This window comes from Quercus suber, unplaced genomic scaffold (genome assembly GCF_002906115.3).
Source record: "Quercus suber isolate HL8 unplaced genomic scaffold, Cork oak 2.0 scaffold_165, whole genome shotgun sequence".
NCBI classification, from domain to species: Eukaryota; Viridiplantae; Streptophyta; class Magnoliopsida; order Fagales; family Fagaceae; genus Quercus; species Quercus suber.
In genome coordinates this window covers 347,584-419,672 of record NW_027069626.1, presented here as the reverse complement: position 1 = coordinate 419,672, position 72,089 = coordinate 347,584, and the positions used below count along the sequence as shown (strand labels likewise).

Below are 72,089 nucleotides of genomic sequence, written 5' to 3'. Positions count from 1 at the left end.
GTTATGCTGCCCCTGAATATGTGATGACCGGTAAGGTTTCCGCATATCTCAAAAAAGCTTGATTTGTCAGAAAATAATTGATCTAGGAATAAGAAGTTAGAAAAACTTTTTCTATGATTGAAAGATTAATCAACTGCAAATTGAAGCCAACAAGCTCCAGCTCAAACAGCATCTCCTCCTCCCATAAAAAGGGTGGTGGGTAAGGTAGTGGGTTCAAAACCTATTGGGTGCATATATGAACTTCCCAATAAAAAAAATTAAAAACTGGGAAATGGATTTGGATTTGGATCGGTCTTTTATATTCAATGGTGGAATGACATTTTGTTGCAACAGTTCTAAGAAATGACTGACAGCAAGGTTATTTGGAGTGGGGTGGCTGGTGGGTGCCATATTGTTATTAGTACCATTTAAGGCTTGTATTGGATCAATACAATTCTTTTTTCTTTTCGTTGCTCTTATTGAATTACAACAGCAATGATTTTGTATGTTGTGTGTCTAGTTTTCATGAATTCTATGCTTTAGGAGTATTAATTTGTGTTTGCGGGCTTTTCTGAATGAAGTCTATATGAAATGGGCAGGGCATCTGACTGCCAGGAGTGATGTGTACAGCTTTGGAGTCGTTCTTCTCGAGCTTTTGACAGGAAGAAAGTCTGTTGATAAGACAAGACCAAGCAAGGAGCAGAATCTGGTAGATTGGGCCCGGCCAAAACTGAATGACAAGAGAAAGTTGCTTCAAATAATTGACCCAAGATTGGAGAATCAGTACTCAGTAAGGGCAGCACAGAAAGCCTGCAGCTTGGCATACTATTGTTTGAGCCAGAATCCCAAAGCAAGGCCCTTGATGAGTGATGTAGTTGAAACTTTGGAACCCCTACAAAGCTGTGGTGATGGTGTGAATGAATACTCATCATCATCAACTGTTGGTGGCGGTGCATTTGCCATGGGTGGAATCCCAGATTACCGGATGCATCACAGGTTTGTCAATAATGTTGGTCCAGGTGCTAGTTGTCGATCTCCCAACCCAAATTGTTCCCCTGGGGGACCTGCAGCATGCAGGGTTAGATGAGAAATCTGACCTATCTGTATACTTGTTTGGTGTGCTTTTCCTCCCAACCCCCGTATTGAGATGACAATATGGCTTTGTTTGCGTCTTTGTAATTCATGTACATCGTATCCTGGTGACCCCAAGCCTTTGTTGATTTTTTTTCTTCGGCTTGGTGCTGTATCAGTTTGTTGTCGCATTTGCTTATCAAACGGGAATTGCCATGTGAAAAGCTATTTTACCGTGTAAACATTAGTTGCAGAATTGCGAGGTGAATGCCAAAAAATGTATTGTGCCACATCCTTATCAACAGTGTCATGATTATTGTTTTTATTTTTTGGGTAAATGTCATGATTATTGTTATTATTATATTTGTGAGCTCCATGCTAGTATGGGCTCAGGTGAAACGATGGTTTTTGACGCTTTATGAGTGGGCCTAACCTGGCAATTTAGTAGAATTGAGCTTGGTTAACTTTTTAAATTATTGGGCATTGGCCGTCAGCATTTGAAAAAGAAGTGCCCGTATAAAGCCTGAAAACTTGAGTTGTCTGGTCTGGTGGTTGATTCCCCTTGACAAAAATATCCATTTCATTGCCCCACTTCCCGAACAAACATATTCTCCACTACTCTCCACCACACAATTCTATTAAAACACTATTATCTCTCTCTCTTGTGCCCTTGTGCATGCCTGTGTGTTCATCCGTAAGCCATGGACAGTTTCACAATTAATTACAAGTTATTATTGTCACTATTCATCTTGGTTCAGTTCATCATCATTCCAGGTTAGTCTTAGTTGTGATTTCTGAGCAAGGCTCCAATTCAATCTCTCTCTCTCTCTCTCTCTCTCTCTCTCTCTGATTTCTGAGCAAGTCTCGAATTCAATCTCTCTTGACCCAAACATAGAGTCAAGGTTAGTTAAAATAAATTATATGCCTGCAGGTTCCTACGCGGAGCTGACGCCAAATGAGCAATCAACCGCAATATTACAGCCCATGGGTCTAACCAAGTACCAGCTGTTCGAGGCTAGTTCTCATGATGCACGACGAAGGCTAGCACCCTTTCAGCTTTGTTTGCCATGCAAGTGTTGCGCTGCTGCCAACAATACCAGCTGCACCACCTTGCCTTGCTGCTTTGGTATCGACTGCCAGCTTCCCAACAAGCCTTACGGAGTTTGTGCTTTTGTGCCCAAGAAATGCAACTGTATCTCTTGTGCTGTCTAACCTTTCCATCTTCACCTTCCATTCCATCCTCTTATCACCTCAACTCTCCCACGTAAGCCCAACTAGTCTTGGAACCCCTAAAAAAAAAAAACAGTTCTAATATCAAATCTGCTATGTGCCGGCAGACAAACCGTTTCACAAACTGTACAAGTTTTTTCAGTTTTTATATACTCAACATATCTGTTACCAAAATTTTACTTGAACATCTGTTCTCAGTGCTATTGCTAAATATAATCACCCTCGTATACTTGTTATTGTTGTTACTTATTAATACTATGTTGTTTTGCGTACGATCATCCATTACATTGTCATCTCTCATTTCTATGTACATGTTTACTAAAATCACTACGAAGCCTTTGGAGTTTGAATAAGTTGTTCCATTACTTTATAGATGCAATTGACATATAATATAGCTTTATGCTCTATAGCAATTCTTATGGTATTGTATTTTTCGTTTTAATATGTAGCTGTAGTTCACAGGCAAAATATATGTTCGCATCTCCTATAATATATATATATATATATATATATATATTTATATATATGTATGTATGTATGTGTGTATATATATTAGGCAAACTTTTATTTTCTAATTTGGTTGTTTTATAAATGTTGGTTGGATTAGATCAATTTAATTAATTAATTATTTTATAGGCATAAGGTATGGACCCGACCCATTAGCCTCTGTATGCCCGAGAACTATGGGCTTAGTAGCAGATTGTGGGTCATATCAATCTAGAAATCAATGGTAGGTCGGAAACTGAATTGATTAGTAACGATAGTACCTTGGGAGAAATTGTCTGTCAAGCACCATTTGGCAGCGGTTGCAAGTTTCAAGATAAGTTACATTTGTCGTGAGAAGTGGGCCTCATCTTGTTAGGAATATATCCTAGAAGGGCCCCACCAATATAAAAAGCCGCTCCCATCATCATGACAACTCCACTAAGGGAAGTTTATAAATAGGAGCCAAAGGGGTGAAATGGGGGTTGGAAAATCTGGAGAGAGAGAGAGATTGATACACTAAAAGAAAGAAGAGAGATATAGCTAAAGGGGAGGGAGCTCACTATGCCGTCCAAGACTTCACGAGAAACACACAGAGGGGGATAATATTTTAGTTAGGCCACAAATTCCATCACTTGGGCTATTAGGTTGGCCTCAAAAGGTTTTACCATTGTAGGAAACTCTTCACCCACCTTAAACAAATAAACTGAGAGCCTAACTTCAAAGTCAGGCATTTTGGGCCGGGCAACCATAATTATTTTTTTAATTGATGGGAGGATCAGTGTTTGTTGAACCCAATAAATAATACATGTTGATTTCATGTTCATGAATATGACCAAAGGAAAAGTTCAAAATTTTTACTTCGTTATCTATGCCGGAAAGAGTTAGTGGTCGTGTCACTCTTTTTTGTCTTTTGCCAGGTGGTGCACTTGTGTGGCGGTGTGCCACTATTTTGAAAGTTGAAGCTAGCCACAAATAAAATATGCTACATTTGAGGATGATTATGTTTACTTTTCATGAAGATGAGGATGATTATGTTTGCTTTTCATGAAGATGGATTTCATCGGTAGATAATTATACTTAAAAGGAAATATTTATCATCTAAGGAGTCTATGACAAATTGGTTGACTGGAAACAATTGTCATCAGAGGAGTATTGTCCCCATATAGTGAGTTAGAGGACATGGGTTATAGAAAATTATGCTTGGATTTGAGATTGAAAGGAGTTGTTTGAAAATAACTATAGCATAACCGAGATATTATGAGGAAAAGTAGTTGGATGTCTTAATGTTTGTCTTTTGTTTAGAGGGTGCACACTATTCTTTTCTCTATGAGGAAGTGATGCACTTTTAGCTGTGCATTTAGAGAGTAGCGTTGAAGAATAAATGAATAATACCTTAAAAGGTGATGGATGGAATGTCGTATGGTCGAAAGAATGGGCTTGTTGATCAAAACCAAAATCATAATAGGAGTTTTTCTAAAAAAAAAAAAAAAAAATCATAATAGGAGTTTTTTTTTTGGGTGGGAATTAATTAGTGCATTTTGGTATTTCCTTATTAATGGAGTCTCTTCAACCATTAAAGCAAGCTAGAGCATTCACAATGGGAATGCTAAATGCCATATGTTGCCTCTATTTAACATTTGTCTCTCAAAAACCTTCACCATCCGGAATTGTAAAAATTTAGAATTGTAAAAAATCTTACAATACTGCTACAATGCCATCCCATTTTTATGAAGGCACTTAGACTATTGTATTTGTTTTTTAATTTGTTTTATTCTTTCTCTCTCCTCTATGTCAAACACATTTTCTTTCTCAACTCTCTCTCTTTCCTCATCTCAGTATTTTGTCTCCCTCTCTCTCTATGAATTGCTCTCAACTCTCACTCTCTCTCTTTGTGCCGGTGGTTGGGCCTCCACACTGGTGTGTGGGTCATAGGTTAGTGGATCGGTGGGTTTGGGGTTCTGGGTTTTGTGGTTTTTGTTTTTTTTTTTTGCTGTGACAGGTGCTTAAAGGAAGAGGTGGGTATGGCTGAATTGGGTATGGCATTTTGGTATTGGTTTGATTTGATTTTGGGATGGATTTCTTTTTTTGTGGGTTCATGGTGGTGGAGTTGGGGGTTGCCGTGGTGGTGGTGGAAGGGGGTGGGGTTTTTATTATGGGTCATATGTGGGTTCATGGTGGTAAAGGTGGGGTGTTGCCATGGTGATGGTGGTGGCATGGCCATGGGTTTCGGTGGCTAAGGTTTCTGGGTTTTGTTTTCTCTATGGGTTTTTGGGTTTTGTTAATCTATGGGTTTCTAGGTTTTGATGGCCATGAGTTTGTGGCTGGGGTTTTTGGGGTTTCAAGAAAACAATATTATGGATAGGTATACTTAGAGGAAGCTTCTTTATGTGCTTGAAGATGACTTTGGTTTTCAATTGATAAAAATCAGTTTGGGTACTGAGTTTTGGAGATAAAAATTAGTTTAAGTATGTTCTTCGTCGTGGTGGTGGTAGCAAGTGGTTGTAGAGGTGATTTGGGTTTTGGGTTTTTGTTTTTATTTGGGTTTTGGGACATATTATTTTATTGTGTAGAAATATTATTTTAATGTGTTGTATTGTAAAATAAAAGTTGGGATGTTGGAGTATTGTAAATGGTATGGTATAATTGATAGAGTAGCTTTTTGAGATGGTAAAATATGATAGGATACAATTTCGAATGGGGATGCTTAGAGGAGTAGTTTCAAATTTTACTTGAATTTTTAACGAGCCGTGAACAATGTAAGTTTTTTCATAGTTTGTAGTTTGCTTTGATTCCTCCTTAATTCTTGCTTCAATTGCATTTGCTGATTCCTGATCAACAATATATTGAGTTATCAATCTAGTCTCTAACAACACTTAATGCTCCCAAAGTTTTATGCAGTTGTACTTGAAAATTGCACAACCTATTTGCTAGGTATGAACAATGTCAGCAGTTGATGTGAGAAATGCGTAGTTGTTTTGTGTTTACAATGCACAAGTGGGAGATGTTAGAACTGAGAAATATTGTGCAAGACCAAACCCAAATAAAAGTGGGCCCAATTCAACCAATTGCCAAAATGTTGTGCCCTTTGCCAAAAAAGTACATGTCTTGGCTTTGTACCCTTTGGTTGTCTATATAAAGGAGTGAGGGCTCATTTGTGCAACTATTGAATAGATTACTAATGTGTGATGTTGTAGAGCAATACATAAAGTAACATTCTCTTCTATTTCATTAGAGCATTTAGGTTGTGGATACTATGTGTTTTGTTCTTGTAACAAACACCATCATTTAAGTCTCAATTCATGAGAGACATTGATTTCATTTTTCAACTACATTAGTTGCAAGTGGATGCTAAAAATGTTTGGGTCATATCCTCATAGTCATTATCAAGATTATTATTATTACTAGCCTATGCCTTGCTCATAACATGTATTCATTTAAATTGTGATAAGAGTGATCACTTTTGTATTTATTTATAACATTTTTTTTTTGGATTTTTAATATTTTGGATAATGGAGAAATGCTATTTAATTATAGTGGATATGTATTATCCATTAATCATTAATGCAACGTAAGTGACTTGTTGTCTCTAAGAACCTAAATTCAAATCCTCTCTCCCAACTTATTATGGTGCAATAAAGACCATAGAGATTCCCTATTGATATTAATAATTAGTGCACCATCTTTTTTTATTATTCAAAAAACCTTAGAAATGAATGCACACACCTCATTTAACACATGACAATAGATTAATATTTTTCCATAAAAGAAAACACAATTATTTTTTTACAAAGTTTAGCTACAAAATTAGTTGTAACTTTAAGCTACAAACTTACTTAATATCTTTTTATTGGATTTAAATTTTGACAAATCCACCATTGGATTACATCATTTTCTTATATCCTCCATGCTTGCAAAATTTCAAGAAAATTAAAGATCAATAACTTTGTCATCAATAAATTTTTTAAATTGCAAGTTTTTGTAATTTAAAATTATGCACAAAATATAAGTTTATAGATTATATAGTAAATGATATTCGATTAACACAAAATTTAACATGTGTATTAAGGGTGTAAAGAACATGCAATTCAACGGTTAAATTTTCAAAATATGTTGTAATATTTATTTTATTAAGTGAGTTTGTAGCCTTAAGCTACAACCAATTTTGTAGCTAAACTTTGTCCATTATTTTTTGCCGACTAGAAAAAGAATACTAAATAATAATTAAAATTTTTGTTGTGGTAGAAGGCTAAATGAAAAGTATTATATTTTCTTTTCTAGAAATAGGTAACATGGAAAAACCTTAGATTATTGTTGTTTGGAATAAAATGTGTGGAACTAAATTATTAGTTAAGAACTTGCAATAACATCTATTAGAGACACCTTTTATTTTGAAGATTTATTATCCCATTCGTTAGTTTACATACTTTGCATTTACACAAATATAAGAAATTTATTGTGCACAATACCATTATTTATTTTAAAAATTTTCTACGATATATATCATTTCAAAATTAAATGTAGTCTTCGGTGGTGGATCACTTACAAGATCAATTTGGAGTGGCTTTGATTCATTTAGAAAATATGATTAGGGGAATGATAGGTGGAGCAATTAGGCATAAATTGATATCAACTACTCAAAATTTGGTAACTTCAAATTCATTAACGACCACCTATGAATAGTTTTTTGGATTATTCACCCACCATCTCAAGTTTTAAATCAAACCAATCAATTAACACAAATAGTACATGCGAGAAAATTGAGTAATTTGGGCCCTAGAGGATTGATAAGAGGAACTCCAAGTTTTCTAATATATATATATATATATCCTCCCAAGTGATTGCCAAATATTTTTATTAAATGTTAGATACTAAGGAGATGGAAAAAAAATATTTTTGAACGCTAATAAATAATAAAAATTAAATAATTCATTAAAGAGTTTGTTTGAGTGGAAGGTTAATTGCTTAAATAATTAGCTGGAAGGTTATATGAATCAACTAATTCATTAAAACCTTTACTTAAGTGGAAGGTTAATTGAATCAATACATTAAAACCTTTCAAAAAGAGTGGCATGTGGTTCCAATTAAAAGATGAGGTGGAAAATGAAAGAATTTTCAAAGAATATATCACATGATAGAATCTCATGTTCTCATACAAAATAAAAATTAATTAATGTTAAGGAAATAATTTTTTTTTTTTTTTTTTTAGAGTTTCAACTCATAATGTCCGCTTCCGATGATTGTGTTTTATATCATCAAACTAAGACATCAATCGGGACATTACTAATTAAGCTAATTGGAACCCACTATTTATTGTTGAATATAAATAATAATAAGAACTAAATAATTAACTTACTAAAATCTTTGTATATGTGGCAAGTTAAAATAAATGAATTGATCCAATAAAATCTTTTCTTAAATGGAAGGTAATTACTTAGGTTGAAGGTTAAATGAATCAGTTAATTACAAAAATTCGTTAAAATGAAGGAGGCAAAAATATCCATTTATTGCCCCACAGGCCACATCCTTATAAAACCTCTTCTCCACTTATCCTATTCTATATAAACACTCATCTCTCTCTCTCTCTCTCTCTCTCTCTCTCTCTCTATGTCCACGAGTAAACGTGTGTGCATGCCTATGCGTTCATCTATAAGCCATGGACAGCATCACAATTAACAAGAAGTTATTAGTGTCACTATTATTCTTCGTTCAGTTCATCATCGTCATTACTCCAGGTAAGTTTAATTTAGTTGTGATATCTTCACTATAGCAAGGCTCCAATTCAATATCCCTCTCTTGCATGTTAATTAGTTGTGTGATATCTGATCAAGTGAGTCTCCAGTTCAATCTCTCTTGAGTTGAGTACCTCGTCATGTAAATTATAAAATAAAATTAACCACACACAGAGTAAATTGATTAATGTGAATTATTATTAAATATTTACGTGGCTGCTGCTGCAGGATCCCATTCCGAGCTGATGCCAGTTGAGACATCAACCCAAACACTGTGGCCCATAGGTCCAATTAAGTACCTAACGACGTTCGAGGCTGTTGCAGTCTCTCATTCTCATGAAGATGCTCTACGTCGAAGGCTAGCACCAGCACCCTTTCAGACGTGTAACCAATGCACCTGTTGTAGTGGTCCTAACAACCAGACCTGCACCACTAAGCCTTGCTGCTATGGCATCAAATGCAACCTTCCCGGCAAGCCTTTCGGAACTTGTGCTTTTGTACCAAAGAAATGTGACTGTAACCCTTGTAATTAAACCTTTCCATACGTCTTCAGTCGAACCCAATTAAAATAAAAGGTCATGTTAACAAGTGCCTAAGAGCATTCGTTAAGAATCCATTTTAGAAAAGTTTTAGAAAAGTTTTATGAGAAATGAAAAAAAAATTGTCAAAACATTAATTGTTTTTTTTTTTCCCCATAAAAGCTTTTTTTAACTGGATTCTTAACCAGTGCCATAAGGGCACTTGTTAGCATTTCTCTAAAATAAATTCTCCCTTCTTTTGCATTTACATCTATTTATGTAAGTGTTGGCGTAGACAAACCATTTTAAAGAGTACTCACTGTACAACTACAATATAATAAGGTGCTATTGCTAAATATTAATTGCTATAATAAATCAGTAATGAAGATGAATACTAGTCTGCTATCTGCTTGTCTTGTTCACAATCATCTCTTACATTGTCATCTCTTATTTTTATTTATGTATGTGTTTAAACTATATACTAAAATCACTATGAGACCTCTGGAGTTTGAATAAGTTGTTTCCATTACTTTATAGATGCAATTGACATATAGTTTTATGCTCTATAGCAATTCCCCATGGTATTGTATTTTTTGTTAGAGAAATGTTAATGAATGCCCTAAAGGCATTGGTTTATAAATTATTTTTAAAAATATTTTATAGAAAAATGATAAAATAATTAATTGCATTGGCAATTTTTTACATTTTTCATAAAAGTGGTGTTAAAACTTTTCTAATATAGTTTATTAACAATTATCGTAAGAGCATCTATTAACATAACCCTTGTACTCCCGGCTAATAAATATAATACACCTCATTAAGAAAATGTTCACGTCAACCTACCTGCCAGCTCAGCACACGCTCTATTAACACCTACTAACACCTTCTAATATAGTTTATTAACAATTATCCTAAGGGCATCTATTAACATAACTCTTGTACTCCTAGCCAATAAATATAATACACCTCATTAAGAAAATGCTCATGTCAACCTACCTGCCAGCTCAGCACACGCTCTGCTAACATCTACTAACATCGTTAGGGTCTGTAAAAATTCAAAATTCAAATTTAAACAAATTTTTGCTCAAAGTCACAGATAAGCTCTATCTCCTCACCTACGACTACAAGTTACTCTCTTCCTCTCTCATGAACGGTGGCTCAAGCACCATGGACTTTTTGTCTCTCCCTCTCTCATCTCCTTTAACATTATGTTTGTTCAGCACCTTGCAATTGTCGTTGTTGATTCTGTTCCTATTTTGGTTATCATTAAAAACAAAAACCGATCTAGCCCATGGCCGTGTGGTAACAACTCGCTCTCTGGTCTGACTCGAGAACTCTCCAGACTTCTCTCTATGCATCTTTTCCTCTTCTAATCCATTGATCTAGGGTCCAATCCTGTTGGAGTGATTAGCCATTCGTAAATGGTGAGTGCACCTAAAAAAATAATCTTTTGTGGAAATTTGTTCTTTTCCTGCACCTTATGTTGTTTTTATGAAAAATAATGTCATGATATTTAAGTAATGAAATCCAACTATCGTAGCTGATTATGATAGTTTTATTCTTTTATATTGGTGTGTTTTTATTTTTTATTTTGGCTTTCTTCCAAAAAGAAAATCGGATTTATCTTTAATTTTTATGATATTCACTTCATTTTTTAATCTTTAATTTTTAATAGGTACTTTGCAACAATACAAGAACCTAATAATATAGTTTTTATTTGGTTTTGAAGCACGTTATATAATTTCCAAAAGCTATGGGATTTATGACTTGTTTTGATACCCCACCCAAGTTTCATCAACATAGTATAGTCTTCATGTTTTTGGCTTTCTGCTATTGCAACAATGATTAGAAAAAAGAAGTAAGTATTTGTTCATTAGTTAGGTGTATCTCGTTTTAACCTTTTGAGACTTTCTTTGATGAGAAAATTTGAAGTATAATTGATTTTGGTAGAGGTTAAAAAATGAAATCTTGAAGTTGGTAACTTTCCATAAAGAAGTTATGTAGCATTGACCTCTAAATTAATAGACAATTAATTCTAAAAAAGTTAGCGTTTTAGATATACTAAGTTATGTCTGCTTCATTTCTATAATTTTACTATTATTACTATTTTTTCTTATTATATGGTATTTTGTATTCATGAGGTTGTTAGAAATTTTTGTCTCATTACTTGGTTTGTTAGACTTTGGCTCTGAGTTTGTGTGGTGGGGATTGATATTCTAAAATTGGTGTTCAATTACTATTTTCAGTTCAATGAAATTAATGCTCAATTGCAAAACCCTGATATCAAATTTTAAGGATTGATTCTTTCATTCTTTTGTGTTTTGCTTATTTTCACTCCTCTGCTATGCAGCAATGGAGTGAGCCAACTAATGAAGCTATTCAAGGGCTTGGAAGGTTCTCTTGTTCTAGTCAAGAACTTGGCTTACAAGATTTTAATATTGAATGTGTTTGGATTGGTGTGCATTCAATTCTACTTAACCAAATTCAATACTTCCAGCTTTGCTCATCTATTACAAAATGTCAAAGATGAGATAACCTTTTTGCAGTGTTGAGTTTAAACTTGTACATAAGACAAGCAATACAAGTGCTTAATATTCTCAGCATGCTTATAGATAGAGCCTTTGGACAATAATCACACCCCTTGAGATCGACAAAGCAATTAATCTTGAAGCCTACATTTTCCTTTTTTTATGAGGGAATTATGTATTATAATGGTGGGAAAAATTGGCCTTGTAATCAAATTCAACATTTCAATTGAATTTGTACATAGACCATTGCTGGACATACCTTATTATGTTGAACATGACATTTGATTAATCATTCCCTAACATTGGACATTAGTTAATATACATCATTAAGATCTTTAACTAATGACTTAATCAAAGCTATTGTGCTAAATATATTATTTATTTATTTCAACTATTATCATGATTCTTAGATTTTGGGTTTTATCTAATTTGTATGCTTAAAAATGCACAGTAAGCCATTGGTCTGTGCAGCCTAATGTTGAGTTCCTGATTGAACTCCCCAAAACAAATTCGAACCTAGCCAAGTCACCCCTCCAATGGAAGACACGTGGCTACAAGCGAAAACGGCCCACATCAGATATAATATAGGTGGGTGGGTCAGCTTATGACAGATTAGAAATAACTCAATGCACTATTTATCTTGACCCACTAATTCACCTGTTTAACCCTTTATCCTTATCATTTAAGCAATTGAGATAAAATATAAAACAAATCATCAACATCTTTTCCTTTGTCTTTATCTCTTCCCGCCAAAACAACATAAACAAAATAGACAACTTTGTTGATATATTCATTAACAAAGTTCTATTTAGGTCTCACGTGTAAAAAAAAAAAAAAAAAAAAGTTTGAAGGGGACCCTCCATTGTTGCCAAGTATTCGCTTTTATTGTTGTGTGTGTTGCTCAACAAATTATTAATGGATCTATTTTCATGGAAATTTGATAATGTATTTATTCGTATCTCAAATCATGGTTTTTTTTAGTTGCTAGAAATATAGATTTGGATTGGTGGCTTCATCTAGTTTTTTGTTTTTAGATTAATGGCTTTGTTTTTACAATTTTAATAATTTGTATCCTATCTTTTGATATTTATTGTACAATGATACTGAATCTGTAGATTTTAATTTTTAACAACCCATCATATTTGTATACGCGTTTTTGGATTTGTCATAATTTATAGTTTATATTTGTTTTTCATTATTTATTTAGAGGAAGATTTAAAAAAAAAAAAAAAAACTTATATTGGATTTACAAATCTAAGGATAGAATGAGAAAAATAAATAATTTAGTTAAAATTTCTAGGAATAAACCAAACATTATAATCTTACATTTCTAGGAATCTTATTAGATTCTCAATTAAACCAAACATATGAATAGTTACATTCCTAGGCATCCAGATTGCAAGACATCACATTCCAGTAATCTGAATGTCAAGAGTAATGTGGATTTCCTTTAACCAAATGCCACCTTAAAGTTTAAACCAACATAAATAATCAACCAAATATTTTTATTTACTCTTCGTGCCATATGAAAATTCTAAGTAATAGCACTATCATACATAAATTATCAAACCAAATAACATTACATTTAGTTAGTAAGATATCAAACAGTTCTATCTAAACTTAGTTGGAAACAAAATCAACATAAATTGGTTTATTATTTTACAGTTAGTAGGATATTACATAGTTCAATCCTAACTCAACTCATAAACAAAGGAGTAAATAATAAAATTATATAATATATATTTTAAAATAATATAATATAAGTGGGCCAGGTCGAGTTAGGCAGATTTGTGAATCTACAACCTGCACCTAGCTTGACCCATTGTACAAATTTTGTTGGCAATCAAACCCAAACTGCCAACCCTTAAAAACCAACCTAGCTCGATGGGTTGGGTTGGATTGGGTCGGTTTTAGTGGATCAATGACTTGGCTACACACCTCCATTTGTATGCTTGGTTCAAGTTGAAGCCAAGTTTGAACATCAATACTCAACGAGGCTTGGTTCATTTACATCCCTATTTATTACATTACATGTATTGTTTCCAAACTAGTGAGAGGTACAATTTCCTTTATTTTTCTTATATTTTTTTATGAAGATCCCATTGTATTTCGGATGCTTGAAAAATTGGTTGTAACAAACCTTCTTCAATTAGATGTTAGTTTAAATGTACCATGGCAAGTATATGAAGACAAAGAAATAAACAACCTTATTATCTTATACTTCATTCTATACTCTCATCCAATTATTTCGCAAAGACAAGCAAGAGAAATAATGTAAGGACTGGAAAAATGAGAAACATGGATGTGATTAGATTATGTAAAATACATGATTACCAATCCTAGCAAGAAAGGAAGGGAAAAAAAGGTGACATTGAGGTGCCAAACCTTCTTGTTGATGTGTGTTCTTTGGAAGATCAATCTAACCCTAGACACTCTAAGATCCATTTTCAAATCAAACTTGGTCCATTTTGAGTCAAGAGATAGATAAATAAACACCTCCATAAAATAAAGTCAAGTGTAATTTATCAATTCCTTTTCATTTGTATCTATTCTATTTGTTGATCTCTAGTGAACTTCCTCGTAGGATTCTAACCCAAATGAATAAAAATGATTTCTTTTTATGGAGATGGGTAATTTTTAATAACAAAAAATTGTCACATCATTTAAAAATATAATGTTATTATTTCATTAAACACAAAGGCAAAAAAACTAATGCAAGTTAATGAAGACATCAATAATATTCATTTTTCAAAACTTTAGTGACGAAGGGACTAGCAACACACACTTTATTTTATTTTGAGAAATGAAGACATCAATAATATTCATTTTTTGAAACTTTAGTGACGAAGGGACTAGCAACACGCACTTTTTTTATTTTATTTTAAGAATCACCAGCACACACACTTAGTATAGAAACTTGAGAGATATTTAAGAAAAAAAAAAAAAGAAATAAAGAAAAAACCATATAATTCTTCAAAATTTTATTCCCTCTTCCCGCATGTGTTATAAATATTAAGTATTTCCCCCCAAAAAAAAAAAAAAAAAAAATCCATTCTGGGCCTTTGGGTATTTCTTCAAATGAATCTTGGACCTTAACTTGATCCGGATTCGGATTCTAGGCCTTCTAGGGCATTGAAAAAGCGCATATAATATATATATATATATATATATATTTTTTTTTTTTAAAAGAGAGAGAGAGAGGGAAAGCGAAGCATTTTCTTTTGTGTTGTGTTTCTGAGAGTAGTCTCCATAGCAGGGTTAGGGTTTAAGGAAGAAGAAAAAGAAGGAGGCGATCGATCTGAGAAGTGAGAATGGGTTACAAATGCAGTCACATGGAATACAATCAATGCTGAAAGAAGGCCACAAGCACATCTCTGGTCTCGACGAAGCCATTCTCAAGAACATAGAGGCATGCAAGGAGCTGTCTTTTATCACGCGCACCTCATTGGTGCCAATGGTATCTCTCTCTTTCTCTCTACATTCTCCAAATGTTATCAACTCATTTAGACAACCTAGTAAATTAAATTTATTATTTAATTTGATTTTTCGGATTTTTTTTTTTTTTTGAATGGAATTGTTAGTGCAACCTAGCATTTAGGTGCTGTCTTTGATCTGTTAATTATAGAACATTTCTAAGTAGTTCTAGATTAGTTTATCTTGTGTTTAGGTATGGACACAAATGTTATCAATCATTTAGACAACCTGTTTGTGACCAATGATGCTGCCACTTAATTATTGTAATTGTCTCTTTACAATAAAGTGATTTGAATAACTCATATTTATTATTTATTTGATTTTTTTGGGAATGGAAAGGTTTGCCACTTAATTAAGTGCTGTCTGTTTTTGTTTGTTACTCTATATAGAGCATTTCTAAGTAGTTTGTTCTTAATTTATCTTGTGTTTAGGTATGAACAAGATGGTTATCAATCATTTAGACAAGCTGTTTGTGACCAACGATGCCGCCACTATTGTGAATGAACTTGAGGTTCAGCATCCTGCTGCTAAGATTCTTGTCTTGGCCGGCAAGGCCCAACAAGAGGAAATTGGGGACGGTGCTAATTTGACAATTTCTTTTGCTGGGGAGCTCCTTCAAAATGCAGAGGACCTTATAAGGATGGGCCTGCACCCAAGTGAGATCATCAGTGGGTACACTAAAGCCATCAATAAGACAGTTGAAATCTTGGAAGAGCTGGTTGAGAACGGTTCTGAGACTATGGATGTGCGTAATAAGGAACAAGTTCTTTCTCGCATCAGAGCTGCTGTTGCTAGCAAGCAGTTTGGTCAAGAAGATATCTTGTGCTCCCTTGTTGCTGATGTAATTATATGTTGCCCACTATTGTTTGTAATTGATAATTCCTAGGCTTTAAAATACACCGTTGGTCCCTAAATTTTAAAAATACTTTGGGTTTTTTGGGGACTAAAAATGATCACCTACTAAAATAACCTAAAATTTTGGGACCAACATGGTATTTTGGCCCAACTCGTATTAGGATAAAGTTCTGATTGTGTCTTTTTCATTTAATAGGCATGCATCCAAGTGTGCCCGAAGAACCCAGCAAACTTTAATGTTGATAATGTCCGTGTTGCTAAGCTCTTGGGAGGAGGTCTGCATAATTCTACAGTAGTTCGGGGCATGGTTTTGAAAAGTGATGCTGTGGGGAGTTTAAAGCAAATCGAGAAGGCAAAGGTTAATACTGATATGCTCTCACACATGTTAAAAGTATAACTCTTATCGGGAATGGCTATTGAATGTCTTGGTGTGTGTATACATATGGTTTTGTTATTTGTATAGGCTAAAGCAAATTAGTGAACTATTCCAGTAAGTTGGCAGTACCATTTTTCAGTTCTTTACAAATGTTCATTTTTAAGATTGAGTTCTAGCTCATTTTCTTCTGATAGTATCAAAAAAGAGAGGTGCTACCTTTGCTGAGTCTATAGTATTGTTCTTTCTTTTGCAAGTATTGACAATTTTCACTGGCATTGATTAAATTTTGGAAGTCCTTTGATTAATGGTGTTGAAATTGTAGCTCATATTGAATGATTTTCCATTAGGTTGCTGTGTTTGCTGGTGGTGTTGATTCTTCTGCAACTGAAACGAAAGGAACTGTCTTAATTCATTCTGCTGAGCAGGTACATCTTGACAAGGAACACCTCTTTTAGTTGCTGTTCTATCTGTCATTATTTCTATAATACACGATGCTATTGTTTAAAATTTTTTGAGTGGCCATTCTTTGGCACCCGTTTATAAGCTCATGAAGCAGGTGAGTATATAAAACCCTTAAAATATTAGCTCACTTTTGCCCAATAAAGATTTCGTTTCAATAATCACCCTTGAGGTAAATGATTGGCAGAAAATCATACCAAGCATTTACCACTAGGGTTTAATCATAATTAGTTGTAAATGATTGGTATGCTTTTCTATCTAATTTCAATAATTTTCTTTTGATTCACATTTCTGTAATTGTTTTCATTTATCTTTTTTGTCTTAGCAAGCATTGAATCTAATGTTGGTTGCCATACATCTAGCACACTGAAATTTGTGCACAATTATCTTCCTTTCTTTAATCAGTTGTTACATAACTTGACTGACAACCTTTTTCTTTGTGTCTTGGCATCTTGTAGCTAGAAAACTATTCAAAAACTGAAGAAGCAAAGATTGAGGAGCTTATCAGATCAGTTGCAGATTCAGGTGCCAAAGTAATTGTCAGTGGAGCAGCGGTAGGAGAGATGGCATTACACTTCTGTGAGCGTTATAAGTATGTCAAGTCTTTATTTTCTCCTAATTTTTAGTTATTTGTTCTCTGTTGTTGTAAAGCAAGTATGCATGCATGTTAATATTGTCCAATTTTCAGACCTGATGAATATTGATAGTCTGCCCATTTATGTTAAGTTTTAATATTTTATTCTACAGATTTCTTAAGAGTTATAGTGTTTCTAATTTAATAGTTCTTGCATGCAGGCTCATGGTTCTGAAGATCTCTTCGAAATTTGAGCTGCGTCGATTTTGCCGAACAACTGGTGCTGTTGCAATGGTAGCTGTGCCTAGTACTTGATAATTTATTGGCACTTTTTCAAATTGGCCTCTAATGTTTTCTGTGTTCTTGCATCAGCTGAAGCTTAGCCAGCCTAACCCAGATGATTTGGGATATGTTGATTCTATTTCAGTTGAGGAAATTGGTGGTGTTAGGGTATGTTTAAGATGTGATTAGATTAGTGTTAGTTTCAGGAATTCTTTTTTCTCTTGTTTTCTTGCCTCTGCTGTTTGCATGATTTTTTCATCCTTTCCAAATAAAAATATTTAGGTCATTATTGTCAAGAATGAAGAAGGTGGGAACTCTGTTTCCACTGTGGTTTTACGAGGAAGTACTGACAGTATATTAGATGACCTTGAAAGAGCAGTTGATGATGGAGTCAACACCTACAAGGTAATTTATATAGAATACTTAAAATCTGTACTTTCTAATGGGCTGGTAATGATTTGCCTCTATGATTATGGTTATTGTAGTTCTTCTGAAGCTTGAGTGTTAGGTGTTTGCGTCATTTTTCATATTGGTGATTTCTTAATTCTTTTTTGTTAGGCTATGTGCCGGGACAGCCGTATTGTACCTGGAGCTGCCGCTACTGAGATTGAGTTAGCTAAAAGAGTGAAGGAATTCTCATACAAAGAAACAGGGTAATTTACAAATGTCTCTTTACTCATTAGTTTCAAAATATTTAACTGCACTGACATGAACAATTTTGGGAAAAATGAGGAAAAAAGAACTAGTGAAAATGAAATTATGTACCGTACAAATGCCCATGTCATTTGTGTCTTATATGAGTACCATATATTGTGATGTCAGTGTGACTATTCTTTTATCAACTTTCTTTCTTCTATCATTTACTAGAATTGGATAAAGAGTTGGTTGAAATAAGGTAGTGTAATGCTCTGAATTCTCCCTCATGGCCTTGCAAATTTTTCTACATTGAGATGGAACAAATGGCTTTTATGTGTGCTCTAGTGTCATTCCTCAAACAAAATTTACAATTGAAGCTTATTCTAACTAGAAGCAATTGACCTTTTGTTTTTGTATTTGTTTTTTCACTGATTCAGTTAGTGAGGCATGACTGGAAAAACTACTAAAGATTAGACCTTGTATTGAATCTGCAGATTGGATCAGTATGCAGTAGCAAAATTTGCTGAAAGTTTTGAGATGGTTCCTAAAACCCTGGCTGAGAATGCTGGGCTTAATGCAATGGAGATCATATCTTCTCTATATGCTGAACATGCATCTGGTAATAGCAAAGTGGGTATTGACTTGAAGGAAGGTGTTTGCAAGGATGTCTCAACCTTGTGTGTCTGGGACCTTTACATCACTAAGTAAGCTGGTTCTCATTGTCTTGTCACCAATCATGCTTTTGTCAAAAACTTGTGTTGTTTATTAGTTCTGACTTCTGATGCCTGATGGTGTGTTTGTGTGTGTGAGAGAGAGGAGAGTTTTCCTTGTCCTACAGCTTATAACTTTCTCTTTCATTTTTTAAAAAAATGAGTGCTAGCAGTATAACTCTTGAATTGACTTGTAAACTAAACAGCTGATAAAAACACAATAAAAACTAACTTGGACATAAATTTTTTCCAAGACAGTTAAGATACTCATAGAAAGTTGTAGGCTTGGCTCAATCATCAAAATACCCTTTGTTTGTTGAGTTACAAAAAAATCACATATGTTCTAATTAAACTAACCTCTACGTGTGATATAAATGACCAAATTTAAAGCTGTTTTACTGTAGACTCCTAAGCAAGGCAAATTGAAAACTGTTCTATTGTAGACTCCTGAGCACTTGACCTTCAGAACCATAGAAGATTCTTCTGGCTTCATCATGTCCTTTTCTCACGAAGTAGTCTCTTACTAATAAAATTATTTTTTCTATCCAAAAAAAAAAAAAAAAATTGTAAGATTCTTCTCAACTTGGTGTTACATGTCATATTGTCCTCCTCACGCAAGAAAAGTTTCTGTGGGTGCATTTCAGTAGTTTCTTTTTATAAAAATCCTACTCTTTTTATAAAATTTTTTTTTAGTAAAGAGTTTTGGAACTTCAGATTCTTGAGGCTGAGTACTTCTACATAATCAAAATTATAAGAAGATTTGGAAATTGAACTTATAAGTGGAGAATGGACTTAGGCAAGGTTGCTGTCATATTACAGCAACTAGTAAAGACTTTAATTTTCTAAGATAACCAAGTAGTCTTATAAAATTTCCCTCCAAAATATGGAACCTAAGAAATTGGTGTAGCATTGTTTTGCAATGATTTAAAGTTGGAATCATCGTGTTTCTTTTTTTTTTTTTTTACAGGCATTCATTGTTTGTATTTACAAGCACAATTGCTTCTTTTATTTATTAATTTTTATTATTATTATTATTTTTTTGGCTTTTGTACAGGTTCTTTGCTCTCAAATATGCTGCAGATGCTGCTTGCACTGTACTGCGGGTGGACCAGGTAATTAACTAGCATATTATGCAAATCATTTTTCTATTGGAGTAAATGTACTTTTAGTCCCTGCATTTTGACTTTTTTCCATTTTAGTCCCTACATTTTAATTTTACCACTTTTAGTCCTTAAATCAATTAACGCGTTTCATTTTGGTCCTTTCCGTTAGCCCACTAACGAAAATTGCTTAGGTGACAAATTGAGTGCATTGCTGGCACATTAAATGCTGACGTGACCAATTAAAAAATAATAAAAATTTTTAATTAGCATTTAAAAAAATGCCATGTCAGCTTCTAAATAAAAAAAAATTATTAATCAATTTTAATGAAATTAAAAAAGAAAAAAAAAATTAAAAACAATAAAATACATCAATTCAGATCTAATTCATTTTGAACAAGAACGCAATCACAGATTTAAACATCAACACAAGAACATACAAACATCAATTCATATCTAATTAATTTCTCAATTTTAATTTTAATTGTAAAAAAAAAATAAAATACAAACAAAAATAAAATAAAATACAATCTAGTTAAAAAGAGTAATTAAATTTTTTTTTTCTTTTCATTATTTTCGGAAGAACAAAGTAACATTTTCTTCATGTTCTTCGGAAAAGAACATAAAGGTTGCCTAGAAAATTAAAATAATCAATATTTTCTTTTCTTTTATTACATTTCCTCAGCAAATAAACACGCAAAACCATTTTCTCCACCGAATCCTCCAACAAATCAAACCCATAAACCCAAAAAAATAATAAAATCCACATGAAAAAAACAAACCCAGAAATTTAAAATAAACACAGCAGCAACCTGAAACCCAGCCCGACATTGTTGTGCTCAGCAGTTATGGTCAATTGCCTCATCGAAACCCATAAAATACCTTGCAATCCAAAGCCCAAACCAACAACAAACCCAACCAATGATCACCGATCTAACCAACCAACCAACCAACTACTCCTGCAATCTGAAACCCACATGAATAGATCAGACCACTAGTCACCACCATTGTCACTGATCAGTCCATCAAGTCACTGCAACCCACACCAATGTCAAAACCATCCAATGATCCACCCCCACCGACCACCGGACCAACCACCACTTCACAACCATTGATCTGAGAGAGAGCTTTAGAGATTTTTCCAAATCCACGATCTAAGAGAGAGATTTTAGAGCTTTAGAGCTTTAGAAAGATGAAAGAGAGAGGGAGATTTTGGTCTGAGAAAGAGATCTTTAGAGATTTTTGTTTGGGTAAGCAAACCTAGATCTACGATCTCTCTCTCTTCACCCAACCTCCAACCCAATTGGCTCCCTCCAACCATTTCTTGAGAGTAAATGGTTTATGTTTGTTATTATGTTCTTTGTGTTTGGTTCTAGGTTTGTGCCTTCTTATGTTCTTGTGTTGATGTTTAAATCTGTGATTGTGTTCTTGTGTGTTCTTATGTGTTCTTGTTCAAAATGAGTTAGATCTGAATTGATGTATTTTATTGTTTTTAATTTTGTTTTTTCTTTTTTAATTTCGTTAAAATTGATTAATAAATTTTTTTATATTTAGAAGTTGACATGGCAATTTTTTTAATGCTAATTAAATTTTTTTATTATTTTTTAATTGACCACTCAGCATTTAATGTGCTAGCAATGCACTTAGTTTGCCACCTAAGTAATTTCCGTTAGTGTTTAATTGATTTAGGGACTAAAAGTGGTAAAATTAAAATGTAGGGACTAAAATGGAAAAAAGCTAAAATATAAGGACTAAAAGTGCATTTACGCCTTTTCTAGTTATCAAAGAAGTAAGTTTTTTGCTTGAACTGTCAAATATCACTTGGTTTGGATTTCTGTAACTGTAATAACTCTCCAAAGTTTATAAACCATAATGCCTTTTTTATTTTCTCATATAGCTTAAATGCCTTTTTCATAATTTGATGCCAAAACAAAATAGAAATCTGGAATAGAAAGTTTCATATGCTTGAAGAGATCTCTGACCACTCTTAACGTGCTTCTAGACTCACTGCATGAGCACCCTTAACCTCAGCATAACACCAGTGGCCCCATCTCTCAATATTTTGCCCCTGCAATCCTCTTCAAAAGATCCCTTTATATGGCAGAATGCAAAACCCATTTTCCCAAGAAAGCTGGGTTTGAAGTACCAAGCTTCCTAATACCCAAACCTCAATATTGAATTTGGGAACAAACCACCAAGTGGTATTTCACATTGTCCCGTACACCACCCCACAAAAAAATACCTATGTAACCTCTCGAACTTATTAGCACGCATGGAATTTGGCATAAAATAACTGGGCTAATTAGAAGAGTGCACATATATGAAACTTCTAATTTGGAGAGTGCACTTTTTGCCGGCTTATATTGTTAATTACAATAGGTTTTAGATCACCTGATTAATTATAACACATATGGAACTGAATCTCAGTTACTTTGGTAATTTTTCTTTTCACATGAGTTTTATCAATTATACCATCCCTTTTTATGTCACAGATTATAATGGCAAAACCAGCTGGTGGTCCAAAGAGAGATCAGCCTGCAGGGATGGATGAGGACTAGTTGAAATGGCAATTGATATTTTGGTCATGCTTTTAGTTCTCATAAGCAGGTTCTTGGACTTCGTTAGGCATCTGTTGTTTTCTTTCAGATGCCAAAAACTTCGTTTGTAAGAAAATTTTGTTTAGGGTAGTAAAAGTGTCCTATTTTTTGCTTTGTATATTGTGCTATGGTTGGGATTGATGGCGGTTTTACATAGAAAGTCCAAATCATTTTGTTGAGAACCTGAATCATGTTAATTGTAAAGGTTGTAAATGAATAAACAATCCCTGACATGGTTTAAACTTGATGTTCTGGCAAAAGGAAATATAAATGTCACAGGCAGAGAACTGGCAGGGCAAATTAGGAAAGATATCAACATGTAAAAATCAAGAATTGTGATATATAACAGGGTAAATGAGCATAAGGGACTGACTTCTTTGCTTTGTATATTGTGCTATGGTTGGGATTGATGGCGGTTTTACATAGAAAGTCCAAATCATTTTGTTGAGAACCTGAATCATGTTAATTGTAAAGGTTGTAAATGAATAAACAATCCCTGACATGGTTTAAACTTGATGTTCTGGCAAAAGGAAATATAAATGTCACAGGCAGAGAACTGGCAGGGCAAATTAGGAAAGATATCAACATGTAAAAATCAAGAATTGTGATATATAACAGGGTAAATGAGCATAAGGGACTGACTTCTATAATAGATTGGCACCCATGATTGTGAGACAAGCTTCAAGTTCGCATGGTTTCTCTTGTGGACAGAGACAGTGGGTTAACTCTTGATGTGGCTCATATGTATTTTTCTTTGTGCAGTATCCGACTGAGTACATTTTGCTTAGGGTTTTTAATCTCCATTATGTCCATGGATTTAGTGCTTGTCGAGTGAACCGTGCAAATTATTACATTCTGTTCTGTGATTGAAATACACAGACAGTGCCCTTGAAGTACTTCAATAATTATACATTTATACATGTCAAAAGTAGTACTTTTCGCACGTCCTAGGTTTTTCTACGTTTTAGCATTCATCGTGATCTATGGTGGTGTCATGACATGTCAAACATTATATTCTAGTCCAAAAAACTTTACTGGAGCATTTTAACCAGCATAGAGCTAAACGATTATTATTATTTTTTTGGTAAGAAAATGTATAATTGCTAAATGTATAACCTACGTCAAAAATTTTCATTTGATGTTGCATTTACGTCGTACCACTACCCTGAAGTAAATGGTACCAAGAGAGGTGCGAGTGATAAAAGACAGTTCCTTGCAGGCCTCGATGTTCTTGAGAATGGCTTCGTCGAGACCAGAGAGGTGCTTGTGGCCTTCGTTCAGCATTGATTGTATTCCATGTGACTGCATTTGTAATCCCATACTCACTTCTCAGATCGATCGTCTTCTTCTTCTTAATCCTTAAACCTTAACCTTGCTATGGAGACGACTCAGTCTCCAGAAACACAAACACCAGAAACTGCTTCTCTCTCTCTCTCTCTCTAAAATATTTATGCGCTTTTTGAATGCCCTAGAAGGTCTAGAATTCGATCAAGTTAAGGTCCAAGATTCATCTGAAGAAAAACCCAAAGGCCTATATAATAAGAACGTCTTATTGGTCTCTCCGTCAAAGTTTATTTCTTTTTCTTCATATACTAGCAATGGAACCTTTACACTAACATCTAATTGAAGAAAGGTTTATTAGGACCAATGTTGCAAGCATTTGAATTACAATGGAATCTTCAGCAAGAAAATAGAAGAAAAGAAAAATGGAAATTGTACCTTACTCGTTTGGAAACAATACATGTTGTATGCGTTTTTCATGGTTTAAAAAGCCAATTTTTTTTACTGTTTAGCTTTTTTTTGCTACTATTTATTTGTCTTATTGCACTCTTTAGTACTATTCATAAGTTTTATTGTATTATTTTAGCTACTTTTTAGCTTTATCTATAGTATTTTTAGCTAAAATTTTTAATTTTAGCTAAATAAATTGTAAAATTTTAGCTAAATAAATTGTTTTCAAACAGACCTGTATTGTAATAAATAGGAATGTAAATGAACTAAGCCTTGGAGTATTCAATGTTCAAACTTAGTTTCAGCTTGAACAAAGCATACAAATAAAGGTGTGCAGCCAACTCGTTGATCCTCTTAAACTGTGACTCAATCCAACCCAAACCATTAAGTTGAGTCTATTTTTAGGGGTTGGTGGTTCAGGTTTGATTATCAAAAAAATTTGTACGATGGGTCTAGCTTGGTGTAGGTTGTAGATTCACAAATTCGTTTAACTCGACTCTACTCACTTATATTTAATATATATTTTAAAAATATATTATATAATTTTATTATTTACTCTTTTTTATGAATTGAATTAGGATAGAACTATGTGATATCTTACTAACTATAAAATAATGAAACTAATTTATGTTGATTTTGTTTCCCAACTAAGTTGAGATAGAATTGTTTGATATTTTACTAACTAAATGTAATTTAATTTAGTTTGATAATAGCTCACTATGTGCTATTAGTCTCTCAAGTTTAAAATAAGCACTAATGGTCCCTCTAGTTTAAAAAATAAGCGAAATAAGTCCTAACAATAGTTGTTAGTTTCAATGCTTATGTGTCTAACAAAATTATGATATGACTAATTTTAAGTGACATGTCATTAAATTTAATATTAAATAAAAACACAAAATGTGACTTGTAGAGATAAGGGCTCAAAATCATATATTGGGCCTTGAGTTTTGTCCGAGAACGTTGACAGGTCTGAGAAGGGATAAATAGTTATGAGGATTCTAGTTTAGAGTCTTGTAGATAAGAAATGAGTGGAAGACAATCCGAGAAGGAATTCCTCCTTGGATATGATAAATATCGCTTAGATGTGTATTCCAACGATGAAAGTAACCTTCATAGAAGCTCTAGTGATAGGGACGTGCCTCATAAACATACGAGAAGGAAGGGAACCTAAAAATATCTAAGGAAAAGTTGCTACCACCGCATTAAATGCACTGTAGTTACTTTTCTAGCCGCATTTATTTGAAGAAGATCCTTGAATAGTGCTGCCTTGACTACCACAACTCATAGAAAGCCAAAGAGGGTGTTTGATGGGACGAGCATTCAAGTAAGGGTTTAAATGATTAACAAGTGTAGGATTAGGATGGTTCAAGGGGAGCTATATAATATAAGAGACTCTCTGGATCAGAAAAATAGAGAAAGAATACTGTAGCAATCAAAGTTATACCTGTAATCAGTTTAATTGATTTATATAGAGATCTACCTCCTCGGACAGAATAATTCAGTTAGTTCTATGTTCCTTGTTCTTGTTTGATCATCTCTTGAATCCATACTAGACGTTGTCAAATTCATTAAGGTTGAGTTCTTTGACCCACTCTTTACAAATTTATTGTATTGAGCTCACTGGGCCAACATCCCTTACATTTTGGGCTTGAACTACAAAACGTAGTCGCTACATGACTCATTAAAAAATCAATCCAACCATTACTTTACCCATTTTAGATGACCTGTTTCAAATCGGGTATTCCCAATTTGAAATCACATTGTGCTGATCTAGAGAGAGAGAGAGAGAGAGAGAGAGAGAGGGAGAAATAACGGCACAATTGTTCACCGTTGGCACCACCATTCTCCTCCCTTGTCATCCATTCCTCTCATCACTAGAATATTGAAACCTGATGACCTTACAAGTGAATTTTCAATTAAAAAATTCAAGAGTTTTAAGTATATCTTTCACACTAGATGCCAATTATAGAATGATACCCAATTAGCTATACAAACTTAACTTTACTCTCCCTGACCAATGCATTTCATTTTCCTTCGTCTCTTCTTAGAAATCCCACAACATCGTCAAAACCAAAGCAAAAGCAATGGCTCAGTCAACCTTGATTTGGGTTGCTTTATCTATTATTGGTATCGTTGACTCTCGGCAACTCAAACGTGCCATTCATCGTGGCCCACAAGAATTTAATAGGCATAGATCATAACACCACAACTTGACGGTGCTGCTAACGTTGATGGGTTTTCAGGTCACCTGAAAATGGGTTAGGTTCACCATTAATGCCACGTCACTTAAAATTTGTCATATCATAATTCTGTTAGACACGTAAGCATTAAAACTAATAGCTATTAACTGAAGACTAATTGTGCTCAGTTTTAAAACTAGGGGGACCATTAGCGCTTATTTTAAACTTGAGAGACTAATAACACTTAGTAGGAAAACTTCAAGGACCAATAGGGTAGTTTCGCCTAAAATTTTCATATGGTAGTGGCAATAAATAAAACTTTTTGGTTTGATTATTTGTGTTGGTTTGATGCATTACCAATAAATTTATAATATTATAAAGTTGTTATTTGTGTTGGTTTAAACTTTGAAACACTAATAAAATAGCTTGTATTTAAATTTGCTCTTATTTTGTGTTGGCATCATTCTAATACTCAATAAAAATAAATAAATAAATAAAAACCGTCCAACCCGACTATGTGGGTCAAATTGAAAAACCTCCTCAACCCAACTCATGTACACTCCTACATACAAACCAGGACAATGCAAAAAAACTGTCTGACCTTCCAACTCGCCCGACCCGCTCTGACCCAACCTAACCGATGTGTCATCCCAATATATCTGCCTCATCTCAAACTACTTCTTAGCTAATTTTGTAGGTTTCGAGGGAATGTCACTAATATTTTAGGTTTTAGGGGTGCTTTGTTAATTTTTAGATTTTGGGGCTATTTCGGTAATTTTTTAGGTTTTGGAGGTCTTTTAGTCATTTTTTAGGTTTTGGGGATATTTTGATCATTCTTTAGGTTTCATGGATATTTTAGCCATTTTTTAGGTTTAAGAGGTATTTTGATCATTTTCTATGTTTAGGGAGTATTTTAGTCATTTTTTAGATTTAGGGGGGATTTTGGTCATTTTTTTAGGTTTATGATGTATTTTTATCATCTTACAGATTTAAGGGGCATTTTTGTCATTTTATAGGTTTCGGGGTATTTTGGTCATTTTTTAAGTTTCGATGATATTTTGGTCATTTTTTAGGTTTAGGGGTTATTTTGGTCATGTAGGGACTCAGTTTGGATTGACCCTGAGTTTGGATGAGTTTTCAGCCCAACAAGCCCAAACAATAAATTTATAGAGAGTGGGTTAAAGGTTTAGGCGTTGGCCGTCGATCACCATGCATGAACTTTCTTTTATAAAAAATACTAAGAGTTTCTTTACAAATGGGGGGATGCTCCTCGGCCTGTGGCCGAGGAGACCCTTTTCTTCTTTCTTTTTTTCCCCCCCCTCTTTTACTTTACTTGCTTTTCTTATATAGTTTTCATCTGCCTATCTCCTTATTCCATTTGTTGATCATCCATTTGCCTTTCTTCTGGCCGTCCGTCCCATCAGAGGCCTTATCAGTACTCAAGTGGTTCACTCTGATCAACGTTGCCCTGCCAAGGGGTTATATCCCCATTAATGCGGCCAGAGGGGTTAGGTGAATGCATTAAGTGCGAATGTGACAGCTTGCTCTGGGCTTGTCTCCTCCCAAAAGTTATCCTTAGAATGCCGAGGACGAACAGGTTCTCGGCATGGGTTACAAAAGAGGCTTTGTCTGACTTAGCCTTGGCTGGTCAGTCCTCCTCGGCGTTGGCCTTGGGCCTACTATGCGATGGGCTGTGGTTATCAAGCCCACGGGCCCCACAATAGCCCCTCAAAACCCTGCTGCACGTTCCCTCGGACGGGGAGGAGGGTTTTGATACCTGTTGCCCGCATTAAATTTTGGCGGCACCACGTTTCCCACTTTCAACGGCATGATCTTTTACTTTTATGAGCAAGCGGTTACATTTGGGGAACCTAAGGGGGAGTATAAGTACCTGTTTGAACCGTCTGGTTTCATCATTTTCGCGCTTACAATTATTGATGCGTATGATTTGAATCTGGTTCGACTTGTACACTATCTGAAGAGTATCGTCATACTTCTGTAAGTCTTCTTTTTCTAGCGGCCCCAAATTTCCTTGATTTTACTCCTTCTTTTCTTCTTTTAGAACTTTTAGTTGTCTTTGGGGAATGGGTAAGTTTAAGAAGTTGGTCGAGTCCGACGAGATGATGAACAAATTCATTGTCTACTATGGAATACACAATAATGTGAGTTTGAAGTACTGTGAAGAAGGGGAGTGGTACCTTAAGAGGAGAGAGGGTGAAGTCGTGATCCCGATAGTTGCTTTCGTAGAGGGAGGGATGAGAATCCCTATGAGGCCAGTGACCCTCAATTACCTTAGGCATAGGCATTTTCGCTTGGCTCCTACTCAGTGTGCCGTGAATGTATTTAGGATATTAGGGTGTGTAGATACCCTGAATGAGAAAATGGGGCTGAGACTGACTCACCACGATGTGAACTGGTGCTACAACCTTCACCATCTGAGGGGTAAGACGTACTATATGAAGACAAGGGACGATAGGGTTCGTCTCATCTAGTGTCTTCCTGATTCCAATAAGGGGTTGACCCAAGACTTCCTCATAGTGTCGGGGGAGTGGCACAACGGTTTTCACTGCTCAACAGTAGAGGGGGAGCCAGGTAGGGCATCCGAAGTAAAAGACAATCTAGGTTTTAGTATTTTCAAGTTTTATGACTACATATTCGATTTGGTTGAGTAACCATAGGAGTTTCATTCTTCTTTTCGCAGATCCGCACGTCTTTGCACGTCATTTCCACCTTGTTAACAAAGTGGACTTGAAAACTGTTCTTAGGTCGGACCTTTTCTTGAACGAAACTGATAACCAGGTCAGAGCTGCTCATCAAATCCTCGGGTGCGACCCTGCTCAGAAATCATTCCCAGTCCCGAAGCATGTAATTAGAGCTCGTGATCCTCGACTTACATAGATTACCGTGGTGGAGGACGGTTTTGCATTTACTGAGGGATCTTATATACCTGAAGGTATTCCGCTATCAGTTCCCTCTTCATCTCAGCAAGTAACGGTAGCCGAGGCAGGATTATCTAAGAAGGCAAGGGAGGTGGTTGAACTGAGTTCCTCCGAGGACGAATATAGTGTGTTTGACCTAGCTGATCAGTCCGAGGATCCCCCTGGTGACCTGGGAGACCCTCATTCGTCCGAAGCCGATCTCCAGTCCCTAAGAGTTGATACTCAAGCTGAGATGGGTCTAAAAAGACAGCCCCAAACCAATCTTCTTTAGACCTTGGGAGTTTGAATAAGTTGTTCCCATTACTTTATAGATCAATTGACATATAGCTTTATGCTCTATAGCAATTCCCATGGTATTGTATTTTTTGTTATACTATGTAACTACAGTTCACATGCAAGATATATGATAATGCCGAAAATCGTCCATAACCCACACGATACTCATGTGCTCAAAACACAGTCTGCAAAACAATAGCAAAGAAAACCCTAGGAGAGTACTGGTGTGGTATCGGCCAAAGACCCTCCAAAGGTTAAGTTAAAGAACTTTTCACAACCTTAGAGTACCAGAGTTGGGGAGAATTATGCGTACCTTGTTTTCTAAGAGCCTTTGGATTTTTATAGTAGTGTAGAACCAACCTTCCTTTCTTGTGTAGAAAGTCTTTTTCTTATGGAGAAGATTGTCATTAATGGGCGTTTATTACAGGATCCTTCCCATGTTAGGATTTTATTCATATTGGGATTCTATTAATTAGGGTTAATTGTAGTACACAAGTTATTTCCATTTTGGATTACTTGGAGGTTACTCAAATTATAGGGATGCCATGTGGCCCTTGAGACCCGTTTGCCTCACATTAGCCCCTCTTGGATCCGTCCATTATTGGTCGATTGCTCGAGTTCCATTAAGAATAAAGGTGGACCCATCAGGTTTATATCGGTGGACCTGTCAAGCTAATGGTCTCGTCAGCCTAATTTTATCCTCTTCAGTTGCCCCCTCACTCCATGGATCCGTCACCTACTTCGAACGGATCCATGGGGTGACTATGTTAGATCATCTTTTGGGGAGCGTGCATAGGCTGACAAGCTAGCCTAGAGCTATTTATTGCTGTAGGGACACGTGGCATCCCTTCGTCTTCCGAGCCATTCCCTCTATATAATCCTGCCTTCTTAACCCTCATTTTTTACTTTCCACAGAAATCTTATGATCAAAGCGCCACCGTCATCATTGTGAAACGAGCATACCGTCCACTTAAGGCATCTGTCATCTAAATTTTTATGCTCTTTTTATTTTTGTAAGTACTCTTCTCCTTCCGTTAAATTCATCTTTTAAACTTTGTACTACCATCTTCTATTAAATCCGTCAGTGTCTTAGGATTTACCGTCATATGTAGGTGACAAAGATGTCTAGTGCGTTGAGTAACCAATCGTGTGTCCGTGAAGGAGCGGGCTACGATGAAGTGTTTTCGTCAGGTCATAAAGACCCTGACGCTTCAAGTGATGAAAGGAATCCATCGGCTTCCTCCCTAAGGGTTGAGGATTTGGAGATGGATGATAGGTCAGAGGGTGACTCCAGTGACGACCTAATTGGCACTAAACCTCTAATCCAATCTGTCGTAGGTCCTGATGGACTCAGGGATTTCGTCACGCTACCTTTGTGGATGGTTAATGATTTTGTTTCTAAAATCAAAGAATCACACTTCAAGGGTGTTATTACAAGGGTGTTGGAGATGTAGGAGTTTATAAGCAAATGCTTAAGGCAAGGCTCAGGTTTCCCTTAAGCCCCCTCCATTGTCGTCTTCTCCAATACCTTGGGTTAGCCGTCACCCAGATCTCCCCAAACACTTGGAGGGTTTTCCTTAGCATGGAGGTTTTGTATGGTTCCATGTTAGACGGAGCACGGAGGTTGACGATGGAAGAGTTATTTCACTGTTACTATCTTGTTGAGATTTCCTAGTCCAAGGGCATGTATAGCTTCTTGCCTAGGAGCTCATTGTAGAGGCTCATTTGTGAGACCCCTAACTCCAACAGGGACTAAAAGAGTCGTTATTTCTTTATGCAAGGTGAAGAGTGGATGTGTCACCTTGGCGACAATGCGTTTATGCCCGTTGACAAAACATGGGGCATAATGCCACCGCCTGGTATGTGTTTGTCTATACTAAGGTTCATTATTGTTTTTGATTTTTTGTTTAATTTAACCGTCAATCTTTTGCTACAGCTTGGGACCGTCCACAAGTTTCTCTTGAATAATTTAGTTTTTTGGAGAAAATTTTCAACAAAACAAAGTTAGAGGAAAGGACGTGGGCAAAATTGGTTAATTTAGATACTCTTCACTGGTATTGTGACAGTCCAGAGCCAACTACAGCCACCCGTCGCTACGACGCTCAAGTTCATCAACGTAAGTCCGTCATCCACACTTTGGTTTCATTGTTTTTGATTTTAATATTATTAATATCCTGACATCCATCCTCTTTGTGTAGAAATGGATGCTACTAGGAGGAGAGCGTACATTAAGTAGCAAGCTACCTTGTAGAAACAGCAGGAGGGCCAGTCTCATAAGGGGACTGGTTCGGCCCACCCGTCCACCAAAAAGAAGCAGCCAGAGAAGTCTGACTGTTAACCCAAAAAGCCCAAGACTGTTAATGAACCCGTCGTGAGGTTAAAGGTTGAAACCATGAAGACGGTCACTCCCTTTGGCCCGAGAAAAGGCAAGGGTTTGATGAAAGGCCCTTTCGTTATAGAAAAGCCACCTGTCCTTCTTTGTGAGGACTCAAAGTACTTATTGGAGCAGCTCTCTTCTATCATTACGGTGGATGATTATAAAGACTTGAGCAACCTCGTCCGTCCTTTTTTCTTTTTCTTTTTCTTCCCTTCCACTTGCATTGTTGTTAATCCTTCTTCCATTTCAGGCGATGCTAATGATGAAGGGGCTTATGGGTTGTTGCCTGAACCATGAAACGACTTTGGACTGTATCAGGGCAAAGGCGAACTCGACAGAGGATAAGCTTAATGAGCTGAAGGCCTGGAAAGCCATCCTAGAGAAGAAGCTGACTCTGTTGGAGCAGACCAAGGATGAGTTGGAGAAGCAGATAGAGCTACTAAATCGGGTCTTGGTGGACAAGGAGAAGGGAACTCATGATGTCAAGGACCAGCTCCGTCAGGTGAAGGAAGAAGCGATACGAGAGTACCGTGATTCCAATGCCCTTCTGGTAGAGCTTGGAAGATCTTTCGTTGAAGGCTTTGATGACGCCCTCCATCAAGTCAAGACTTTGTATCCTGACTTAGACGTGTCCCATGTCTTTATCAATGTCTAGGACTAATCCTCAGTTCAACCTGTCCACTCTGAGAGTACAGATGAACTTTTTGCGGATGATGCCCCAGTCATCGACTCCCATGGTGATTGAGGAAATGCTGCTGAGAGCCAAGTTAAACCCGTCGTGGACAACACCCGTCGCTCTGATGTTGTCCAAGTAGAAGAGGAGAAAGAAAAAAAACACCCCCGCTCAACAGTAGGTTTGTTTGTTTGTTTGTTTTTTATTTATTTATTTATTTTTTAGGAACAGTTAATGTATAATTTAACAGTTGCCTTTTGTATCTAAACTTTTCCCTTTATGGGTTTTAGAATTTTCAATACTTATTTTGTTTTATGTTTACTTTTATTTCTATGGAGAATCCGTTCAGTTTACAGCTGTGTGTGAACATGACTATCATAATCATTTTCTTGAGCGAACTCGTCCACTTTGTGGACTTATAATGATGATTCAACATCTAACCTGTCCACTTTATGGACTTGTACTGTTTATTCAACCTTTATTGAACCTGTCCACTTCGTGGACTAGTTATATTTAATTATCGTTTTATTGAACCCGTGTTCATTCAACGTTATGTCAAAACCGTCCACCTTACGGACTTTTAAATTATTATCCTTATGATGGGTTCGTCCACTTTGTGGACAGAAATTCTTTGTTAGAATCCGTCCACTTTGTGGTTGTTATAGTTGAATCCGTCCATTTTGTTGATTATAACATTAACTCATCCGCAACTAATCCAAGTCTCACATTACAAGGCTCAGACGAGAACTGTAAATGCATACTGTCAAACATTTTCCATGCATCCGAGTTAGCAGGATGCCGCATTACCCCGTTATCTGTATGACCATTAACATGCCATTTCATAGAACTAGCCAGGTCGGGTGACAAAAACAGTCGCTGCAATCTTGGCTTTAAGGGGAACCGCCGTAGGATCTTTGCATCTTTCTTCTTTCCCTTACTAGATGAGGCATTATTACCTATAACGAATGCCTTATTCGTCTTCCACCTTGAAACTTTGCAACAAGGACATGCCTCGAGGTTAACATTCTCCTTCCAAAATAGCATACAATCATTGGGACAAGCATGAATCTTCTCATAACCCAAACCCAAATCTCGGACTATCTTCTTAGCCTCGTAATGGTTCTTTGGCAACTTAGCTTCTGAAGGAAGCATATCCATCAAGACTTGAAGCAACATAGTAAATGACTTGTTTGTCCAACTACAAAGAGTCTTCAACTGGAACAACACAATGATCACTGAGAATATGCTAAATTTTGTACACTCAGCATATAAAGGCTTGTCCACATCATCTATCATTTTGTAAAACTTTTGTGCACCATCATTCAAACCTTAAGCCAGTTGTTGCACAGTTTCACCTTCATCCATTGGTTTGGGTGGCATTTCATGCATGCGGCAAAAATCATGCAACATCCCACGAAAGTCACCGTATTGTCCTAGGGAGTCTTGCACATGACTACTCCCACATTTGGTGGCCGTTGGCCTAGCCGCCGATTCCCCATGCCATTTCCAATGTGTGTAACTTTGAAGCATTCCATTCCTCCACAAATGTTCACGTGCCACCCCTAGCGGTACCAAACTCAAATTCACACATTTGGTACAAGGACAAAAGATTTTCCCATCGCTTGCATGTAAAGAATCAAATTCCACAAATTTAAGTACACCTTCAATAGATTCCATTGAACCCCTCCGCTTTTTCATCCAACTTTTATCCATTGCTCTACAAGATTTTCAAAATCTGACCTATAACAACATTTGGTAATGTGTAGCCCGTAAACCTTCAAATTAGATTCATAGGTGATATGCGACCTATACGTGATTTCTTACGAACAAACATACCCAACTATGCTTACATTTTCATAGGACATATATATAACACTACCTCAAGAGTAACCTATGCTTTCAATTTTTTAATAATAACAATAAATGAAGCATAACTTAATGTGATATGTTTTGGAACAACTTAAATAATTGTTGGAATAAGATATTAACAAATCACATATGAATTTAATTGTAAAAATATGCAACTACATACTTATGTCACTGCTGACCTTAACAAGAATCATTAATTGTTATTTCATTGGAACTCATTTTTAGGGAACTCATTTTTGGTTAATGACAAAATAGAATAGAAAAAGGGTTATCTTGCTTACTCAATTGATTTTCTATAGAATTGTAATAGAGCACATAAACTAATACTATGTACACAAATATTTAATTTCCAAAATAAGTAAAACTGTTGCCCACATAGTAAAAGGTTTGAGGGAACTCACTTGTAGTTAAGGAGAAAATGATGTAGGAAAATAGTTATCACAAGCTAATTAGCCAGATCACTTGCAGGACAAAATCTATTGTCCGCACCAAAAGGAATGAAAGCCTCTGTGTTGGCTTTTAAATTCTATTTACAAGAAAAATAACAAGTTAGTTATTTCAAGAAATATGTATCGGGCTTTGTTGATTCTATTAGCGGGAAAGAACCTAATGCATCCACGTAATTAGGAGTTAATTGTTGAGAGTCGATTGTCACATTTTCTTATGGAGTTTAAAGTTGATTTAATATATGAAAAACGTTAGTCAAGAAGGAAGTTGTATGAAGGGTAAAAACTTATTTAATTTATGAAACTTTATTTCATTTATGAAATAAGTTAGTCAAAAGAGAAGATGTATGAAGTGATAATATTTATATTTAGGTACTGTACTCTGTAATTTAGTTTAGAGGAAGTTTAGGTTGCACACACACACACACACTCAAGCGTCTCTTCATGCAATTTCAAGAGTGAGAAATTCACTCATTCAAATATAATACCACTTCCCTGTGGCCAATACAGTACTACACGTTGGGTATGTCCCAACTATGTTTGGTTTACAAATTTCTTTTAAAAATTTATTTCATACGGCCTACATATGTCTTGAATATGGCCCTATGATACAAATCTGAATGTATATAATTAAAATTAGAAAAAAAAAAAACTTACAAAGATGCAAGTATGCATCAAATTAAGAAAGATAGTAACTATGCAAAAGGAGAGGTGTGGGAATTGGGGTACCAAGAGAAAATGATAGAAAATGCAGGTGAATAGCTTTTGAGAGGTGTCTGCATTTTCTTGCACAATGACTGGAAGTTTTAGTGAACTTCGTGCCTCTATCTGCAATTTCGTATCTTTGAGAACAACATCACCTGTGAAAGATATGTAAGGAACATGTTAATTAATGGATACAAAATTCTTTTACTTCATAGAAAGAAAATCATCATTGACCTTTTTTTTAAGTAAACAAAATAATATTCAAAATAAATAAATAATAATACAGATAGCACCTTGAATACATAATAGGTGTACCAAAGTACCCCTTAACAGTGTTTTGAGTCTCCTTTAAATATTACATACGTCAACCCAAGCTGCATAGTCTTTTGAACTAAAATGTTTTTTTAAATTCATTGGGTTATGTATAAGTTTTTGCACCCTGGTGACAAGTTTGATTTAAGAAAGGTATATGCAGTTTCATTGTATAACAATGTGCATTATCTGTGTTACATGAAAAAATATATTTAAAATAGTCAGTGATTAGTCAATTAAGAAATTATCATGTGAGCAAACAACTAGGTGTGGTGCAGGTTTGTCTTCAGGTTGGTTATTAGTTAATTACAAAAATATGAACTTGAACACAAATCCAACCAGTCAAGTTGCAGAGAAATTGCAACCAAGCCAAACTAATACACTCTCAAAAGCCAAACAGATTGGGCTAGCTTCAGTTTGTCAACGTTTGTACGATAGCTAGCATATAGAAATTTTATGGGAAAACTTGTGCCGTCATAAATTCTATCTAAAACTCAACAATTGTAGACTTAAGAAGGCTGCCAGCTTTCTTTGAGAAACTGTTGTCATTCTTGCAGGGAGACTATACCTTCACAAAATTAGGAACCCAGTAAGTCTCCTTGTTGTTTCTAAGCAATTCCTCTTTCAACGTTTCTACCTTAATAAACCTGGACAAATATAGAATAGCTCGATCAGGAAGAATAAATGTCAAAAACACACATAGAAACACAAAATGAGGAAAAGGGAGGAAAAAGGGAGAAACACAAACGAATCACAGGTAATTTAAGTTCATCTCACTTACTAAGGCGTGGGAATTTACTGGGGTAGAAGATAAGTTCAAACCCAATATCATGAATTGGTTGGGAAGGGAAGTTTGCAAAACTTATTGACCGAATTGTCTACCCAAATGAGTAGAACAATTACAATGGAACTAATTAAAAGAAAAAAAAAAAAATCTTGAAAACCACAAAGAATCCAAAATTTTAGCAAATATAAGAGCACGTTTAACAATAAAAAATAAAATCACAAGAAAAAAAAAAGACTAATTTATGTGACCAGTAAGCCTCGCTCAATTTATTTTTTGATAAAAGAAGGGAGTATTATACACTAAAATTAGAGAGTTTATACAATAGCAAGCCCAAGAGCCTCCAAATGTCACATTGTACTAGTCCCAAGGTGCTTCATATCCCATACAAAAGTTGGATATACAAAAGATGGGCATGTATCATAAACTTTCAAAATACTATGTTGTTGACAATCCCTTTTAACTAGTGCATTCGCACATCCGTTAGCCTCACAGTATATGTGAAGTAAATGGACAATTCGTGCTCACGCCATAAGGTTCAACCTCGCTCAATTTTATTTTAAGATTCCTATTGGACATACTGTACTCCTCTCCTCTAAGCTATGATTGACAATGGGGCTTATGTAAAATAAGTGCTCTATTTTTACTACCTCTATCATACATCTAATCTAGGGCACATATCATATTCTGGTTGAGTTTTGGATTTATGGGTGGGTTTGGTTGGCATTAAGTTTTCTCATTTCTGCAATACTCCAAAGAAAGAGTTTCGACCTCTTCTGGATCTTTAGTTTCCTGAGTAGATAACATATGGTTCTTACTAATCCGTGTTCATAAATCTCCGTCTCCCTTTCAGTGAGATATGCTGAAAGAACCCACAACTTGTACACACAAAAATAAGGCCAGCATATCCAACGAGCCAAGGAATATATATATATATATATGTATACAACTTGAGCCAAACATAAAAGCAAACTTCATCTATAATTAAAAAAATAATACTTACACACTTCTATTCTTTGTTAGCCATGTCCAGCATGCATTAAATGCTTACATATGCATGCATGATTCCATGATTCCAAATATAAATGACTAATACTTTTTTTTTTTTTTCATTTTATTATTCTTATGCCATGCATATATTCCTCATTAAATCAAAATGTATTCAAGATATATTTTCTAAAAAATAGAGATAAGTTTATATAAATAATTGATGCACTATATTTTTTCGTTTATTATTCTTATACCATATACTAGTTCATTAATTCAAAGAATATTCAAGATATATGTTCCTAGAAATAGATTACTAAATTATTTAATACGAGCCTTTTTTATTTACCAAATAATTTGTTTATATTTCATTTAGAAAATTAGAGATACAGATACTATGTTATTCTTTTTATTTTTAAGAGAGATGACAATTGAATTTGAATATATGGCATTTAATTCTATGACAATTGCTTACCATCATCTTATCAAAGCATCAATTTGATATTTCGTCTTTTTATTAATTTTTTTTTGGGTGTAATTAAGAAAGATTTGAATTTGATTGTCTCTAATAAAAAATAAAAAATAAAACTTAACAATTTAGTTAACTATAATATATATATATATATATGTAGGGACCCAGTTTGGATTGACCTAGAGTGATGGGTTTTCAGCCCAACAAGCCCAAACAATACATTTATAGAGAGTAGGGTGAAAGGTTTAGGTGCTGGCCGTCGATTACCAAGCATGAACTTTCTTGTAACGAAGAAAAATGCTAAGAGTTTTTCTTCCAAGGGGGAAGATGCTCCTCGGCCACAGGCCGAGGAGGCATTATTGTTCTCCCTTTTTCTTTCCCTCTTTCATTTACTTTACTAACTTTTCTTTTATAGTTTTCATCTTCCTATCCCCTCTTTCCATCTGTTGATCATCTATTTGCCTTCTTGTCTGGCCGTCCGTCCCATCAGAGGCCTTATCGGTACTCAAGTGGTTCACTCTGATCAACGTTATCCTGCCAAGGGGTTACCTCCCCATTAATGCGGCCAGGGGGAGTTATATATATATATATATTCATACTTGTATTTTACGTTATATGCATCTCTTTCCCCTCCAAAAAAAAAAAAATAAATAAATAAAAATTGGCAAACAATTCTTCTTTATTGTACACTAACCATCTTAAATCAATATATTCATGTAAAGCCAAAACCCATTGTCATGCAGCTTATAATTAAGAATTACAATATATATAAAGTGAGCGGACATATAACTTACTGCCATATTCTGGTACCAGAATATGGCATTAAGTGGGCTTAGACAATGGAGGTGGTAATATGTGTAATTTTTGTATATGACATCTCTTTCACATGAAAAATTATTTTACGAAATTTAATAATCTCTTAAAACCTATCTCTTACTTCATGTGTGAGTCTCACATGTGAAAGTGATGTCACACTGGGAGTAGATCTCATACTTATGAGGTTTACTCACATGTGAGAGGGATTCTATACATAATCATTAGACAAAATAATAAATCTAGACATAAAAGTCGAATACCCTAAATTTTCACTTAGCAAATTAAAAATGACCTTTTATTATTTTGAGGTAATCTATAACCTTTTTTTTTTTCTCACATTTATTTAAGAATCCTCATTTTATTTATGTTGTTTGTAGATCTTGAAAATTCACTTTAAACAGATGACTAGGTTAACTTCAATGCAGAACTTGTTTTTTGCCCCCAATTTATTATGATGATAGATATTGCCTTAATTGTAACAAGAGTTTATGGTGATAGATATTGCCTTAATTGTAACAAGAGTTTAGTAATTCAATCACCTTATCTGCTATCTTTTATAAGGACAACTATGATTTGAATCCTCATTTCCTTATATTGTTGTAACTATTGAATTATTAAAAACAAAATGATATTCCTTAATTCTAAATATTAAATAGTCTTTTAAAAATTTTAATTGTTTTGTTACAAAATAAAACGTTAGATTGAATGGTGTCAATTGCAACTTGATAAGTAAATAGTGGACTACATCTATATGCATCTATAGTGATTTGGGGTTAGTGGAAATGCATTCACATGAACAATATTATAGAACAACCACTAAAGACAACAACATTTAACTTGGTTCGGCTATAACCGCAACCCTACATTCATGAGCAACAACAATTAAAATCCACTATCAATAATATAGATCACACACACACACTCAGAGGACTATGAGTTAGTTAGGATTACCAACGGGTATGAGGGATGAACTACTGTAGCAGATTCATTCATTGATGAATAATACATTTACGCATTCTTTTCTTTATCTCTCTAATCTTTCATGGAGGTCAAGTCCCCTTGAAGTGACCAACACAATTCTTGCCCCAATTCACCAGTGGAACCATAACATCGTCCTCAAACCTCGTTTATTAAAAGGTTTAACTTGGGTGCTAGAAGTCAAAGACGTTCACAATTGCTTAATCAAAAGGTAAACTTAAGGACTAAACTAAATGCTAGCGAGGGAGTCTGAAAATTTTAGGTTTCTTGCATGTAGCTAGGTATGAAACAAGCAAGACACCAAGGCCACAAGCAAGAAAAGGCCAATAACTAATCCTAGCTTGCGTGCATAACTCTAATAATTAAGCTCTATCTTAACCTAATCTTAAGTTGAAAATGGCTTGTCTTGCAAAGCACAGTAAGGTCAAGACTCAAGACAGCTTGCACGCCCACATATATAGTACAAGATAGGCCGACCATTGCCACCAGCTTGCACCTAATTAAGTTGTCCAAACTGTAATACTGTTGGGACTGTTACTAACTATTGGAAAAATAGACCGACCGTACGACCAATATAGAATATACCCAGCCCTCCAATGTTGACCTTAATTGCTGTAATTGCTTAGGCAGCTCTTTGAAGTTTGATGGCCTAAAATCAGGCTCTACTAGTTACCAACCACTGCCAAAGTTGTATAAAAACGTTGATTACAAATATAGCCCTATATGTTTGTATGCGTGCGTGTGTTTTGAGGACGATCATGTGTGTAGGCACGCATGTGTGTGTTTTGGATTTATGTATATACCATTACTACAACCTCCATTTAGGTTTTGAGTAAAAAATTAATATGAAATATATGGATATAGAAGAAAGCCAAAAAATGCATGTTCAAGAGAATGAAACTACCTTAAATTAAAAGTAAAATAATAACCTTGCTTAAAGTTGTATAATCTATAATTTCTTAGTTTGTCCTTCCTTAATTTTCATATGATTAAGAAAGATTGTTACTTACTAAAAGATTATAATTGTTAAAATACCAAAAACGTAAATCTAAAATCTCTATAAAAAAGCTATTTAATTCTATTTTATTAAGAAGGGACACATGCCATCCGTCCTTTTTTCCTGCCTTGCTAGACCAATTGAATTCTTGGAAAAGTTAGATGTAATAATTTAAACTAAATATTTATATGATTATTACATAATTTATTTAAATTTAGGGGGCGGGGGTGTTATAGGTCCGGGGCCATGGCCTCCTTATTGGCTCCTAATTTAGGTCACTCTCTCTCTCTCTCTCTCTCTCTCTCTCCTCTATAAACAATTATGATATAGAGTCTATGCCAATTAGAATTCTACGATACCTAATGCGCTAGCTAGCTGTTTTCCTCCAGCAAAAGATGACCCACAGTAGATATAACCAAAGGGATGAATTGGTCATATATAAAACAGAGAAAAACCATAGGCCACTTCTCTTTTGGTCGGAATTAAGGGTTAGCTTTGAGTCTAACCATTAAAGGAATTTCCACCCTACCTCTTTATTAATTAGCTGCGAAGAGGGACTTGAAAACCTGATTTCAAAATGGCCTTTGAGAAATTATAGTGCCGACACCTAGATATTAAATCACTAGCAGCAAAGCCCTAATGCCCCCAGGCTTTGTAACAATTCGGAATTGAAAGCTGACATTTCATTTCCCAACATGTAAGTAGGTAATTCTATAGTGTACGTATATACACCAGCAAGCAAGCATGGAAATGCCTTTTCTGCGACAAATTCACAAATATATATATATATATATATATTCTTTCAAAGAATGTACTATTATTGCACATTGTTGGTTCATTTTGGTGGAAGTGTACTAAAAATATGGGGAAATATAGAAAAGGAATATTCTTCAAAATAAGACTTGCTACTACATGACGAGTCGGCAGATTAATAGTATCAATACTTTGCAAAACTCCTATTAAAAAAAAAAAAAACACTTTGCAAAATGTTCTAGCATCAATTTCCCGCACAAATTGCAAACTTTAGTAAATGAAATGGAGTAAAGAAATAAAGATATACTTTGATGCTTTAGGTCTAAATAGTACAAGCAGCATCCTCATGAATATCCATTTATATTTGAGAGATACAATCTAGACACCGATTTTATGGCTTATGCCAATTTTAAGTTAATTAGAGAATTAAGCCCAACTGTGAATATAATTAACCATTCCACATGCAGATGCGTGGATAGATTTAAAAAGGAAAAAAAAAAAATCTCAATCACAACACAGGCATCCCAAACACACCAAAGTGTTTATAGGGAGAAAAACCCAAAATAGAGCAAATATATATATATATATATATCTAAGGCCTATAGGACCAAACAATCCACTAATAAGAACAGTTTCAGTACAAATCAAATACAAAACCCTCTAAGCTAAGTAATGACTTTGTACTTGAGCCTCTAGCTTCAGTTAGCAATAGATTTCTCAATTCTATTCTCCTTGTTAGTCTTCAGATCCGTAAGTTGAGCTACCAACCGCAGAATCAAGTCTCCTTGATCACTTCAAGTCCTCTTCAAAACTTGAGATTGTTCCATTCATTCCCCAACACCAATCAACACTCAAGAATTCAAGATGTGTGTGATATTCGATCTCCTCTCAATGAATTTGGAATTTGAAATAATAGCACGTAGAGAGGATGAAGATAGAGAGAACAAAATGGGTTTTGCTGGGTTTTAGTTGCTTTCCAGTTCTTCAATATGGGAATTCTATAAAAAAAAATCATGAGAAATGAGAGTTAAATAATGACGTTAATTTATGAATCTGAACAACAGTAAAAAAAATATTACATATTTCTCAAATTCTGGCAACCTTGATGGATAAAGTGAAAGGCAGGGTGAGAGGCGAGAATGCTATCCAACAGTTTTTCAAATTAAATAACTTGCCTACAAAGTGGCCTAACCCTTTCAACTCACTCATGCGAGATTGTAAAGTCTTCAATTTCAACTTTAGCTCTTGACTTCTTCAGCGAATTACTAGATTATCCAACTAAGTGTACAAATTACAATGAAAAGTAGTAAAAAAATTAATACAAGAAAATAAGGCACCGAATATGCCAACACACTAATATCCTAACATAGTTGGTTATATCCATTGCTCTCTCTCTCATGTACAGTGCTGTGAAGCATGCCTCATATTCTTTGAATTCGATTAGAATATAAAGTACAAGATGCACAGACGTGTATTAAAATTTCATATCGGATATGTATTAGAGGTTGATCTAAATTATATAATTGATTATAAAAATCCCTAATTACAACTTCATTAACTAGTCCTTTTGGGTATAGCTGGGTTTAGCACTTTTTTGTGTTTTGACAAATACAAATTAACAGCATATAAGAGATTTACCAAAGACAGTGACATACAGAACAGATTGCTGTTTTAGTTGACATAACATGGGTCCCAACGGTGAACCAAAAATTGAGATTAGAGTTAAAAAAATTATTTCAATTTTACACACACACATCACCGCACAAAAGAATCTATAGCTGTAAAAGTTCATTTTGAAGAAACTATTCAATCTAACACATCACCAAAAAAAAATAAATAAAAACTCAACTCATCTGAAACAAATAGATATCTAATACATCCACATTAAACCAAAAAAAGAAATGGCAAATGAAAAATATTTGTACACAATACACATAAAAGATTTTGTAAGAGAGAGCTTGTGGTTGTAGGGAAAGTTGGCAATAAAGGGGTGGAAAACAGAAGAAGGTGGTTGGAGAAGCATGTATATATAGTTGTGCCATATGTGCAAATGCACCTAAAAAACACCATTACAAATATTCATAGCAAATGATGCGTTGACTCTATCATGACTTGCTTTGATTAAATTCTAACATTTTTATCATTTAAAATAAGAAAAAAATATATTTTAAAGAGTAATTAGTCAAGCAAATGCTAAAAGCAAAATCTCTAATTTATAATGTGCATTTTCAAAAGGCAATCCGCCATTGCTTCTCTTCCTAAACAAATATATTTTGAAGAGTAATTAGTCAAGCAAATGCTAAAAGCAAAATCTATAATTTATAATGTGCATTTTCAAAAGGCAACCCGCCATTGCTTCTCTTCCTAAACAAATTGTTCAACCATTGCAATTCAAAAAAAAAAAAAAAATCAGTAAGAATATTCAAACTGAACAAGTAAGCAAACTAATTCGTTTGCACTGGAGAAGTATAATCTGTTAAAGGAACCTAAAAATTGATAATGACAGTGGTATTTTACCTTTATCTGACAAGGGAGTCACAAAAAACCACTAAGTCATATAACAAAAATATAAAATAAACAATTGAGACAATGGGGAGTAAAAAGTATAAATAACAAGGATATACAACTATAACAAAGCCTTAAAGATAAACCATCAAACAATGATCATATTGATTGGACAAAATTAAGGTAGAGGTTTCTGATTAATCAAAATAAGGGTATAAACAACAATAATTCATCCATTGGTTGAATCAAGATGATTGTTCAATTACACAAAGTCATGCCTAGTCATATCAAATAAAATCTAAACAATTAATTATACACAAAACAAAAATAAACTAAGCTTGTTCTTCATATATTAAAAGTTTTAAGCATTTAAACTTGAAATCAAAGCAAACATGCAAATTACAACTCAATCTTGCTCTGTTGAAGCTTAGGAATTTGGTGCAGGGAATCACAAACCTCTAATTGATGACAGTGAGTGTGAACAAAAACAAAAACCTCTAAATCTAAAAACCCTCAAAAGCCTATAACATTCAACAAAACCATAAAAATATAAAGAATAGGTCACAAATTTTCTTATCACAGTAGGTTGTTAGCCAAAACCCCAACTAACGGAAGCTTGTGGCAAATGAAGAATAGGTCACGAATGAAAGTGTTTTACTTTCATCACAATGTAAATATAAAAAATAATAAAAATTGAAAAACAAAAATTTTGAAAACGTAATAATTAAATAAATTACCTGTCTTTCATGCTCTCGAGCTCGTTCCAAATAGGCACCCGATCAAAATTCCTGCTAGTGTTATCAACCCCAACAACCTACACCAACAATCCCAAACAACAATTAATTGAGCCAGTTAATTGTTGTGCAGATAGCACCCCAGGACTCCAATCAATAACAGTAAATAAGCGAAAATTAAATAACAAGCACACATAAAGAACATAAGAATTTACGTGGTTCGGCAAACTGCCTACCTCCAAGGGGACGACAGAGAAATTTCACTATAAAAAATACAATAGTGCACAAGAACACTCTCAAGAAACCCAAATCCTAATTACACTATAGCACTCTCTCTCACCCACAAGACAAGAAAACATTATTCTTCTTCTTATGCGGCTGCTGCTAGGTTTTTAGGAATTCTCTAATTCACATGGCTGCCCTCTCATCTCAAACCTAATATATATATATATATATCAAAGTCGGCAACACTAGGACTCCTAATACAACAAGTATTAGGTATTGTGTTGACTTGGGCTTGGCAATTCAAGCCACACGGCCCACATCAACAAATCTCCACCTTGGCTTGAATTGATCAAGCTACACGAGCAAACTCCTCCATCGCCTCCACCTTAGCCCTTAAGGGCTTACAAGCTGCAAACATCAATCAAGTCCAAGTAGCTCTTGAACTTATCTGTTGGAACTGACTTTGTCAACATACTGGAGGATTCCCAAGTCTTATTCTTCTGTAGTGACCCTATCTCTTCTACATCCCTGTAAGATAATGGACTGCCACCACTAGTTATGAGAGCAAAGCTAACCATGTCTTCAAAACCATATCTCTGTGGTGCTTTGTGAACCCACTTCTCTCTACCTTTAGCAATTGAATAAGGCTCTTCTTGTTGCTACTGTGGATCAATCTCAACATCACCCTTATCACTGGATGAACTATTTTTATCAAACTCCACCTCAACAGCTAATTTCTCCTGTGGACTATCATCACAAGTCTCTGCTTCATTCTGCTTCAACATAAAGGCTTCATCAAATATGACATCTCTGCTAGTCACCGTTTTCTTTGAGATTGGATCCCAAAGCCTGTAGCCTTTAACACCTTTTTCAAAACTAAGAAATACACATTTTCTTGACTTCGAATCCAATTTAAAATGCTCTCCACTCTACACATGCACATAAGCTGGACAACTAAAGATTTTTAGACTTGAATAATCAACTGGTCTACCTGGCCAAACCTCTTCTGGAATCTTGAAATCTACGGTTGATGATGGAAATCTATTAATAATGAAGCTTGCTGTGTTAACTGTCTCTGCCCAGAACACCTTAGCCAACCCTGCATTCAATCTCATGCATCTGGCTCTTTCTGCTAAGGTTCTGTTCATTCTCTCTGCAACCCCATTCTGCTGTGGAGTTCCTTTAACTGTGAAGTGACGAGTAATGCCTTCTAATTCACAAAATCTTATGAATTCTTTATCTCTATACTTTAGTCCATTATCTGTTCTAAGGTATTTTATTTTCTTGCCAGTCTGATTCTTAATATATGCTTTCCACTTTTTAAATATGCCAAACACATCAGACTTATGCTTCATAAAATAAATCCATACCTTTCTAGAGTAGTCATCAATGAAACTGACGAAGTATTGAGTACCGCTATGAGAAGAAACTGATACTGGGCCCCAAACATCTGAATGAATGTAGTCAAGAACACCCTTACTTGTATGAGGGACTGTCTTGAAACTGACTCTATGCTGCTTCTCATACACATAATACTTGCAAAAGTCTAGCTTGCATGTCTTCACTCTTTTCAATAAATTTCTCTTGTGCAACTCTAACATACCACGTTCACCAATATGGCCAAGTCGCATATGCCATAATTTTGTGTCGTCAATGCTAGACTCTATCAGAGTGGTGACTACAATTCTTCCTACAACTGTGTTCCCAATCAATTTGTAAAGAGTGCTTACTTTCTGTCCCTTCATCACCATCAAAGCATCTTTGGTAATCTTCATGATTCCACCCTTTGATGAGTATGAATAGCCCAAATCATCCAATACTCCTAAAGAAATTAAATTCTTTCTAAGATTTGGAACATGTCTGACATTACTAAGAACTCTCACAACTCCATCAAACATTTTGATCTTCATGGTACCAATTCCAATAACCAAGCATGTAGCATCATTACCCATTTGGACCATACCACTGTTGTAAGGCTTATACGTGTCAAACCAATCTTTCTTTGGAGTCATATGATATGAGTATGCTGAATCTAAAACCCAAGATTCCGATAGAACATTGTTACTTGATGAAACTAAAAGTAAATCTGCACCAACTTCACTGTCATCTGATGTTTCTTCAACAACAATAGCTAATTCTAGGGACTTCTTTCCATTCTTCTTCTCTTCTAATTGCTCTTTCAACTCTTTACATTGATTCTTGTAGTGCCTTTTCTTGTGACAATAAAAGTACTCTATATCTTTCTTTGCACGTGATTTAGATTGTGATCTGTTCCTGTTGGAGTTCCGTCCTCTTGACCTGCTTCTACCTCTATTGCTTGACTCAGACTTTACAGTAAGTCCATCAGCCTGAGAACCATCACCATCTTACTTCATCCTTATGTGTGACAAGAGAGCACTAGTCACCTCCTCGAGTACTATAGTCTCTTTCCCGTACATCAACGTAGTCACTAGATGATCAAAAGAAGTAAGAAGCAACGCTAATAAGAGTAAAGCTTTATCTTCATCCTCATAATTCACCCTAAAACTTGACAGTTGGGTGTTCAATATATTAAATGTGTTAAGATGCTCCAACAGATCAGAACCTTCCTTCATATGCAAACTATACAGTTGCTTCTTCACGTACAACTTGTTCGTCAGATTCTTTCTCATATAAAGACATTCTAGTTTTTTCCAAACCTCTTTTGTGGTCTTTGCTTCTAGGATGTTATGAATGACCTCATCACCTAGGTTGAGACAAATAGCGCTTTTCTCATCCATCTCTACCCATTCTGCATCCTTCATCGTTTCTGGTTTCTTCTCCTTCCCAAGCAAGGCCTTATGAACTCCTTGTTGAATTAGGAGATCCTTCATCCGCCTTTGCCAAAGAGAAAAATTTCCTTTACCACAAAACTTCTCTACATCATACTTTGTGCTTGATATCTTTATTATATTCAAAGGACTGAATCCTAACCTTGCTCTGATACCACTTGTTGTGCAGATAGCACCCCAAGACTCCAATTAATAACAGTAAATAAGCGGAAATTAAATAACAAGCACACACAAAGAACACAAGAATTTACGTGGTTCGGCAAACTGCCTACCTACACGGGGACGACGGAGAAATTTCACTATAAAAAATGGGGAAATACAATAGTGCACAAGAACACTCTCAAGAAACCCAAATCCCAATTACACCCTAGCACTCTCTCTCACCCACAAGACAAGAAAACACTATTCTTCTTCTTATGCAGCTGCTGCTAGGTTTTTAGGAATTCTCTAATTCACACGGCTACCCTCTCATCTCAAACCTAATATATATATATATATATATATCAAAGTCGGCAACACTACGACTCCTAATACAACAAGTATTAGGTATTGTGTTGACTTGGGCTTGGCAATTCAAGCCACATGGCCCACATCAACAGTTATGTTATTTCAAAGATTAAATTTCATAATTTTTAAAAACTTACCGTTGGGGAGATTGAGAGAGATTTGAGTGAGATTGAGAGAGAGTTTTTTTTTTTTTTTTTCCTGCAAGAAAATAACAAAATATCAAAATCCCATGAAGCTTGTCCCTCAAAAAGTCCATTTAAACCCAAAATCAAAACCCAAAATCAAAAATCGAAACCCTAAACCTAAAATCGAAACCCTAAACCAAAAATGGGAACCCTAAAACACAAATCAAAATAAACAATTTTAAAAACTTACTGTTAGTCAGCCTTGCGAGAGTGTCTTGAGTGAGATTGAGAGTTCGAGAGAGAGAGGGAGAGACCCAAGGCTTTGTCGGCGCCGATTCTTCTCTATGGACAAATGCCTGCAAACCCAACTCAAAATCAGTGAATCACTTCAGCCATTGTCTATTATTGCATATAGAGACAGTGCAAAGTGTGTGTGTGTGTGTGTGAGAGAGAGAGAGAGAGAGAGAGAGAGAGAGTGTGTGTGTGTGTGTGTGTGTGTGTGTGTTGTGTTATCGATGAGAAGGGAATGGAGAGGAGGGAACAGCGGAGGGAGGAAGGGGAATCGAAGAGGGTGGAAGTGAGGGAAGGAGTTTGAGAGTTGAGAAATGGATTGAGAGGTAGCTTGAGAGTTGAGAGTGGTCTGAGAGTGTTTTGAGATCAAGAGCTTAGGGTTTCTTTCAATTGGGTGGAGTTGAGGTATTTTTTTTTTCTTTTTTATACGAACTGTGTAAGCCGTGTTTAACAAAACACAACTCTAGACATGTAGAAGCTATGTTTAGCCAAACGCAACTCTATAAATGTTTAAGCTGCGTTTGTTAAACACAGCTCCAGAACAAAATTAAGCTACGTTTAATCAAACGCAGCTCTAAGCATACCCTAAGCCGCCTTTATTAAACGCAACTCCGGACATATTCGAGAAAAAAAAAAAGAAAAAAAAAAAAAAAAAAAAAAAAAAAGAACAACCCGGATGGGTCTGGAATTGCGTTTTTCAAAATGCGGCTTAAGTCCTATGGAGCTAAACGCAGCTTTAGGGTTGAAAACACGGCTTTAGGGCTAGTCTATAGCTGCGTTTAGTAAACGCGGCTATACGTCCAGGGGTGGAGCTGCGTTTTTCATAAACCGGACTCAAACTCTGACTTGTAGCCGCGTTTTTTGTAGTGCATGTTCCAATATCTGCCTGCAATTTTAGGATTGCAACCTTGGCATGTCCCCTCGGTTGATTTGAAGGGAGGATCTACAAACATGCCTATCACTTGGTTTTAGGGGAAACTCTTGCCAAAATTCACCAATTCTCTATCATATAAATACCCTATTATCACCCTCACAATGAAGGTATGTACCCTGAGAGCAATATTGTTTCATCCTCTCAAATAAGAAGTGGATTTCATCATGAATTTAATTGATGAAATCTATTATTAGTAGTTCCATCATAAAAATTACTATTACTGGAATCAGAAAATTACTTTTATGTAATTGGGACGAGTAAATTGCTTTATAGTTTATAAGTAACATCCTTTATTTACCAAAGAAAATTGTTTGTCTACCAAGAAGGTACATAAGCTTTGAAGCAGATTTTTCTGTGTCACGCTACATCTGGCGTGTCTAATAGAAAATTCAAGAACTGAGTGGAAAGTAACCAAGTCTCGTGAGCTACTCACAATCACAAGATAGTGCGTACAAATTAAACAGTGTTCTTTTTCAGCCACACGGTCTAGGCATGTTTTTTTGCCTTTCGGTTTTTCATGACATTAGATTGTTCGCAGACGTTGTCCAGTGATAGATTATTATAGGATATGTAGTGTTTTTTAGTCAAAGAACTACTTAGCTTAATTTGTAGTAAATTATTTATAAACGTTTTCTACTCCTCATCTTTGGAAATATTAAAAAGAAAAAAGTTTGGATGTGAAACTATCTAAATTCTGCTTATCCAAAGTGTGCATTATAAAGAATTAATACCCAAAAAAAAGAAAAAAGAAGGAGAAGATAAGAAAGCCACTATTAGTGAAGACTATTATCATGTTAGAACACAAATAGAAAGAAGTTTATCACCTATAGTAGTTTTCTTTAAGATTTTATTTATTTTTTAACCTGGCTGTGACTGGAAAAATACCTTATGGCTTGTTTGGAAGTTTAGAGAGGGAGGAGAGTAGAGGGGAGTAGAGAGAAAGGGAGTAGTAGGGAGGAGAGTAGAGGAGAATGATTCACCTCCACCTTATTTGGATGTTTTTAAAATTAGTAAGAGAGAAGGGAGTAATTAGCTCTTCCCCTTGTGTAATTTTGTTAATATAATAAGGGTAAATTAGGTAATTTACTTAGTCAATAGTTTATGTAATCTACTCCCCCTCCAAATCTCTCCAATTTGGGGGAATTAAAATTGGGGGGTTAGAGGGAGTCCAAACTCCTCCAAACTCCTCCCCCTCATTCTTTAAAAAACTTCCAAACAAGGTAATTGCATTACTCTCCCTCCCTCTACTCTACTTCCCCTTCTTTTTTAAACATCCAAACATACCATTAGTTTACCCATAGGAATATAGGATGATGACCTGGGAGGGCGGTATTCTTTTCTTGAAGAAAATAAATCCCGCATTTAAATTTTAAACAAGTGATTCGTAAGTGCTTTCATGACTCAAATCTAGGGGCACTAAACCAAGTTGCTTAATTAACTAATTGTTACACCAATATTGTATTGGCACTAAATTAGTGTTCAGATTGTTAATATAAGCATAAACCATCCTCCAGTTGACTAAATCTATCTGTCATCCCAATCTTTATCACCCCATATTGTACTCGAGCTATAGACATTTCTTATTGTTTTTGTGTTAAGGAGCATTAATTGGATTTCAGAATCATGACAGGCAGCAAGAAAACAAGAAATCACCTTGGCTCCAACCAAAACCCCACATATTGATCTGCCCCGCTTTGAATACTACGTACTACACGTCGAGAGCAATTGGAATTAAGTTGATATAGAATATCTCCACTAGAAATATAGAAACAAGTAAAGAGAGAACCAAATTTTCAGTATGGCGACAAATATGTGTCACATGGAGTTTGAAACTTTGAATTAGATAGAGCGACTTTACTAGCTAGCCTAGCCTGCTGATTGCTTGAAATCACTAATCAAACAAGGGTCTGGTTAATGTGTGCCCTAAGGGCACGTATTAACAAATCTATTTTTGGAAACGTTTTATTAGGAATTGAAAAAGTTGTCAAAACTTTTTCAATTCCTGATCAACTTTTTTCAAAATTGGTTTACTATTGTGTGCCCTTAGGGCACACATTATTAAAATCCATCAAACAATGCGTCTACCTGAAATCCATTTCAGATACTTCCTTATATCCTAGCTAATTATAAAGATGTTATGGCCGGGTAATCATCATTTGTCAAAAGCAGCACACGCGACAGTTCGGCACACACCGTAAAAACAAGACATTATTAATGATCGATGTTCACTAATGTACTCACAATGATGAAAAAGTAAAATGATGATTATGCTTAATTCTTCAACCGTGCACTTTTATTTGTGCCCCCAATATAGAAAATTATAATCATACGAGATAAAGGGATGCAACAACTTTGCGCTTCCTTCATGATTTAACAAATTAATTAAATACAAATTTAATAAGCTATACTGCTACTGTAATATACTTGTTAGCAATTAGCCAAATACTACTATGTCGTGCTAACCGTGTTAATTTAATAAATAAATTGATGATGTTGAGAAACAATAACAACATATTAAGGGCCTGTTTAGTAATGTTGTTCTAACAATATTATTTAAATATTATAAAAATACATGTGAATGAAAAATATTGTGAAAATACGTGTTATGTTGTACAACCAAATTTCCCTAATTAACTTAGTTGTTTTGAAAATGTTGTGTCTAATATAATAATATATATATATATATATATAATAAAAACGAGCTTCATAAAACAAAGAAGAGAGAGAAAATAAGCAGCCGACGTACGTCATGGTTAGTGGCATAAAGCTGGGGGAAAGGGGCCTACGTAATTAGTATTAGTGTTAGCCACTAGGCAAGACAAACGTCCGAGACTAAGGTGAAAAGCTCTTCTTTCCACGTACTCAGAGTTCAGACCAACCAAATTTCCACTAGTAAGGACAATTTTAATGTCCAAAATTCACCTTCCTAGCAACGAGAGTGAGCGTGGTTTTGGAATTAAGTTTTAAGAATCAAATGCATTGTCGCTCTCATTCTACACATTAAGCCATCTTCAATAATCATATTCTCTCTCTCTCTCTCTCTCTTCTAGTAGCTATAGAAAGAAAAAACCATGTCAAGAATTCATCCTGCTCATCAGAAGAGAAGCCATGATGATACGTTAACTTTGGAGGAAAGGAGCGAAGAAGATACTGATCAGCTTCAGCTACAACTAGTACGTCCTTCTGTGCTCACCGTGTGGAAGCGATCCAGCATGACTTTCCAAGGGACTGACGGATTCACCGTTTTTGACCACCATGGAAGACTGGCTTTTCGAGTTGACAACTACTCCAGGAAAAGCTCTTGCAATATTATTAAAGGAGGAGGACTCGTCCTCATGGACGGAGCTGGGAATGCTTTGCTAACTCTCAAACCCCAGGTATATTATACATCGATCAATGGATCTCTCGTGTGTTGTATTCGTATATACCCTACTCAACTACTCCTATACTTGACTGTTCCTGTTATAGATATTATATCATGATGATAAATCATATATAATCACCACTACTATGTGTGTAAGCTCTGCTATCTATATAAAATCATCATATAAAATATAAAGGTATTGCGTCGTACATGAACAGGTATTAAGCATGCAATACCAGTGGAATGCGTATAGAGGAGAAGATAAAATGGGAAAAAGGGTGACTAGTACCACTTCAAAGGTATTCTCGATGAGAAGCGGATCAACGCTTTTCCACAGTAGCAAAGACGAGGCAATAGTGATGATGATGGGATCATCATCATCAGGACCTAGTACTACTGATAGTAATACTGATCATCATCATCAGACACCAGATTTCAGGATCGAGGGATGTTTTAGGAGGCGAAATTGCAAAATAATAAAGAGTAGCGGTGGAGAAATGGTGGCAAGGATTGCTAGGAAGAGAGTGGACAATAGGAGGATATTGCTTGGAGATGACGTTTTCAGCCTAGCAGTACAACCTGGCTTCGACCCTCAGCTTATTATGGCCTTTGTAATTATCTTGGACCGCATTTGCAGTAAGCCATTTGCCCCGGTCTTGTGTTCCTAAAATACCAATTAAAAAATAAAATTTTAGAACTGTATATGTATATTCATTTCTACACACCAAGAACTGTATATGTATATTCATTTCTACACATCAAATACTATCCGACAAAACACGATACACCATACACAAAATCTCATGTGTTCTGTGTTCACTGTTCAGTCCTCCTTCAGGAAAAAAGCCATCTCGCGGGGATTTCCTTTTTTTTTAATCAAACTTAATTCCAAGCGTACATGTATATTGAATAACATTAATGAATTGAATTGATGCTTTTTACATCTACTTGCACTTTGGAATCTCTTTGATATGTCATGTTTATTGGTTGAGACTAGAGATGAGTCAGGATGATGATCCAACTCCTCTTCTTCAGGGGCTAGCTAGGAACTAAGTACGAACTCACATCTGCATGCCGGACAATTATGGTTATGGACTTGCGTTTTAATCTAGATGTTATGTTAGTATCTTGACCTTAATTTACTTGAATTTTCAAATCAATCCTTAAAGTTATTAATTTTTATGAATTAATCTAATCCATTTAATTTGGTAGTCCACCATACAGTCCTTCCATGCGTGATTTTGGTAGGCCTTGGCCTCTGTATTAAACTCGTTCTTGGCAATCCTAGCTAATTCACTACTCACACTTATATTAATATAAATCCATATGGTAAGCCAGACATCCCACCTGCAGCTTCTTGCCTAATTAAGGGATACCTCTCTCCCAATCAAAACTAATCATTTAGTTGTAAATATAAGACGAAACTACATTATTGGTTCCTTATGTTTACCCTGTAAGCGTAATTAGTCCCTCACGCTATTGGTTTCTTAAGTTTTAAAAGTGTGCAGTATTAATCCTATTAACTGTCATTAGTAATGTTGCTTATGTGGCTAACATGATAGTGATCTAGTAATTTTTTTAATGATGTGGCATTTTTTAATTAAAAAATTGCAAAAAATATTTTACACATCATAAAACCATTAATACCGTTTCTAGAATGGAAGTTAAGTTCTCTACACCAGCCCAGCGTACTAGCGAAGAAGTAGATGAGCTACATTGTAGCGTAAACAAATTCAAGGAAAGCAGTGGTGCAAGAAGCTTCTTGCAGCCTAAGAAATTGGTGAGTTACAAGGATAGTCTTGTGGGAGATATCCTTGGAGCATATGAGCAGGCTTTTAAGTTTACCAAAGATTGGGAGGATGGGTATGATTTGGAAGTTGAAATGGAGCCTTTAACTGAAGGTATGGTTGAGGTGAAACTTTCCAAAGAAACTAAAGTCCGTATAAGAGCTCCTTGGTCGAAAGCTTTGATAATAAAAGTGTATGGTTGGTCTGTTGGATTTAACTACCTCACTTTTAAGATCAATGCTTTATGGAAACCAACAGCAAAAATGGATTGCGTGACATTGGGCAGAGGTTTCTTCCTGATTCATCTCAGTTGCAATGATGATTTTGACAAGGTTCTTCGGGGAGGTCCTTGGTTTATAGGGGAGCATTTTCTTGCAATCAAGCTTTGGGAACCTTATTTTAAAGCTTCTGAGGCAAAGCTTACATCAGTGGCAATTTGGGTTAGATTTCCTGAATTGCCAATTGAGTTCTATGATGCTTCTGTGCTGAAGGAAATTGGGAGTGTCATTGGTCATGTGTTACGCATTGACTCTTATACGGCCTCAAAGACTAGAGGAGGTTATGCAAGGTTGTGCGTTCAGATTGACTTAGACAAACCTATTATTAGCTTTATTCGGGTGGGAAGGTTAGCTCAAAAAGTTTTATATGAGGGCATTTCTTCTCTCTGTTTTTGCTGTGGTAAGCTTGGACATAAATAGGAAAGTTGTGGACTAAAATTAAGGAAACCAAGTGGAGAAGATGCAACTCAAGTCTTGTTGAAAACCAACGAGATTAGTGAGGAAGCTCAACCCGAGCCCAACTATGGGCCCTGGATGGTAATCACGAGGAAGAGAGGGCCGGTTATGATGGGAAAAGCTAGTGGGCCAATTAAGTTTGGTAACCCATCCCACGTAAGAGTTAGGGGCAATTCGGACCTTTCTCAAGTCTCAGCGCATGTGGAAGCAGGTAAGGATTTTGACAAGTCAAATCCAAGTGATTTAAATGCAAGTGATCCAGCTACTTCTAGAGAAGTGACCACATGTGCTGTGGCAGCCCAAAACTTGCAAAGTGATTCGGCAGACTCCAGAGATGAGGAAGGATTGTGTGATGGAGGATTGTATTGAGAATCCATATGCCGAGTGCCAGCAAGATACGAAGCAAGCTTTAGGAAACAAAAGAAAAGCTATAGCAAAAAATAAAGGCCAGGGAAGTAAAGGTCTGGGGATTAGAAATTCAAAGAGTCAAAAAAATTCTAAAAGCCATAAACGGCAATCTCACAGCACCAAGGGTAAGAGTGAGTTGATTTTATCAATGAGAGGCCTGGGAAATGGTAATCTAGTTGAGTATGGAGAGAATTCTAATAGGGCTAACCCCTCTGCCACAGTCTGGATGGGCCATTCGGTACAAGAATCGTGTGGTGGCCATTCCAGACGAGATAATATCTCAAATAAGAGCAGCGCCAACGGAGACTTCGGGATGGTTCAAGACAAAGTTAGGGTAGGCTTGGAAGCATCTTTTTCCCATAACATCGGAAAGCATCAGACTGGGGAATCTTCCATTGGAGCACAATGCGTGGTTTCTCATGCCCAATCCATGGTGGAAGTTCCTTATGGATGTTCCAGAGGTTTCAGTGGAAATGTCGGAGGAGTTGAGCAGGCAAAAGAGGCCATCAATTGTGCCTCATTGGGAATTGGGACAAATCCAGGTGGATCATTCAAGAGAGGAAGCTGGTGGATTTCAGAGGGATGGCCACAGCACATATGGGAAATCATCCAACGCTGAAATTGATCCAAATTATGGCTCTGGTGAAGAAATGCGATGTACTTTTGAGTTGCAAAGAGGATATCCTAGGCATTCTGAAGCACATGATAATTTGGAAGCCGGATTGGGGGCATCCAAGGATCTTCTAAGGAGGATGGGGTGGAGTATGGTGGAAGCAGCTGCAATGAATACTAATCCACCAGAGATCGAGGTACCGTTAGGTCAATTTGTCAAAATGAATGTATTATGCTGGAACTGCAGAAGAGCTTTAAATTTGGATTTTAAGCGGAGGATTTTTGAAATGGCAATTAATCATTGAGCCACTATCTTTGTGGTGACAGAAACGAGAGTGGAAGCATATAGGGCAGTAAAAATATTGAAGGGCTGCCTTTTGATGGGTATGTTACAACAAATGCAATTGGCTATGCTGGGGGGGTTATGGATTCTCTGGAAATTAGAGGAGGTGGAAATTCTTCCTTTATCATCCACTGAGCAGGAAATACACGCTACTGTTAAGGTGCGTTCATCCAACCTTACCTGGCTTTTATCTACTATTTATGCTAGTCCTAGGTTGGTTGAAAGAAGAATTTTATGGGAAAATTTGAAAATTGTTGCTCTTCTCCATAATTTACCTTGGCTGATGCTGGGAGACTTTAATGAAGTTCTTTGTGATGATGATAAGTTTGGTGGCAACCATGTAAATTTGAATAGAGCCTTAGAATTTAAGGATTTTTTAGATGAATGTAATATGTTGGATTTGGGTTTTGTGGGTCCGAAGTTCACATGGACAAATCATAGACCCATTTCAAATTTGATATTAGAAAGGATAGATAGGTGTTTTGCTAATCCTATGTGGTTATGTAGAGTTATGTAGAGTTAATGTAGAGTTAATGTGAATTAACATAATAAAACCTTTCGCTTCCAAACCATGTGGTTATTCCATCAAGATTTTTTGAGGGTTGTCCAGCAAGCTTGGGCTGAAGATAGAGTTTTACAGGATGCAATTTTGGAGTTTGTTGACAGAGCTAAACGGTGGAATTTTGAAGTGTTTGGGAATTTGTTCGCTAAAAAGAGGAGGTTATTAGCTAGATTTCATGGTGCCCAAAAGGCTTTAGCTAATAACCCTAATGACTTCATTTTGGATCTGGAGCAACAGTTGATTTCAGAATATTCCCTAATCCTGATGCAGGAAGAAGAATACTGGGCTCTTAAATCTAGATTAAATATTGCCACTTTTGGAGATCGAAACACGTCCTTCTTTCATATATCTACGATTGTTAGGAGGCAGAGAAATAAGATTAGGTGCCTTAAGGATGCGGAGGGCAATTGGCTGACTGATGAGGTTGAAATTAAGGATTATATCAGAAATGGCTTTAAGAGATTGTATATGACTAAGTTGAATGTGTCCACCATGATTTCAGATGTCTCTAATTTCTCTTGTTGTTTTCTGGAAGAGGAGGATAGAGCTAGAATTGATGGTGGTGTAATTGAAGAGGAGGTCCGAGCTAGTTTATGGGCTCTTAGGCCTTTTAAGGCTCCAAGGCCAGACGGATTGCATGCGGGTTTCTATCAACGCTTCTGGGTGGTGGTAAAAAATTATGTGTACAATGAGGTAAAAGGAATTTTTGAAAAGGGTTGTGTGCCAAGTTATCTCAATGAGACCTTGATTTCTTTGATTCCCAAATGTCAAAATCCAGAAATCCTGAACAACTATAGGCTCATTAGCTTATGTAATTCGATGTACAAGATAGTGTCAAAGATTTGGGTGGCTGGGATTAGGCCGTTGCTTAGTAGTTTGATATCGCCTGTGCAAGCTGCCTTTGTTCTTGACAGAAGAGGTACGGATAATGTTTTGATTGCTCAAGAATTGTTTCATGCTTTGGATAAAAAGAAAGGGAAAATAGGCTTCATGGCTATGAAGTTAGATTTGGAAAAGGCTTATGATAGATTAGAGTGGGGCTTTATCCATAGAGTGCTCCAAGCCTTTCATTTTCCCCCTAAAATCTCCAAGATAATCATAAGCTGTGTTACGTCCTCAAGTACCTCTATTTTGATTAATGGTGGTGCCTTAGAGCATTTTGAGCCATCGAGGGGCATAAGGCAGGGGGATCCTTTATCCCTATACCTTTTTATACTTTGTATGGAGTATTTGGGGCATCTCATTGAGCATAAATGTGTGAAGGGTGATTGGACACCTCTAAAGGCTTTGAAGGACAATGTGGGTTTTTCTCATCTCCTTTTTACGAATGATATAATCCTATTTAGCAAAGCTAATACGCATGGATGCGAAGCAATTTTAGACGTGCTTGGAAAATTTTGTAAAGAATCTGGCCAAAAGATTAGCCCCGATAAATCTAGAATTTATTTTTCTCCAAATGTGAGTGATGAGTTGAAGGAGGAAATAAGTGAAAGGTTAGGCATCAGGGAGACCAATAATATAGGGAAGTATCTCGGGCTTCCTCTTAAACATCGAGGGTCCCCAGAAATCCCTATAATTTCATTGTGGAAAGGGTTATGAATAAGCTTGCAGGATGGAAAGCGAAATATCTTTCCTTTGCAGGGTGAGCTGTGCTTATTAAGTTAGTTATGTTTGCCATTCCAAATCATGTAATGCAAGGGGCTGTGTTACCTATGCATGTTTGTGATAAGTTGGATAAAATTAACCGAGACTTTTTGTGGGGGTCAACGAATAAGAGAAGGAAGATGCGCATGGTGGGTTGGAATAAAATAGTGAAGTCCAAAGATGAAGGAGGATTGGGAATACAAGAGGCAAGAGCTAAAAATATAGCTTTGTTATCTAAGCTGAATTGGAGGATGTATAATGAATAGGATGCTTTGTGGGCAAAGGTTATACTGAAAAAATACTATGCCAACTCGAGAGTAAGGTCGAGAGATCCTGAAAAACTTCCCTCTTCCCCTAATTGGAAAGCGACTAGTTTGGGTTTCCCTATCTTCAGAAAAGGGATTGCATGAGAGATTGGTAATGGATCCGAGGTGAGTGTATGGATGGATAATTGGATTAATGGTGGTTCATTACGGGGTATGATTGAAGGTCCTTTTAGGCAGGAGGAGCTAAATTTGAGGGTCTCATACTTGTGCTATTGTCATGAATGGAAGTGGGATCTTATTTCTTTCAATTTACCACAGGCCATCAAAGAAAAAAATTATGGCAATTCCAATCCAAATGTATGGGAATGGGAGAGATACGGTGATGTGGAAATTCTCCAAGAATGGAGAATTCACTACAAATTCAACTTACAGACTTGCAAAACAAGGTGAAGAAAATGTCACACAGTTCAGTGGGCAGTGGATTTGGAAATTGGACATTCTACCAAAAATTATAAATTTTCTTTAGCTGTGTTTACATGGTAGCATCCCAGTTAAGAAAGTGATAGCAAGTAGGGGAATCAATTGTGATAAGTTGTCCCCGATATGTAGAGAACAGAATGAGTCCATTATTCATATACTTCGTGATTGTGTTTATGGCCGATGGTCTTGAGGCTTGGTTAAAGACCAACGGTTTGAGTGTAGTGTTGCATAAAGGATTCGTTCCTTGGTGCACGTTATTCCTTTATACTATTTGGTCCTTGTGGAAAAATAGAAACTTTGTTGTGTTTGAAAATTTTGTTCCAAATCCAACACTTGATAAGGTGTGCTTAAGTCAAGCTAAGCAATTTCATTTTTGTGTCAGCAAGGTTAAGCAAGTAACTCCTAGGACTGCTATTCCTATTAAATGGTCCAAGCCTCTTCCGGGTTGGCATAAGCTCAACACCGATGGAGCTTCATTGGGGAACCCAGGTAAGGCAGGCAGTGGAGGATTGATCCGAGACAGTGAAGGGAGATGGATTAGGGAGTATTCAAGGTCTATTTGGCACAAGACAAGTGTGATGGCTGAATTATGGGCATTGAGAGATGGTTTAAACCTTGCTATTCAGTTGGGTATTGGATGTTTGGAAGTGGAGCTTAATGCTAAGGTTATTGTGGAGATGTTAAAAAATACTAACAGCACAAATATTAATGTTTCTCCATTGCTTTTTGATTGCAGGTCCCTTATAACAAGATTCACACAAGTTTGGGTAACTCATGTGTATAGAGAAGTGAACAGGTGTACTAATCTTTTGGCCAAGAAAGGTTGCTGTATGAGAGAGGATTTTGTTATTTTTGAAGTTTCCCCCTCTGTTGAATTAGATAGACTTCTTATATCTGATGTGAATGGGTTGTACTATTATAGGTAGGTAGCCACTACTTTGGCCTTTGTGGCTATTTTGTAAGTTCTTTTGTTGTTAATATCTAGCCTTCTAACCCCCACCCCGCAAAAAAAAAAAAAAAAAAAAAAAAAAAAAAAAAAAAAAAAACCATTAATACCAAAATACTTGACCCGGCAAGTAGCGGGTAATACCAAATTCAAGAACTAAAGTGGGAGCACTGGTGGTCAACGACAAGATTTTTCTATTTTTAATCAAATTCTAGGTAGATAGGGTTTGAGCAATGGGTCAAATTCAATGCTCGTTATCTTCAAAATTCACTTTGTATTCATTCAATATTAATTTCTCTCTCTGATCGAGCACCGCCATGGTTTTCTATTTAATCAAATTCTAATTTACATAGTTCCGTTAAACAAAGAAAATAATTGTTTGATATTCATTTTAAAAAAATTTCCACCAAGGCATTGACGTTGACGTTGGTAACAATCAGCCCTGTCCTCCAATTTACAAGTAATCAAACCTCCACCATCAGCCACCATCAACAAAACCCAAACCCAAACATTGCTAGACTCAACCCAAAACTCCACACCAACTGCATTTCGTCGGAAGCATCTTGCCGTAGACCACCGATTGCTACCACTACAGTTCTTGAATTTAATATTACTGGGTCAAGTATTTTGGAATTAATGGGTATGAGATTCTGATGCGTAAAATAATTTTTGTAATTTTTTTATTGAAAAATGTCACCTCATTTAAAAAAATATTAGATCATTATTCCGTTTGCCACATAAGTTATAACACTAACGGCAATTAACATAAGGATTAATATTTCTCACTATTAAAACTTGAGGGACCAATAGCACTCATTTAAAACTTGAGGGACTAATTTTACTTAGAAAGTAAACTTCAGGGTCCAATAGTGCAGTTTTGCCTAAATATAATTGGAGAAGAGAATTAGAACCTCCACTTATTCATTCCACTAGAGATTTATGGCATTCACAGATAGCACAGGCTACCCCCAACTTTCCCCGACAGTCGAAAGGGATTCAGAAATCAAAATCACAAGGCCCTCCTTCAGTTCAGGTCGAGAAGTGGCATGAATCATGCAATGCATTGCCATACAGAATACACTACTAAAAGAAATGAAGCACAAGTAGCAATTTGTGGTTATAACAATTTCTTTTCTTTTTCTTTTTGATAGGTATGATTGCATCTTTTACAACTAACGCCAAAAAAGTGCTCTAGCACCAGCAGCACCTCTTTCCACGATTTTATACTACCACCTTGTACCCAAACTCAGAGTTTAAGCGGTCAAAACAATACAGAAAGTCAGGTACAAATAAATCCATGCCAAGACTAACTTGGCAATTACATGAGATCTTTATAATAATGGATCAAGGACAACATGCTATCACCAACCCTACTGGCTCATCTGTGATGTTAGTAGTATGAAAAATCCATTAACCTTGTTAACAATAATCAAAGAAAATATGGGCCAAACGCCAGGCCATATATGTGCCCCAGATGATCCAACATCACTCAGTCACCAGCCACATAAGTCTTGTCCTCATAATACCTTTTCTCACTTGCTGCCTTCTTCTCGTTACGCTTCTGCAGTGGAGTAAAAAAAATTTAATCTTATATTTCAACCAGAAAGGCATCAAAAGCAGGCAAAACAATGAAAAGTTGAATATCATTCCAAAATCTCTTTTGACTCTAGAACATACTGTTATTTCTTTAAGCAGACATCCTAAATGCAATGCTTCTCATCCCTATAAAATTTTGTTGTCTTTTTCATAGAAGTTGTAAAACCTTTTCAATCTCTACATTATTTGATGAAAATAGTAGGATCGAATTTCTGATCAAAAGTACCAAAAAGTGTGTAGTTGAGAATAGGAGAACCTGGTATGCTTCATGGTTTGATACGATCCTCCTAATTATCGTGGTAGTTGTGACATCCAGGGGACTTTCCAAAATTTTAAAGATACCCATACTGATCGGAACATCATAAGGGTTGGATGTTTCCTGTAAGTAAAAATAATGTCAGTCAACAGCTAAAATATAAAAATTTATAAATTCGGAAGAATTACATACAGGATGAATCAGACATTATGAAAACTGCTACTTCGATCAATAGTATCACCACTAGAAACATATTTTAAAATTTACCTTCTGAAAATCATTATTCTCTGCTACTGTTCCATGGACAACTAGCGAGATGTTGAAGGTAATGATCTGCACCAAAAAATTCCACTAAGTTCCACCTTTGAAAATAACATAAAGTATGCCCTGACCACATCTTGGAAAATCCACAAACCCAATGAACAATTAACAAAACCACAATCAGACCAGAAAGAAAAACAGAATATTAAGAAAAATTTTTCTTTTTTGATAATTTGATAGTTGGAAGAGGGGGATTTGAACTTTTGAAACCTAGACGTCGCCAAAAAAAACAAACACTAGGAGTTGTTAGTTGAGCTACAAGGCTATCAGCAACAGATTATTAAGACAATTACAAAATGAATTTAGATCTCAAGTACCTAATGACTTAAACCAAAGGGAAAACTCGATCCACTTGAATCATCCAAAAATCAGAATAGTCTGAGCATTTGAAAGACTCATTTTGCAACTTTATCATAACGATTTGAGCTTATCTTCCTAGGACATTTTAAACACATTAACACCTGGCCCTCTAATACCAGCACAGCAATTTTCTCAGAACAGTATGACCATGCAATGTTGCAAGAACTCCATAGCCAATGCAACTGATGGGATGGAGGGGGGAAAGGGCAGTTTATAGCCATCATGGTCCTACAACAGCCATAGAAATTAGAAAAAAGCCTTTATCTTCATTAAAAAAAAAAAGCATTTGGAAATCTGTAAGCTGAATGAGTAGCAATTAACTTAAAACTATGGTCTGCTTAGTATCTGTGATAATGACCACAAGAAGTAATGAATAATGCATAACAGGATGCCAGTATTGCTTGCAATAGCAGATAGGAGTGCTACTGCTTTATAGGGTTGTTCTAAGAGAGAAAATATAACATGTACTGGTATGGTAACATGGGTGCAAGAGTGTTTTTGGGAGCAATAGGTTGGTCCATATTGGTGGTTAGTAAATTTGTGCAGGGTGGCTTCAAATGAAGTGGACGGTGGGCTTGAAATATGTGAGGATAGCTACAAATGTTGATGCTTGCTTGTACTTATTGCATGTAACTGTAAGTGTTCACAGACTTTTCTTCTTTTCTCTTTTTTTTTTTTTTCTTTTTTGGGTAAATTACCTTTTAAACCTTAAGAGTTTTAGGTATGCTTGAATGCTTCCTTTGAAACTTACACTTTCAAAATGTTTCATTTAAATCTCAAAGTTTCTAAAAATGTTTTATTTAAACCTTCTATCACATTTTTTCTGTCAATCCCATTAGACATCACGTGGCTAACTGGTTTGTATGAATTTTATTTCAAAATTTGAGGTTTAAATGAAACTCCCCCAAGACTCCAAGTAAGGTTTAAATAAAATTACTTGAAACTATAAGGTTTAAATGAAACTTCTTTTAAAAAAAAAAAAAAAGAGGTTTAAATGTGACTTTTTGAAAGTTTAAGTTTAAATAAAATGTACTTTATTTCCATCCGCATGTGTCAGGCTATCCAAGGTCCACCATCCAACTTTTTCCCTGGAAGAGTGTTTGGTGTACCAAGGCCTCTAAGGGTCTTTTGGTTGGAATGATGGAAAAATGAAAGAATAGAAAATGGGGAGGGGATAGAAAAGTAGGGAGATAGAAGATATTTTAGTTTTCTCTCTATGTATTTGGTTTGGGGGTGAAAAAGTGGAGAGATGGAAAACCCTTTTGTTTGGCTAAAGAGAAAAGTGAGAGAATGGAAAATGTAGTTTGTATAAATTTACTCTTATGCCCTTATAACATAATATATAAGAAATAATTTTTTTTATATTCATTAAATAATTAAAATATTACTTATTATCAATTAAAATTAATAAAATAACACTTTATAAAAATTTATACATCATACATATTATATTACTTTTACTTTTACTTTTACTTGTAATTATAATATATTATATATTTTTTGCATATAAAAAAGCAAAAACAAAAAAGGACACATTACAAAAAACAAAATAAGGAAGATTCGGTTGGGTAGAGACTCTAGAGAGAGAGCTGTGGAATGTAGCGGAAAGAGAAAAAATATAAGAAAGAAGATGTGTGGTTAGTTGGGCATAGTTACTATTTTAACAAGGGGTAAAAACACAAAAGCAAGGGCTGAAGCAACATTCCACAAAATCAACCTAGTTTTCTCCCCTCCCCAATTTGGGGAGAAAACGCCCAGGCCCCACTAGTTTTCCCTCCTAAAATCCCTCCAACCAATAACACAAAAAAAAAAAAAAAATCATTCTCACTTTTCTCTTCCCCTTTTCCATCCCTCCTAAAATCACCCCAACCAAATGGGGCTTAAAAGGATCTCCTTTGTCTGGACAGCAGCCTCGGCGAAGATCCCTACTTGCTTTTCTTATAATCTTTATCAAGTGAGGATTTTCCTTGGGTGGTGTTGTATGTGCAAGTCTAAGGGAGAGACGGTAGATCACTTGTTGATCCATTGTGATATTGCTTATGACTAATGAAGTTTGGTTTTCAAAACATTTGGGATTCATTGGGTGTTACCAAGGAGGGTGGTGGATCTTCTGGCTAGGTTGAGGAATTGGTTTGGGGAAGCACTCCTTAGATATTTTTTGTACTGTTATGTTCATCATCGTGCTTCCCCTTGGATATTTTTTGTACTGTTATGTTCATCATCGTGAGCTTGATGTAACCCTTTTTTTTTCCGATTATTCGAGAGTTGGGGCAGGGGGACTTGAACCCTAAATATCTCCGTTGGAAACACTAAGGGGTGCCAACCAGTTGAGCTACAAGGCTCTTGCAACATAACCTTTTTTTTTTTTAAATAAGTTTTATTACATAAAAAATTATAATTAAAAAAAAATGCTCTAAGGTGTCTTTTTTTTTTTTTTTTTTTTTTTTTTTTTTGGGGTGGAGGGGATTTATAAATAATTTATTCTGGTAATCACAGTTTTCATAAATTTATCATTAACTATAATAAAGTAAAGAGATAAATAAGGTGTTCTAGTGCATGCCCCACAGTTTTCAGATCAGTTTTCCAACCATACAGCAGAAAATAAATCATTTTCACTGAAAATATTTTTCAAGAAAGGGGCTCTAATCAGAATAAGAAATCAACTAAAACCATGATAAAGAAATTTATAAAAGCAAAAGAATGAAAGAAATAAACTGCACAAAATTAAGTTATAGAGAAAAACTAACCATATCTTTTGACACCTCCCATGGAGCACCAATTATCACCTCATCTACATAGCGGCAGGCAAGAACACTTAAACTTCTTTCATGAAGATTCATTATAGGGCGATGTGCTCCCCTAGTAGCACTGCAGAGCCATTGTACAACAAATGCAGATATTTAAGATTTATAGATATTTAGACTTTTTTTGTGTACATGTGTGTGTGAACACGTATAGAACATCTCACAGTTTCTTTACATGTAGAAGATGTTGAATTAAACCTAAAACCAAAAATAAAAATTGTTCAAGCTCTACAGAAAACAAATTCACAATCAAAAGGCTACACCAAAAAGTAATCATGCATTTGAAGGAAGATTCTATGAGCTATTGAACTGTTACAGCCAAACTGCAATTCTATAAAATAATACGAACAGATGTAATTGTAAGAAAGAATATAAGTTAGAGACAGATTATGCAGTTTTCGAACAACAATCATTCAAGAATAAGGCAATTGTGATCTGTTAATTAGAATTTTACAAAACTCACAAGGATACCTGACACCAAAAGAGACACAAATAATCACCTACCTCCACAAAAATACTCTACCATTATGGCTCATATCTCCAAACACTTAGGTTTAGAAAATATAATCCACATCCCATAAATCAAAAGGCTTGACTTGACACGGGAATAAAACTGTAGTATAATTGTAAAGTTTCAGTCTGAAGCATACTTTCAACTTACAGTCTGAAGGGTGGAGATATATATATATATATTATAATTTTTTTGGATAATTGGTGTGGATATATGAAATAACTTATAAATGCATATACTATAATCCAAACTAGTACAGAAATTGACTGTGGCAGACATGCTCTACATAGGCTTAGATACCCAACAAAAACACACATGCAAGAGGAACTCTAAAAAATGGCCAAAAGACTGAAGCAGCTAAATTCTGAATTTTGGTATACAAAAATACCTGCAAGCTGGGAAAGTTATTATTTTTATAAAAAAAACAGCCAATTGCAGTTCACTATCTTCCCAAAAATTAATTCGTCATGTATTTTCAATCCATAATTCTTTTCCCACAGCAATTCAATTGAGTGGACTAGTGTTATGAGTTTTTATGCTACGTTTGTTCAACAGATTCTAGAAAATGTTTTCTGCACTTTCCGGTGTTCAACGTGGTGAAAGATATTGGTCCACGGAAATAACCCAAAGGAGGCAAAAAATGTTTTCCACTTTCATTCCTTTGTGGGCCACCCAAAAAAAAATATTCCAGGATTATTTTCTGGCTAAACAACAACAACAACAATAGGAGCCTTAGTCCCATAACTTTTGGGGTTGACTATGGATCCTTAACAAAGTAATTGGAATTGACCACACATATTCTTCTCCGTTATTCTATTATATCCATCAAATTCTTTGCTACCTTCTATATTAACCAGCTCTGGTGGGTGGGATCAATTGTCTGTAGATTTTACTAGCTAGAGGCAAGAGTTAAAAGGATTCTTCTTAAGAAAAGTTCCCTACATTATCCACACACACACACACACACACAAAAAAAAAAAAAAAAAAAAAAAAAAAAACCTTCCACAAATGTTATTTTAGGTCTTCCTCTAACTTTTTTCATCCGAATCAAATCACTCTTTCCACAGAAAAAAAAAACATAGCATTAACAAAAGAATGTCATAAAAATTCCATATTTAAAGATATTAATGATTTATCCAAGTTGACTTAATATTCTCTTCTGCGATATCCCTTAAAACGTACAAGTAAAGTTCCACCGAAATCAGGGTTTTGAGTACAGGAATATTAGAAAGAGGGAAATAAAATGATAAAGAACAAATAAAAAGTCACGCACAACCACAATGTTGCCTTATGGACAACGGGAGTAAAGGTTGCAACCTGACTGTCTGATCATTGTGTATCCCGACAAGTAGAAAATCTCCAAGCTCCCTAGCAACCCTCAAGATCTATACAAACAAATGGTCAACAACAAAACATATAAAATCTCTCTTCTTGACCTGCAGAAATTGGTTATCATTATCTAAATTAAGACGAAACAATTTTGAAAGTTGGAAGGAAAAAAAGCTTCCAAAGTAAAGCATCTACAAATGTAAACTTGTTTAGATTTTTTTTTTTTTAATAAATAATATGTGAAAGAAACAATGAAGAAAAAGCAAGAAGGGCAAATCCATCTGCAGGAGTTAATGGTAGTAAGGCTTATAAAATAAAAAGGAGTTAATGATAGTCATAAAAATAATTGTAATGAACTACCACAGAAAATAAAGAGAATGACACTCCACAATAAGTATCAACAAGGAAAGCAAACAATGATACTGCAAGTGACAGAGATTCCTCTCAAAACTGCAGCTTTGAAATCAGTTGTGATTAGGGACAATGAGCTTTATTCCTTTTACTTCCTTTTTTTTTTTCTTTTTCTTTTGTGAGGGGATGGAATTATGATGAAATGGTCAGAAGAATGGAGACATGACTCAAAGTAAAAATTCCCAGAGGATGGTTGTTGGATACTAAACCTGTAGCTGTATCGACTTTATTTCAAATCAGAATCTGGTGGTGTCTGGAGAATAAGATGTGCAGATTGAAGACACTATATTGTGTTACAAGAAAATTCATTGATATAATGTTACTGATATATTAGTTGGGTCTTATGTAATTATAGCAGGTTGTTGTATCAGATAAAGTAAGCTGTGTTGTCCTGTGACTTCCAATGGAGTTTAAAGACTGAAAATCGCAGGGGAGAAATCCATCCATCCTCTAGACCATAAACTTTGTCACTCATACGATCAATGCATTCATCCATCTAGCCATGACTTTGTTAACTTATTCATGTGAGAGAAGAAGAAGAAGAAGAAGTCCAATAGCACTCAACATGTCCAGCATGAAAAGATCAAATGCACCATCTATATAAATTAATTCCATAGCAAAAATGTAAAATATTTTTTTTACAAATTTTTAGTGCCAACCAAAAATAAACAACCATAAATAAATATAAATGGTGGGAAGCTATGCCCTAAGAAATGAACCAATGGTGGCCTACCCTCCTTCGGTCATTCTGATTCATGGATAGCAAAAGCAATTAAGCAACTCAGACATGTTTTTTCTACTGTCACTATCACTGCTTTACCAAACCAAAATTTATTAGGGAGAATACCACATAAGGAAAATTTTTAGATACTCCTAGTGTTAGACTTATGGTTAAGTGATTAAATTCACAATTTTATAATAGTTTAAGTTTTTGGGACAATCGGTAATTTAATATGGTATTAGAGCAGGAAATCCTAAGTTCGATCCCTAACTTTACTCTACCTCCCATTTAAAATGTTAAAATTCCCACTTGTTGGGCCCCCACTTATTAAGGGGAAGTTTAGGCCCACAAGTGAGGGAAAGTATTAGACTTATGATTAAGTGATTAAATTCACAATTTCCTAATACCTTAACCTTTTGGGACAATCTGTAATTTAACACCTAGAGCATGAAGAAATAGTGCTCTTTCCTCTCACATTTATAGTATAACCCACCATGAATGCGGGAAGAAGAAGCATTATTCTCTATACTCCGAGAATACCTAAGAATTACTTACCACATGGTCCACAATCCAATTCTGTAGTGCAATAGTCTTATGTTGACTTTTATGCCAGGTGTAGATGGAAAATCTTTAAGGGATTGTTATCTTATATGAGACTGATTCTCAACAATGATGTAGATGGAAAGAAACTGTTTTAAAATTCCAATTTTATGTATTTTGGAAGCAAGAGATCTAATTTAAATGAAATTTAATATATTTTCTCTTTTCTTTTTAATGTTTCTTAAGTATAGGATTTAATAAATAAAATTGCATATGGGTTTCAGTTAACTCAACAAGTAAAGTCTCTGATGGTTGAATAAGAGATCTAGGATTTAATTCCTGCCTACACCAAAAACCGATTAGTGTCTTGGTCTAATGATAAAGAGCATCATCAATAGCGAATGCCATAAATTAAAACACACTCTAAAAAAAATTTGCATATTTTTTGCCCTTATCTTATAAATCATCCTCTCCTCTCATTTCCACCTTACAACCAAACAAAGATAAGGTCTTGGGGGCATATGAACAAAAGGAGAGAAAATTTTACAATATCATCAATTTTTATCATTTCCTCCCCCTTCAAACTTTCAAATTTAATCTCTTGTTTCTTTGATTGATAATGGAAGGAATCATATGAAAAGGTAGGGGAAAAGAAACTTTATTTTTTCTTTATTTTTATTAGTATTTAGTTTTTTTAACGATAGTTATTAGTTATTACACACACTAACACATGCATACCGTACACATACATATATTTATTTTTAATTGAAATCATGACTTAAATTTACGATTTAGTTTAAAATGTTTATGTGAAAACGTTTTAAACTAAAATCATGACTTCATGGTGTGTGAAAAAGTTATTAATGATAGTTTTTATCTATTTATTTCTCAACCTCTATTGCTCTCTCTCTCTCTCCATTGTGAGCACCACAATTAAAGAGAAAGTGCAAAGCAAGATGATGGATAAAGACAAACCTCATCATGATCCCAGTCGGCTATGTCTTAGTGGGGTAATTATTGGGTATTCTAGGAGTACCATAAATACATACTCTCTCCTTTCACATAACTGTGGGTCCCACTAATTAAATTTATGGTAGGACCCACAATTCATGTGAGATGAGGGAGTACTCAATAGTTTTCCATCTTAGCATCCGTAACCTCTCTTCCTGTCTCAATTTGTCTTAAACATCGTTGGTATATATATTAATTTCTAAACACTTTAAATTCTAGTAATCACTTGATTAAACCTCTTTTCTTTTCTTTTTTCATAATTACCTTGTGTTTTATTTTTATTTTCTGAATTTTAATTATTTTTTTGATGAGCACAACGAAGCTATGAAGGCATACTGTGAACTTGATTGGCGAAATTGATACATTAGGAATGGTTACATGAGGGGAAAAATCCTCGAGGAGTTTTCTTTCCATTTTCTTCTCTCTCCTATTTCATTTCTAATACTTTGAAAATATCTGATTATACCATTTTTCTATTCTCTTAGTTTTCTTTTATACTAAACATGGGAAAAAAAAAATTTAATTTCTCCTCATTTATGTATTTTCATTTTCCCATCTTCCTCCTTTTTCGCTAGAAACAGACACCCTTAAGTATGAAATGAAACAAATAGGAGAAAATGTCCATTTCATTCCATGTTCTCTTAATGTGAAATATTGATTGTCTTTAAAAACCTCGCACAGTTGGCTTAGTGACCACTCGTGCTGTTATAGGACTAGGATAACAATTGTGGCTCATTGATCCCTGGCTTGTAAGCTTAGAGCTAGCAAGTAGAATGCTACTATGGTAACATCAAGATAGAGAAGTCATTGTAATCGTGCCCCCTACCCTTTTTTATTCAAGAAAAAATATTAAATAATATTATATCAAATAAAATAAATATGCAAAAATATTATATTAATTAAAACCAATCTTATGGAAATAATTTTAAAAAATAGAATAAATATAGGGTTAAATCAAGTTATAGTTTGGGTACTTTATACAATTACTACTTAATGACTTTTTATTGTATTACTGATATTTTGAAAATTTCAACATTGGGTTATATGTTTTTT

General features: G+C 35.3%; 5 protein-coding genes and 1 long non-coding RNA gene across 6 annotated transcripts in view; 5 read left to right on the top strand and 1 right to left on the bottom strand.

Moving 5' to 3' along the window:
* Positions 1-1,375, top strand: part of LOC112023960 (probable serine/threonine-protein kinase PBL8) — a 6,423-nt gene extending 5,048 nt beyond the window's left edge. Inside the window, exons 5-6 of the mRNA XM_024056592.2 lie at positions 1-30; positions 579-1,375. The exon at positions 1-30 is cut by the window's left edge and continues 94 nt beyond it. Coding sequence (XP_023912360.1) covers positions 1-30; positions 579-1,066 — 518 coding nt within the window. The 3' untranslated portion in view covers positions 1,067-1,375. The remainder of the gene's footprint in view (positions 31-578) is intronic.
* Positions 1,376-14,719: 13,344 nt separating this feature from the next.
* LOC136069377 (T-complex protein 1 subunit theta) lies at positions 14,720-22,849 on the top strand. Its single transcript, XM_065777822.1, has 12 exons — positions 14,720-14,998; positions 15,446-15,856; positions 16,067-16,228; positions 16,594-16,671; positions 17,164-17,297; positions 17,501-17,573; positions 17,652-17,729; positions 17,844-17,966; positions 18,120-18,214; positions 18,692-18,901; positions 19,962-20,019; positions 22,500-22,849. The coding sequence occupies exons 1-12, from the start codon at positions 14,864-14,866 to the stop codon at positions 22,563-22,565; spliced, it is 1,623 nt and encodes a 540-aa protein (XP_065633894.1). The 5' UTR covers positions 14,720-14,863; the 3' UTR covers positions 22,566-22,849.
* Positions 22,850-52,906: 30,057 nt separating this feature from the next.
* On the top strand, positions 52,907-54,347 carry LOC112030822 (protein LURP-one-related 5). Its single transcript, XM_024063485.2, has 2 exons — positions 52,907-53,407; positions 53,613-54,347. Exons 1-2 carry the CDS (start codon positions 53,102-53,104, stop codon positions 54,060-54,062), a joined length of 756 nt encoding a protein of 251 aa, XP_023919253.2. The 5' UTR covers positions 52,907-53,101; the 3' UTR covers positions 54,063-54,347.
* A 704-nt stretch (positions 54,348-55,051) lies between these two features.
* LOC136069370 (uncharacterized) lies at positions 55,052-55,879 on the top strand. Its single transcript, XM_065777812.1, has one exon. The coding sequence runs from the start codon at positions 55,052-55,054 to the stop codon at positions 55,877-55,879; it is 828 nt and encodes a 275-aa protein (XP_065633884.1).
* Positions 55,880-56,164: 285 nt separating this feature from the next.
* On the top strand, positions 56,165-61,476 carry LOC136069376 (uncharacterized). Its single transcript, XR_010630615.1, has 2 exons — positions 56,165-57,438; positions 60,967-61,476. It is a non-coding gene; the product is annotated as an uncharacterized LOC136069376 (long non-coding RNA).
* An 810-nt stretch (positions 61,477-62,286) lies between these two features.
* On the bottom strand, positions 62,287-69,366 carry LOC112030873 (ethanolamine-phosphate cytidylyltransferase). Its single transcript, XM_065777821.1, has 6 exons — positions 69,326-69,366; positions 68,342-68,411; positions 66,457-66,577; positions 63,296-63,361; positions 63,029-63,151; positions 62,287-62,737 (listed from the first exon to the last, which is right to left on the bottom strand). Exons 3-6 carry the CDS (start codon positions 66,547-66,549, stop codon positions 62,666-62,668), a joined length of 354 nt encoding a protein of 117 aa, XP_065633893.1. The 5' UTR covers positions 66,550-66,577; positions 68,342-68,411; positions 69,326-69,366; the 3' UTR covers positions 62,287-62,665.
* Positions 69,367-72,089: the final 2,723 nt, after the last annotated feature.

What these genes read in the sequence shown, in the direction of transcription:
- LOC136069370 (XM_065777812.1), top strand. Translation starts at nt 55,052, where the DNA reads ATGGAAGTTAAGTTCTCTACACCAGCCCAGCGTACTAGCGAAGAAGTA.
- LOC112030873 (XM_065777821.1), bottom strand. Translation starts at nt 66,549, where the DNA reads ATGAATCTTCATGAAAGAAGTTTAAGTGTTCTTGCCTGCCGCTATGTA. An exon ending in AGAATAATGATTTTCAGAAG is followed by an intron (nt 63,152 to 63,295) that starts GTAAATTTTAAA and finishes TTTTACTTACAG; the next exon opens with GAAACATCCAACCCTTATGA. An exon ending in CAAACCATGAAGCATACCAG is followed by an intron (nt 62,738 to 63,028) that starts GTTCTCCTATTC and finishes ACTCCACTGCAG; the next exon opens with AAGCGTAACGAGAAGAAGGC.
- LOC136069377 (XM_065777822.1), top strand. Translation starts at nt 14,864, where the DNA reads ATGCAGTCACATGGAATACAATCAATGCTGAAAGAAGGCCACAAGCAC. An exon ending in AGGAAATTGGTGGTGTTAGG is followed by an intron (nt 17,730 to 17,843) that starts GTATGTTTAAGA and finishes AAAAATATTTAG; the next exon opens with GTCATTATTGTCAAGAATGA. An exon ending in TGGGACCTTTACATCACTAA is followed by an intron (nt 18,902 to 19,961) that starts GTAAGCTGGTTC and finishes GCTTTTGTACAG; the next exon opens with GTTCTTTGCTCTCAAATATG.
- LOC112030822 (XM_024063485.2), top strand. Translation starts at nt 53,102, where the DNA reads ATGTCAAGAATTCATCCTGCTCATCAGAAGAGAAGCCATGATGATACG. An exon ending in TGCTAACTCTCAAACCCCAG is followed by an intron (nt 53,408 to 53,612) that starts GTATATTATACA and finishes GTACATGAACAG; the next exon opens with GTATTAAGCATGCAATACCA.